Consider the following 72,089-nt stretch of genomic DNA (forward strand, 5'->3'; position numbering starts at 1 on the left):
TTGTTGAAAAGTTCATGGTCGTTTCATCTTTTTCCATAATAAGTTCCATAATTCAAGGTGAGTATTATGAGGTTCATCTAGAGTTGTAAACGAACCGAGTCGAGTTCGGGTATTGTTGAATTCAACTCGACTCGAAAACTTTAAAATGAAGTTTGGCTCGATTCAAAAGCTTACGAGCCTAAAATTTTCAAACTTGACTCGAACTCGAAACCATGAATTGAAGCTCGAAGAAACTTGAAATAAAAAAATCTTAAACTTAACAAGATTGAAGCTCAAAACCTGAACTCGAACATGAATCATAAGTACATGAAGCCTTATACTATATTTAAAAAAAATCAATACATAAATATTAATGTTACAAATAATTTTTTTTTTAATAAAATTTTAATATATTATTTTCTCTGAGTTGCTTGTGAGCTTTTCGAATCGAGTATTAAGTAGCTCGTTTTGGCTTGTTAAAAACTCGAGTCAAGTTGGAACTTGAGTCGAGTTCATTTAAATCAAGTATTTATTAAGCCTTGATCGGTCGAGCTCGAGTAGCTCACGATCTGTCTCATTTCATTTACTGTCGTAGGTTTATCCATGTTTTTCAGAGGCCCTAATCTGTCTCAAATCCTTTTTAGAAACATCTTTGTATTAAGGATTCTCCGCATTTCTTGTTTGACTAGGAAAAGTAGATATATAACATTATAGTGTAAGAAGAGAAGAAGCAAGTGTAGTTGAGTAAATGAGCTCCATTTTTGGATTCTAGCATCAATACTTTGTGTTTTTAATCCTTCTTGATGTTATGATTTCTTAAAATGTGACGCTTTATTGTTGATTTGAACATTTAAGTATGTTGGGTGTTTTTTTTCATGATTTATGACTTAAATGATATTTTGATTATCAAACATGTGTTTTCATGGTGCCAGGCAATCTTAAATATCGCTATTAGGATTTAAAAATTAATTTTGGGTTAAGTTAGAGTGTTTAGAGTGAGTTTTGAGGTGTTTCCCGTATGAAATAGTGCATTTATGTGTTATGGTATCGGTACTAGATTAATAAAGGCAAATATTGACATTTTGCAAGGATACTCTATAGGGTAGTGTTGGAAAGATCCTTAAGCTCGGATTGAATCTCGACTTAAGTGAAAGACTTATATTTTTTAGAGTCACAATTGACCTTTTGAGTTAGGTAGGGTTGGATACCTAAAATCAAATTCAAATATATTTTGGAAAACTTTTTAAAAGAAAAAAAAATAATCTATATCTTATCAGAGATTCACTTGGAAGAATTCATGAGTCAATTATGCATGTGAAAGGATGAACACCCTCATAAAGCCCATAATCAGTACCATACCGATTTTAGATTATCTTAATAGTGAAATTTATATGTTTGAGCCAAAATTTAAAATATGATCCATTTACTTACCTTTGAAGGTTTTATACTGCAAAAAAAAAAAGTTTGGTATTTTAGTAATAAAAATATAACTAGAGTTAAGATTAATATGCAAAATAAGTAAAAATATCATGAATACCAAATTAATAAAAATAATAGATAACATGAAAAAAAGATTAAATAAAAATTAATATCGAAATTTAAAGGCATAATGGAAATAAACAAATAATTTAAAGCATAAATTTAAATTGTGAATTTCAAAAATATAAAAATTTAAAACAAAATAGAAAATAAATAGTAAATATATAAAATAGAAAAATAATAAATATATATACATATATATATACATAATATGATAAATATTATTATTCAAAAAATATGTATTTCTATATTAATAATGATAGAAAAATATAAATAGAAGTATATAAATATATATGATAAATTTTTGTTAATTATTTGACTACGCGTAAGTTCTAAATTTAGTCTCTGAATTTTAGTTTGACAAAGTTAACGATATAATTTTTGAATTTTAAAATTTCAATGAGACTTATACGGTGAATGGATAACATAACTAAATTGCATAGACTTAAAATAATCAAATTAAAAAATAACAATAAAATTTGCAACTTACTGATCAAAAAATAAAACTTGACTTATTGCATAGATTCATGTACCGTTTAAGTTATGACTTATTGCATAGATTCATGTACCGTTTAAGTATATGAACTAAAATTGACTAAATTAAAGTATATAGACAAAATGCAAAAAACATAAGAACTCATGACTTAGTTTTAAAAAAAAAAAGTTTAGAGACAAAGAGTTATTGGCCAAACACACCTTTTCGTCTGTATAAAAAATGTCATGACATAATTAATGTGAAAATGATGCTACATGTATTATTAATTTTTCGGAGAATAATATATCGAAAAAAGCAACTAAAGTTATTGAATTGGACCCACTTTTTTCCTTTAAAAATTAATATCTTTCAACTTTTAATCAGATGAGATTTTCTTGTAGTCCGTAAACGACAAAGTATTTTCCTAAAGTTTCCAACTTTAATTTTTTAATGATATAAAAGAAAAAGGTAAAAGTAAAAGTTTTGATGCGGAAGACCAAGACTTTCTGCTTGGGAGATATATTATTGGAGGCAACATTAAAGTAAATTATTGTAGGAGAAGTATCACTTTCCCACTTCATTGCTCTCTGTTTGCAATCTCACTTCGTTTTGTTTCTCAAAAATTGAACTCAAGGAGGAGGTACGCTTTCAACTCACTGCTGATTCCCTATAGTTTTTTTTTCATCTTTGATTATGATTATGCTATGTGTTTCCTTATTTAATATGTTGTTATCTTTTGGAGCCAGTGTTCTTATCCCGAGGGTTTCCTTCCCAGTTGTTCTATAGTTTGTTCTGCTTCGTATAGACTTTTCAAGCGAAAACATGGACTTTCTTGTTTCCATTGTTGGATCTCTTGTTTCCAAAGCTGCTGAGTACACCGTCGATCCCACTGCACGACAACTTAGTTACTTATTCAAGCATAAGACCAAGTTTCTGAACCTCCGGAGTAAAGTTCAAGACCTGAAGGATGCAAGAGAAAGGGTGCAACAATCTGTTGATTCGGCTACCAGGAAGGGGGAGAAGATTTTTGATGATGTTCGAAGGTGGTTGACAGAGGCCGATGAGAAGATCTACGAGCAGGCCGCAAAGCAGTTGGAGGAGGATGAAGAGAAAGCAACCAAGAGGTGTTTCGCCGGCTTTTGCCCCGATTTCAAGTCCCGTTATCAGCTTAGCAGGAAAGCGGAAAAGGAGGCCAATGCCATAGCTCAACTCCTGACTGAAAAGGATGCATTTAAGGATGTTTCCTACCATCCTGCAGTTGAAGTGACAGACGTTATCAGATCTGTCAAAGAATACGAGGCCTTCGGATCAAGAAGCGTTGCTTTTGATGAGGTCATGGCAGCATTGGAAGATGAGACTGTCAGTAAAATTGGAGTGTACGGGATGGGGGGTGTGGGGAAAACCACACTTGTCAAAGAGGTCGCCAGACAAGACAAGGTGAAACTGTCGTTTGATGAGGTGGTCTTCGTACCTGTAACACAAACTCCAAAGGCAGTAAATCTTCAAAATGAGATTGCCAGTCAGTTAGGAATGAAACTAGACAACGACTCAAGCGCTGATGTGCGAGCAGCCCGGCTACGCGATCGACTGAAGAAAGCTAAGAAGGTTCTTGTCATCTTGGATGATATCTGGGTGGAACAGGAAGTGGACACACTTGGAATTCCTTCAGCAGACCAACACAGGGGATGCAAGATATTGATGACATCTAGGAAGATTGATGTGTTAAAAAGGATGGATTCTCAACCAAACATTTCAATTGAAACACTGAAAGAAGATGAAGCTTGGAACCTGTTCAAGAAAATGGCTGGTCATATTGTTGAAAGCTCTGAAATACGGTCTATAGCAGTTGAGGTTGCCAAAAGATGTGCAGGACTGCCAATCGCTATTGCTACAATTGCAAAGGCTTTAAAGCCTAAAGATAAGTTGTTTGAATGGAGGGATGCTTTGCGACAACTAAGTAAGCCCTCTAAAACAAATTTCGAAGGCATACCAGCATACGCATATAAAGCAATAGAGTTGAGCTATAAGTTTCTAGAAGGTGAGGAACTTGGGCCAATCTTTTTACTATGTAGCATAATGGGTCATAATGCTACCGTGGAGAAATTGTTGAGATATGCCATTGGTTTGGGTTTTATCCATGATGTTAACACCATGGAAGACAGTCGAGATAGAGTATTGACATTGGTAAACAGTCTCACGGCCTCTTCTTTGTTACTAGAAGGTTCTCACCCAAACCGTTTTGACATGCACGACGTTGTACGTGATGTCGCCCAATCCATAGCCTCAAGAGATCGACATTGGCTAGCTTTATTCGAAGAGTTGCCAAACGAGGAGAAAATGAAAGAAAGCCAGCTGATAAGTTTACAGAATGCGGAGCTCAATGAGCTTCTTTATCACGAGTTAGAATGTCCAACCCTTGATTATTTCTCAATTGGCATGGATCATTTTTCGCCTCTGAAAATTTCAAATGACCTTTTTAAGGGGATGCAAAGACTCAAAGTCTTGGAATTTGGGAAAACAAAATTTACAACCTTGCCTTCCTCTCTTGGTTTCTTGAAAACTCTCTGTACATTGCGTTTGATAGACTGTGCTTTAGAAGATATAGCCATCTTTGGAGAGTTGGGAAATTTAGAAATCCTTGACCTCCGTGGATCTAGAATGGAAATGCTTCCAAAGGAGATAGGACAGTTGACCAGGCTAAAATTACTAGACTTGACTGAATGTGGCCGTCTTAAAGTAATATCACCGAATGTGTTGTCAAGTTTATCTAGATTGGAAGAACTATACCTATACTATAGCTTTGATGGATGGGAGGTTGAGGGAATTGAGACTCCAAGAGGGAATGCCAGTCTTGTTGAGTTGCAGCATTTGTCTCGTCTAATCACTTTGGAAATACATATTCCTGATGTGGAAGCCATACCAAAGGATAACTTGTTTCTCGGAAAGATGAAAAGGTTCAAGATTTCAATTGGAAATGAGACGTGGAAAGGGTCTGATCTGGAGAGGGTGGAAACATCAAGAATGTTGAAGCTCCAGACGAATAAAATTATTCATTTGGTCAATGGGATTAAATTGCTGTTGGGAAAAACTCAAAATCTATATCTCTTTCGATTGGAAGATGTTGAGGAAATGCTCTATTACCCAAGTGTCGAATCTTTTGGGCAATTAAGATCCCTGAGAGTCGAGTTGTGCGATAGGTTAAAGAATTTGTTCTCATTTTCCATAGCCAGAACACATCACCTGCTTGAAGTACTTGAGGTATCAGATTGCAAGAACCTCACAGAGTTAATTGTAGAAAAGGAAGAGATTAGCGAGAATGACACTTTGGAATTTAGTAAACTTCGCATCTTAACGCTAGATAGACTGGATAAATTTAATGGCTCGTGGCATTCGGAAAATACATTTCAATCCGTCGCATGGCTTTTTGATAAAAAGGTAATTATATTTATTTTATTTTCATCTATTAATTATGGTGTACATCAAATTTTTTATATTTTGATGTCTTTTCATGCGTTTTCCTTTAAATTGGATAAAAGAGTATATATTTATGCACTATTATATGATGCTGCGAGTTAAGTGACATTTATTCAATTGAAAAAAAATTAAGAAATTAAATTTTAAAACAATTATAGAATATTATTATAAGAATTATTTTTCATGTCATTTATTATCTTTATATAATATTTAAAAAGAACTTGTTACTTTCTAAAATAAACTATATGTTCTGCATGATAATTCAGAAAGAATTGCTATTAATGATGGGATATGAAACATGAGTTTTATATATTTGCAGGTTTCGTGTCCAGCCTTGGAGGAGTTGGACTTGAAGTCAGTGGGTGGCATTGAGAAAATATGGCATATTGATGATCAACTTTCTGGAATGTCTTTTGGGGTTCAAAGTTTAAGTTTTTTGAGAGTGTTGTATTGCCGTAAGTTGAAGTACGTATTTACTTCATCTATGGTTAAAAGCTTTGTGCATCTGAAAGAACTTGTGGTTTGTGGATGTGATGAAATGGAAGAGATAATAGAAGGAACATTAGCGGCAACAGAAGAAGAAAGGATTAGAGGCAGCATATGTGTGTTCCCTAAACTTGACTTTATGTATCTCCTTGGGCTTCCAAAATCGAAAAGATTTTGCAGTGGAAATTATCCAATTGAATTTCCCTCGCTAAGGGTGTTAATGCTACAAAGATGTCCTGAATTGAATACGTTCCTTTGTGATAGTGGAAAGAGCGGAGAAGCGCCGCCAAATTATCTCTTCAATGAAAAGGTATGCTTTAATTCTTCATGAATACATAGATATTTCCTATATGAAAAAAAGCAAATATTTTAATATAGAAAATTGTTTCACTTCAGTTATTGGTTTTAGTGGTAATACATACAGGAATAAAAAAGTTACTATTTTAATTTAATAAAAAAAATTATTAATTGTAAAAAAATATAAAAACAATATTTTTTTAGAGGAAAAAGAAAACAAAAAACCAATCATATGAAGCCTATTTGCAGTTCTAGAGTTGGCGAATTTCACAAAAAAATCACCCTAACGGTTTTTATTTCCTGTCAGACACACATGGAGGTTTATCTCTTGATCTAACACCTTTTGCAGAAAGGATCGACCCATGCACCACGTCTTACGCTGATGTGGCGTCACGTGTTGAAAGGCGCGGCCATGCACCGCGCCTTAAGCCATGTGTAAAAACCGGGTGCTAGTTTCGTAAATATTTTTAAAATGATGACTAATATGTAATTAATTTCTGTTAGGGTGATTTTTGTGTAAAAACGTCTTATTTATTTATTTTTTATGTGAAAAAAATGTTCTGCATTAAAATCTTTAAATATTCTTTTGCAAATTATTTTATAACTTGACAAATTTTGATTTTTGTATGAAATTACATAATACGTATAATCTAGTATAGGAAAACTTTGAGGGTACGCAATTTAAAATATGAATAATTTTATAAAAGTTTTATAACTAGTATTTATTTTACAAAATATGAAATATTTTCCTTTCTTTTGTGTTACTCTCTAAACTTGTAACAAAATTTAATAAAAAAATAATGTAAAGCTAAAAAATATCACCTATATATTTAAAATATTCTTTCTAAGCATTCCAATCCGTTGCATAGCTTTTTCATAAAAAAGATAATTATATTTATCTTATTTTGGTTTATTAATTATGGTGTACATCAAAATTTTTATATTTTGATGTTTTTTTTACTATTTTTCCTTTAATTTAGATAAAAAAAAGTATATATTTATTCACTATTATATGATGTTGCGAGTTACGTGGCATCGATTCAATTGAAAAAAATAAAAAATTAAATTTTAAAACAATTATAGAATTTTATTATAAGATCATGTCTTTTATTATCTTTATATAATATTTAAAAAGAACTTGTTACTTTCTAAAATAAACTATATGTTCTGCATGATAATTGAGAAAGAATTGCTATTAATGATGGGATATGCAACATGAGTTTTATATATTTGCAGGTTTCGTGTCCAGCCTTGGAGAGGTTGCACTTGGCGTCAGTGGGTGGCATTGAGAAAATATGGCATATTGATGATCAGCTTTCTGGAATTTCTTTTGGGGTTCAAAGTTTAAGAGATTTGAATGTTTGCGGTTGCAATAAGTTGAAGTACGTATTTACTTCATCTATGGTTAAAAGCTTTGTGCATCTGAAAACACTTTTTGTTGATGACTGTGATGAAATGGAAGAGATAATAGAAGGAACATTAGCGGCAACAGAAGAAGAAATGATTAGAGGCAGCATATGTGTGTTCCCTAAACTCGACTCTATGCGTCTCGATGGGCTTCCAAAATCGAAAAGATTTTGCAGTGGAAATTATCCAATTGAATTTCCCTCGCTAAGGGAGTTAAGGCTACGAAGATGTCCTGAATTGAATACGTTCCTTTGTGATAGTGGAAAGAGCGGAGAAGCGCCGCCAAATTATCTCTTCAATGAAAAGGTATGCTTTAATTCTTCATGAATACATAGATATTTCCTATCTGGAAAATAAAGCATATATTTTAATATATAAGAATTGTTTCACTTCTAGTTATTGGTTTTAGTGGTTATACATACAGGAATAAAAAAAAGTTACAATTTTAATTTAATAAAAAATCATTAATTCTATAAAAATATAAAAACAATATTTTTAGAGGAAAAAGAAAACAAAAAATCAATCATGTACAGCCTATTTGCAGTTCTAGAGTTTGGTTCTTGTACAATTAGCTTCTTACACCACAAATATTGTAAGACAATCCAGCATTTTAGAGTCAAAAAGTTTAAAATTATTTTTAATGTTGGATGGATGATGATGGGATTTATGAGAAAATTGAAAAAAAGAAAATGAAGTAAAACATGATGTGTATGGTAGTAGCAATAAACTATTTCCTTAACTTGAATTCTTTTGCTGTTATGTTTTCTATGATATATACTTGCTGACACATTCAAATCAATTACGTATGTAGGTTATACTTCCTGTGCTAGAGATATTGGGAATTTATGAAATGGACAACTTGGAGACGCTATGGTGTGACCAACTTGCTCAACATTCCTTTTCTACACTAACTTCCATAAATTGGCCCTCATTGAAGAAGCTGTATGTGAGTGGATGTCACAAAGTGGGGATATTGTTTGCTTCTCGAGAAGTAAGTGGAAGTCATCAGCCCCTCTTTTGGGTGAATGAGGTATCATCCTAATTCCCAAACTCTTTATTTATTTGATTTGATTCTTGTTTAGTGTTAGAGTCTTTCAATTTTCAACAATGCATCCTATGTTTGTGTCGTTAACAAACAAAGGGTAATTGGTGCAGTCTACGTTTCCAAATCTACGTAAACTCACTTTGGGATGGAATGCTGGAATCAAAGATATCATATGGCATTGTGAAACCCAACAAAAACAGCAACTTTTGTCTCACTGCTTGCCCAACCTGAAAGTCGTTAAACTTGAGGGGTATCCGGAGCAATTAACCCTATTACCATCATACTTGTTCCATTTATTAGCCATACCCTATCTTCAAACACTTGAAATAAGAGAATCGTATTTTAAAGAAATGATATTTCAAAGTGAAGAAGGTGGTGAGGAAAAGCCTTCATGGCTGCTACTCTCTCAGATAACTGAATTAAAGTTGTATTCTCTTCTTGAATTGGTGCATCTATGGAAGGAAAAGGAAGGATTCCCAAATCTAAGGATTTTGGATGTTCACCGGTGTCATGAATTAAAAGGTAATCTAGCTCCATCCTCGGCATCTTTCCGAAATCTGGTGACTTTGAAAGTATGCGACTGTGACGGAATCATAAAATTAATCACACATCCCACAGCCAAAAGTCTAGTGCATCTCAAAGAAATGATTATAACCAGTTGTAGAAATATAGAGGAGATAATACAACGTGGGGATGATCACGATGAGCTCAGTTTCCCCCTACTCAACAGTTTGGTACTTGAATCTCTACCAAAACTAGAAAGCTTCTGCTCATCAGGGAATTATACCTTTTCATTCCCATCCTTGGAAGATCTAGTTGTACAGGATTGCCCCAAGATGAAGATGTTCTCTCAAGGACACTCAAACACTCCAATGTTGCACAAAGTACGATTACACTGGCGGGAAGTAAAAGAGCGTTGGGAAGGCAGCCTTAACAACACCATACAGCACCTATTCAGAGAAAAGGTATGTTTCCACAAATTTCCTTTTTATATACTATTTTACAAATTTGCTGTAATTGCCTTTACATTATATACTCACTACAAACAATATATACACATTCATTCATACAGGTTAGTATAAATCTTATACAAATATAATGACAAATTGAAAATCCATTAATATAGGTTCATATTATACTAACAGAGGTCCAAATTACGTCAGAGATACGAATTAAAAAATGTACGATCTATACACGTTTTGTATTGTAACTCAGATAATTTACAAATCTATGAGTGTACATTGTAACGTATAAAATTATATACTTATGAATCTTCATTCCCTTAGTTAATATAATATTTTTTAAATTATTTTTACCAACAAATTGAAAATCTATTAATACAGGTTCATATTATACTAACAGAGGATCAAATTTTGTTAGATATACGAATTAAAAAATGCACGATTTATATAAGTTGTGATTGTAACTCACAGATTGTGTATGAATTTGTACATGGTCATTGCATCTAATACAAATCTATGAGTGTACATGGTAACATAAAAATATATATATTTCATTATGTTATTCACGCGGTAATCATAACAGCATGCGATGAACGAGGAAGGTGAGAATTCTAAAGAAGATCAAAGTAAATCTTTTCCACTTCTAACGCCCAGGTAAGTCTAAATACATTTTAATTTATTCTTTTTTTTTCTTTATCATAAATGATATTAATCTCTCTTGAGGATTATTAAATGTAGAATCTCAGAGGAAGTGGAAAATTCCACAAAAGATAAAGGCAGTTCTTCAACTTCTAACTTCGAATGACCTGAATCAAGTAAGCATATATAATGTGGATAGTTATTGTTAGCTTCAACAAGATAGCTTCTTAGGTAATGATTTCTTCATCTTAGGTTCAAAAGTGCAAGAGTACTTATAATTCTTATTCCCTTAGTGTGTCACTTGATTTGAGTTTATATATTAATCACTTGATTTTTCCTCTTGTGGCCTCATATTGAAACGTCTGTTATCATCAATGTAACAGTGTATGGTAGCAGAAAACTAATCGATTCGAATGTTGCCCCTCCTATTTTGCTCTGCCTTGATTGAAGTTTGATGGCTTGCGAAGAATGAATCGAAGGTTTAAAACATGGATTCGATAGAATTTGTAATTAACAAATTTTCCATCTTTAGAATATCGTTTGATTTGTTCTAATATTTGTGACGAATAGTACAGATTGTGTATGTCGAAGTATGCAATTTATGTTATGAAGATTTGTGATCTAGTCTAAATCAACCATGTTTGTATTTGTAAATATATATATTTGTAGTGAAAGTATCTTTGGCAATGATGTATACTCATTCGTTTATTTATATTCTCTGGTTTTGCAAAACCAAGTTCCTTGGTTTATCCTTAGCCTCACATCTTCCCTTTCAGCTCGGGAGCTTGACCCTCCTTTGTCTTCGTAAGTCACTTGCCGTCGGTAGGCAACGTCTCCTCTACCTTTGCTTTGTCTGTGTGCTTTTCCACATTTTTGTCGGAGTCGAGTTTCCGTGGTTATCCTCTAACTAGGTCATCTCCTATTGCCTTTTAGTATCTTCACCTCTTTAGCCTCAGCGGTCAAGCGTCGTTGTTGCTTCAATGTGATTTTTGTGGTGTGCAGTGTAGACCACAGTTTTCCTCTAGCGGAAGTGCTGGGCAGTATTTTTCCGTCTTCCTTCTATGGAGGTTTTCAATGGAGGAAGAGAAGAAAAAGTCGTAACACCATACATGTTATGTGGCATGCTACAGCATTACAAGCTGATCATTAACTTGTCATCAAATTTTACGTATTAAGAGCACTCGGAGATGACATTGTTAGAAGAATGGAAGTGAAGGTCGCAAACTTCGAACATGATAAACCGAACATCAAGGAAAAATGAGGAGCAAATGAAGCACAAATCAAGCAATCAAATCAATTGAAAAAGAAAAGCAAAAACATGTTACAACTGGTGATTAGGCAAACCCAAAAACACTGCCTTAACAATGCCATTAACCAACCAAATTAGTAGAAACCCAAAGGGTCAAACCCCAATTTTTCATATTCTTCTCCCTCATCACCAAACACACCATACAATTAAACCCCTTGTTTTTTATCTCATTTATAAAGACTCTCTCAGTTAGATAAATATTTTTTTAACTTCTACATTTCATCATCTGGTCCTCCCAGCATCACCTGCATAATCACAACATATTCTATCACATTTCAGTTAAGTTCTGCAGCAAAAATGATGTATCAAGATAAATGTAAGTAACTTGGATTTCTGAGATTCTTCGAAAAGATTGTTAGGAGCGTACGTTACAATCGAGAGCGTGCTTTCATGCAACCATGATAGTTGCATTTGTTTCCTTATCTGATTCAAATATTAATACAGAGGAGAGCTCTTTCTTCGGTTGCCAAAACAATGACTTGGCCGGAGCATTTGCCTGGCCTCTAGCTCCACATAGCTTCATTAGAAAAAGCCAAAAGAATGTTAGAACGGTAAAAAAAATTTAAAGAATAATAAAAAACTTGTAAGAGGAGTAAAATAATCACCAGCATTGATGTGGAATAGTTTTCTCTGCACTTTGTGATCCATCCTCTACAGAGCTTGATCCTCATCTTTCCAATATTGAATGTGTAAGTCGAGCGTGATGAATGATCTTGTCCATTGATCTGGGAAATGACTACCTAGAAAAGACATTGAATGAATAAACTTCGATTAGAATTGAATGAGACGAATATTCCTACCATGTCAACTGGCTCTAGAATAAAATTTATGATGAACCAAACTACTCAATGAGACATTCTGGAAAAATGACATTCAATGGATAGCTGTTTTCTTCACTTTCCTTGTGTTATATCAATAGATTCATACACTATCAAAGCATCACACACATACAATTGATGATCATGATATCACCAAAGACAAATCGAAAGGAATCAAACGCACATTAAATTCACTGCTATATTTCTGCAAAAGTGTCTCATGTATCCTAAATTCCAGTATCTATATCAAAATTCAAAGTATCCCTACATAACTTATCTCTGCAACATAAACCCCAAAAGTTACAAATATCATAAAAGGATTACATGATCTCAAAAAAAAATTATCTCCTTAATTCTAAAGGCTAAGATATACTCTCTATTTATAGAGTCAAATACATGGTCACAAAGAAGCCTTATACCACAAGGATTCTTATCACAAATAAATTTAATCCTCAAATAATATTCAACTACTAGAATTACAATGAGATTCAATTTAATTATAAATTGTAATTTGGATCAAAATATAACAATGCATAAACTTTGATAAAATATCTAATATGGTATAAATATTTTTAAAATTTTCAATTTAGTATTTATACTGTCAATATGTCTAATATTGCATCTAAAATATCATTATGTGTATTATTATAGTACTAAATTAATATTGTTAGTAAATTTCAAATCAATCAATGAAAATTCATAGGTACTATAATGATATGTAAAATTATAGTTGAAGTTCCATATTAGAAATTTCAAAAGTACATATATCACATTAGGAATTTTGTCGAAGTATAAGTAGCACATTAGGAATTTTGTCAAAGTATAGGTACACATTAGGCATTTTGTCAAAGTATAAGTACAACATTAGACTTTTTTGATCAACGCTTAAGTACAATATTATACATTTGTTTAAGCTATATAGCTAGTGCCATAGGAGTTCCTTTAACTATGGATTCAATCACTGCCTCAAAATCTAGACTCGAATTTGCTAAAATCTGTGTTGAGGTAGGAGCGAATGAAGAAATTCCTAAAACTGTCGAAGTGGTTCTTGCAAATGGTCAAACGACCACGATTTTTGTTGAAGTTCCCTGGTTTCCTAATTGTTGTAGAAAATGTAATACGCTTGGTCATAGTGAGAAAGGTTGTTTGGCTAACTTGTCTACAGCCCCTGCTTCTTCACAAGTTTGGAGAAAAAAGGGTGAATTAACTCCTGTAGCACAGAATAATCTCTCTGGAGGTACTGAAACCTCTCAGGACCCGTTGTCAGTTGGTTCTCCTTCAAAGGATGAGACTACCTTAAAAGATAATGATTCCAGTAAAGAACCAGCTTGTTCTTCCCTTGACCGCAAAGACCCTCCTACCAAGGGTGAACCTTCTCTACCCAACTCTAATACTTCAAAAGATGAATGCAATGTCTCTAATATTCCCCCATCTCACTGTGATCCCCCTGTAGAAGGAGAGCTTGCTTCCCCTGTTCATTCTGATTCTCTTGAAAAAGGAATTAAAGCTCCTTCTGTTCCTAAAAGAGGTAGAGGTAGACCTGTAAAGGTTAAAACCAAAGTTGCTCTAAAAGGTTCTTCTAACAAATTTGAAGTTCTTAATATAGTAGATGAAAATTCTCCTTCCTTAGAGGATCAAAGTAAAAAACCTTGCTCTGCTGCCTCGGGTGTGGCAATACTGATCAAAGATCTTAAATCAAAAAAGGAGAAATTAGACAAGGCTAAAAGTAACTCTGACAGGGTTAACAGAGGTGTTTTAGATTCTTCATCCCAATGATAATCTTCTTCTGGAATGTCAGAGGATTAAATAATCCTCAAAAACAAAATAAAGTTCTGCATAAGGCTAATCTTTACAAGGTTGATGTTCTTTGTTTGATGGAGACTAGGGTTAAAGCTGAGAAATCTGAGGAATTATTAAATAATAAGTTCCGGAACTGGAATGTTATTTCAAACTATGATTTTGCTTCCAAGGGAAGGATTTGGTTTCTATGGAAAAAAGGTTTGGATTTCTCATTTTGTCATGCTACTGCCCAATGTATCTCTGTTAAAGGCCTTAACAATGGTGTTCCTATTATTATTTCTGCAATCTATGGTAGCAATGATGGTACTCAAAGAAGACAACTTTGGCAGCAATTACATGATCTTGATTCCAACTTTGGCTCTTTCCCTTGGATTCTTGGAGGGGACTTCAACATTATTCTTCACTCAAACGAAAGTTCTGACCATGATCTCTTGGGTCCACTTTCAAGACACTCTCCATGACCTTCTACTCCAAGATCATCCATTCTTTAGTCCTACTTTCACATGGAGCAACAAACAAAAAGACTCCTACCTTTCTAGGAAACTCGACAGAGTGCTTATTAACTCCTTTTGGGTCAACTCTTTCCAGAACTCGTTTGTGGAATTTCTTGCTCCAGGGTCTTCGGACCACTGCATGGCCCTTGTTTGGCTTAACAGAGAGTCCCAAGAAAACCGTCCCAAGCCATTCAAAATTTTTAACTTCTGGACTAAACACCCTAATTTCCTTCTTGAAGTTCAGCAATCTTGGCAGCAACCTATTCAAGGTAATCCTATGAAGACTCTTTTCCTCGAGTTAAAGCTCCTTAAGACTTGCCTGAAGAACATTATTAAGGATTGCTATAGTAATATTTCTGTAAGGGTGCATCAAAAGAAAGATGAGCTTGAACAAATTCAACATTCAACCCTTAAAAGGAATTAGCTCCATTGACAATGAGTTAAAAATTCAAAATGAGCTTTTATCCCTTGAAGCAGCAGAGAACATGTTTCTAAAACAGAAAGCTAAAGTCCAGTGGCTCAAGAAGGGTGATAAATGTTCTAAATATTTCCACTATTTCATTGCTGCTAAAAACAAAAGGGATACAATTAGAGTTCTTGTCAATGATCAAGGAAGCAGACTTGAGACTTTCGATGATATGGCATCTGAAGTCATTGAGTTCTTCAAAAAAAAAGTTGGGTACTGAAGATTTCAATGTTAAAGTTAGTGATCCCAATATCCTGAAAAAATCTACTTCAACTTAACTTGCCTAGTGAAGCTACAGTAGATTTAGCAAAAGAAATCACTGTTGAGGATATTAAGGAAGCTATCTTCAATCAAGGTAATGATAAGGCTCCTGGCCCTGATGGTTTTACTCCCCTCTATTTTAAAAAAACTTGGCCAGTGGTTGGCGAGGATGTGTTTAATGCGGTTACATTATTCTTCCAAAAGTCATCCATTCTGCCTGCTTTCAATTCCACTATCATAGCCTGGTTCCAAAAATCACTAATCCTAGCAAGGTAAAAGATTACAGACCTATTTCCTGTTGCTCAGTAATTTATAAGTCTATTACCAAGATTCTTGTCAAAAGGCTGACTAATCTACTACCAGAAATTATAACTCTCAACCAATCAGCCTTTGTTAAAGGTAGAACCATTATTGATAATACTCTCCTTGCTCGAGAACTAGTGAAAGGTTATGGAAGGAAGTCTATTTCCCCAAGGTGTGCTCTTAAAATTGACCTTCAAAAAGCTTTTGATTCCCTTCACTGGGGATTCATTTATTCTATTCTTAAGGCCATTGAACTGCCAACTAAGTTCATTGCTTGGATTGAAGCTTGTTATACAGAAGCTAGATATTCTATTTCTTTTAATGGATCCTTGATTGGTTATTTCAAAGGAGAAAGAGGCATAAGGCAAGGTGATCCTTTATCACCCATCTTATTTGTTCTTGCTATGCACATCCTTTCAAGACTTCTTAATATTGTTGCTGCCAGAGGTATTTTCGGGTACCACCCAAAATGTAAAAAGATTGGTCTCACTCACCTTTCTTTTATGGATGATCTTCTTATTTTCTGTAAAGGAAATTTAGAATTGGTTACTGGTGTTATTACTGTCCTTAACAAATTCTATGACATGTCTGGGCTTAAGTTAAATGCTGCCAAAAGTGAACTGTTTGCTGTTGGAATTTCTCTTAGAAATCTTGAGAACATTAAACTTTCAACTGGTTTTAATTATGACTACTTACCAGTGAGGTATCTTGGGGTTCCTTTAGTCACTCGAAAACTCAATGAAAATGATTGTTCGACCCTTATTGACAAGATCAGATTAAGACTTCGTCATTGGTCTGGGAAACACTTAAGCTATGTTGGAAGGCTTGAACTTGTTAAAACTGTCCTATTAAGTATAGCTAACTTCTGGTGTAGGCAGTTTCTTCTTCCTCAGGCTGTTATAAACAGGACAAACCAGTTGTGCTCTCGGTTCTTATGGAAAGGCTCCGACACTGCAGCTACTAGTGCAAGAGTCAGTTGTGATAATATTTTTTGTCCTAAATCCGAAGGAGGGCTCGGATTAAAGAATTTAAAATCATGGAACAAGGCTTGTATGATGCAGCTCATTCGAAACCTTTTTTCTGGTGAAGGCTCCTTATGGATTGCTTGGATTTATAGCTATGTGATAAAGACTAAAGACTTTAGAGAAATGACTGAAGGTGCTTCTTTTAGTTGGTGCTTCAAAAGACTTTTAAAATTAAAAACAGAGGCCCTCCCTATTTTAAATGCAGGAGCAACGAATACTAAAGTTATTTGGGAAGAGATTCGGGTCAAACGTGACAAGGTTCCATGGCATAAACTAATTTGGTTCCCCCTCTACATCCCTAAATTCAGCATTATTTATTGGATGGCTATCTTGGATAGACTCCCAACTAGGGAAAGGCTTACTTGTATGGGAATTGCCACTGTTGGTTCACGCGTTTTATGCAACGAGGCCCTCGAATCGAGAAACCATTTGTTTGCTGACTGTGCAACGGTAATTTCCCTATGGAAAGCAATATTAAGCCTCACTCACTTGATCAAGCCTCCTATGTCATGGGATAATATGCTTGCTTGGGCTTGTGCATCTTGGAAAGGTAAATCCCTCCTTACTACCATCATGAAGATTGCTTGGTGTGCTTTCATTTACATTGTTTGGGAGGAAAGAAATAGAAGACTATTCCAAAAAAGGGCTCGAACGATTGAAGAGATGTTAAGCTCCATAAAGGAGATTGTTGGCATTCAACTCGGAAGTAGAAATTTTAATAGACTTGATAATGTTAATATTTTTCTTTGTAACAATTGGGGTATAGGCTAACCATTTTTTGTTGTAAGTAGTTTGTCTTTGTTCCTTGATTGAGATGTTTTTGTACTGAACTCTTCTTTTGGATAATAAAATTTTACTTATCCAAAAAAAATTATACATTTTAAAAGTACATGCAACACGTTAAATATTTTGTCAAATATAAATATCAAATGTGACATTATTCCAATAAAAAATATGTTTAATTATGTCCCACACCAACAACCAGTTGATTTACTAGGATGAAACACTAGATTCTTTAAGCAAGGTCAGGAGTTCGAATCTGGGCATTTACGAATGAAGCAAAATGGGTTGGGAGGGTCGCCTTCACCTCTACAGTACCTGGTATGGATTAGTTGGTTAATAAATAGAATACCAATTGTTAATTCAAAAAATTATGATAAAATATAGCTTGAAAAGGGTGAAAGTATCCTCTAGGCCCCTCTATTATAGGAAACTGGACCAATTTAGTTCATCTATTGTAAAGTAGACTTGGTACTATTAAATGGATCAATTTAGTCCATGTATTAGTAAAAAGAATCAAATAATTTTTTTGCTTAATCACATGTCTCTGACTTATCGGTCGACTAATTCTGATCAAATATTACAGAGCTCCATTACAAAATGACCCTCCCAATCCAATTTTATCCATTTAAAATGCCAATATTTATAATATTTTGATTGTTTACGTTATCGATTTATACTATTTCGGTCACTAAGACATTAAACATCGTTAGTTTGTTGACATGATACGTTAGTAAAGAGGTTAATTTTTAATTTGACACCTAAAATTTAGATAGAATATCAATTTAACTCTTGAAATCGACCAAAGTCTTCGGTCATTGGTTGTCTCTCACCACCATCGATCAATTTTGGTCGTCGTAGGCTACCGTCACTTTCGTCCTATCATTTTCACCACCAACAATTCTCATCTTGAAACTGCAGTTAATTGAATTCTTAAGAGTGTGACTTATAATAACTAGTAATGGTAGAAATACTTTTCTATATTCTATAAGGTCATACATCTAAAACTTAATTCACTCAAAAATGAGATTCTATCTATTTAAAAGATAGGAAAATTTCCATCATTAGTTATCAATCTATTACCATTTTCCTATTTTGATCATCAATTTTTTTTATAAGAACATCACCAACGTTATTTCTAGTTTCTTATTTTGATCATCAATCGTTAAATATTAAACGATGATGTTGATATAGATTTTTAATCATTTTTTATTTTCCACGTTAGTTTTTGTTTCCTAATCAAAAGTTGCAATGGATACAAAGGTCGAGCTTGGGATTATCTTTCAATGGATAGGAAAGTAAAGCCAAGTATGAGAAGCTTGGGGAAACATGCTAAATAAAATATCAATCTGTTGTAGTCTAACTGACGAGTAAAAATTTTAAATCTACATCCGTCCGTGTGAATACATTCTCAAATCCATCTCTACACCCACTATCCAATTAGATACTCACCACACATCCCATACCTATATGTACATGTTCATACCCAATTGGTAGCAACCTTAGAGATTACATAATTAACAAAACATAAAACAAACACATCCATTAAGAGGCATAATAAAATCCTATACTAATACAGAGTTGGAACACTTTTGCTATCAGATGCCGCCATCCCCGGCCACACTCTTATATTCATGACAACTCCCAAAACGAAGAGGACAAGCTATTACAAACCCTATACCACTACCCTCAAGATCAACAATGTCAGAATACACTCAACCTCCCTCCCTCCATTGCTTTCGTTAACTACAACCTCCCACAGCCTCGCCAACTAACCACAATTTAAAATCCTTAACTAAGCATGTTTCCATCTAAGTTTACTCTTTAACTTTTAAGTTCTCTTAAAGCACCATGCTCGACACTTGTGTATGATGCATATCCAAACACACAAATATGGAGATATGACTCTCCAATGACCCTCCAAATACATCAACAAGAATCAAAACAGAAGACAGAGATATTCACCCGCATGATACTTATCAGTCCATATCTTATTCAATCTATATACATCAAAAAGAATCGAAACAACAGACATAGATATTCACCCGCATGATACTAATCAGTCCAGATCTTATTCAATCTATATATATCAACAAGAATCGAAACAGCAGACACAGATATTCACCCGCATGATACTAATCAGTCCAGATCTTATTCAATCTATATACATCAACAAGAATCGAAACAGAAGATACATATATTCACCCGCATGATACTAATCAGTCCATATCTAATTCAATCTATATACATCAGCAAGAAGGTAGTTGAAAACACAAACACACATATGTTTCGAAGTCTCTGTTTATTATCTATTCAACCTGTAAGAAAATCGAAACGATCTAAAATAAGATTAACATGGTAGACCAAAAAATTTCTTCCTATAACAAGCTTAACTAATGCAACCCCAACCATTAAATTACCTTTGACAGACAAGAGTTCCATTGCAGACACTTTTGCCTCACAAGAAACACCCTATTTTCCTTATTTCTCAGTGATATAATTTGAATATTGTAAGAACAAAGAAATTAAGAACTTCCTGCTGGGCCAATTTATGATGATGGTTTAAAAAGTAACGAAACATGTGATCCCTGAAATGACCCAAAAACAATATCTGGAATTGTTCATCCCCCTGAAATCTAAGCTAATTACCTCTATATCGTTTCAGAAACCCAGAAATACCCAGATCCTATTTGCTCTAAAATAACATTAAAAAACAGATCAAACCAACAAGCAATCAATAGAGATGGAACCTTTTTTATATTGAAAAAGCTGTCAGAGAAAGGAAAAAGACCTGGAAAATGGGGAATGTGTACCTCGAGTAGTCGAGTTGCTCAGACAAAGGAAGGAAGTGGAATTGTGTAGGGAAATGGGGAAAGTTCACTTGCTTTACTTATAGCGGTGAGTTGGGGTATTGATTGTATCAACCGCCAAGGATCCAACTATCCAAGGTAGTTGACACGTAATGCACACCGAGACTTAGGGTGCGTTTGGTTCACGGAATGTAAGATTACCAGTGGGAATGTAAGATTACCAAGAAATAGGATTATAGGGATATTATATTTTGTGTTTGGTTGGCTTAGCAGGAATGTAAGATTACCGTATTTGGTTAAAGGAATAAAAGATTATTGAAATTTATATTTGACCAAATTGTCCTTATTATATATTTGTATAATATTACAAGTTGAAAAATATTTATATATTTTTTTAAAAATTTTAAATTCATAATATTTATATATATTTTTTTACAAAATTAAAAATATAAAAAGATTTAATGAAAGGGTAAAATTGTATTTTAACCCCTGAACTTCATATAAAATTTTAATTATATATATTTTTTTGTAAATCTATAATAATTTAAGGATAAATTTGTAATTTAACCTTCGTAGAATTTTTATTATTCAATGACAGAAGAATGATGTTTTTGAAAAAAAAATAAAAATTTAAGGACATTTTAGTCCAAAACACCGGTAATCCAATAATACCTAAGGAAAGGGAGGTAATGACATTCCCGGTAATATACCCAAAAAAATCCACTATTGGTAATCTTACATTACCGGGAATAGGATTCCCGGGCTAACCAAACGTGGGAATGTGGATTTCATTCCCATGGAAATCCAACATTCCCCCATCCAAACACCCCCTTTAAGTCTTAATTTTTATTTGGAGGAGAAAGACAAAAGGACATCAGTTTAATTTAAGATTAAGTAGTGACATTTTGCGTAATTGAAAAATTATAATATAACTTTTTTTTAGTGTAACATAAAATGTTATTATTTTAATATTTTTGATTGAAATGAAAATGTTAATTTTTTATAATATTTTTAGTTCAACCTAAAGTGTTAAGAAGATTTAATATTTTAAATTGCTCTCAACTGAATTTATTATATTTTTTATAACATTTTTATGCATTCATTTTATGTCATTTCTTAACCTTAAATTAGACTGCAACACAATATAATTACACTGCTTAGGAAAGATATCACCTCGGTAAATGTTATATGAAAAATAATAAGGGTGAACTATTAAAATAATCATTTTTGTTTTTATTTTATTCATTTTGATAACTGATTTTAGAAGAAAAAAAATTATATTTCAATTACTTACGTTATGAATTTGTTAAATTTTTAATCGCATGTTTTACTGATTGTTACATTTGATCACTAAACAATTAACTTTTGTTAGTTTAATGACATGACATGTTATTAAATAGGTTAATTTTTAATTTGATCCCTAAACTCTAGATAAAATATCAGTTTGATCTTTAAATTCGATCAAAATCTCTTATCGTCAATCTTCACTCATTGTCGATCATCGTCGTTGATGACCTTTGGACTCCAAAATAATTAGTTCACTCTTTTTTTGGCTTCCTAAACGTGAAATCGAAGTTTATTTCACCATAAAAAAATCTGAAACTCAACAAATTTAACCTAAAATACTTCCATTTCCTTTAAAATTAAACTATAATAATAATTTTATCATTAATATTCTTATAAAAATAAGGACACCAAGAAAATCCAAATCAATATTATAATCGAATCCATATTTTTTTTGTTTATAATATTGTTATGTTATATACTTTAGTTTTGTTTATAATATTAATTATAAATTTGTAAAACTGCAACAAAAGCGATAGAACTTTAATTCAATTCTAATATAAATTAAATTAATCTTTAATCATAAAATAATGTACTTGATAGTTGTATCGATAAACCAATGAGATTGATTTTTGTCACTGTTAGGCTCGAATCCTGGGAATTGAAATTTTTAATTTTATTTTTTATCAAAACATTGAGCATTTGTCATCGACAATATTTAATAAAATATATAACATAAATATATAAATCTGCATGGTATTATTAGTTTAGAAAATAAAAATTTATAAAATATTAAAATTTTATAATGAATATTTTAAATATAACAAAAAATAAAAAGTATTATTTTATATAAATTTTTAATATTTATAAATTTTAAAGATTTGATAAATTTTAATATTATATATATATGTATTATATAATTGTGTAATATTTATATTTTAGTATGTATATAAAGAAATATTGATTAATTAAAATAGCATAAAACAAATATGATTCTACAAATTTTGTTAAATTACTATTTATAATTTGTTAAATTTATTTTTTATAATATTTATAATACTAAAATAAAAAATCAAAACTAGTTTTTGGAAATAGCAATGGAACTTCAATCAAATTCTAACATAATGTAAATTAATTCTCGATCATAAATTGTGTAACGGCCCAAATTTTTGAGTCAAATCAGGAGAACTGACCCGAGAGGCATATGGATCGAGTGGTGTTGGCGATTGCAATTGTTGGGCTGAATGTAGGCCTAACTGAATACAATTTGTGTTACTTAGGGGATAAAATAAGAAGGATAAAAAGTGTAATTATATCATTATTAAGTATTAAACTATTTTTGGAGATTTAGTTGGGGTTTTAAGCGGGGGTTTTGTTGAACATTTCATCTTTTTCCATAATAAGTTCCATAATTCACGGTGATTATTATGAGGTTCATCTAGAGCTATAAACGAGTTAAGTCGAGTTCGAGTATTGTTGAGTTCAATTCGACTCGAAACTTTAAAATGAAGCTTGGTTTGATTCAAAAGCTTGCGAACCTAAAATTTTCAAGATTGACTCGAACTTGAAACCATGAATTGAAGCTCGAAGAAGCTTGAAATTAAAAAAAAAAACCTTAAACTTAACACGGTTGAAGCTCAAAACCTGAACTCGAACATGAACCATAAGTACATGAAGCCTTATACTATATTTAAAAAAAATCAATACATAAATGTTAATGTTATTAATAATTTATTTTTTTGTAAAAATAAAATTTTAATATATTATTTTCTCTGAGTTGCTCGTGAGCTTTTCGAATCGAGTAATAAGTAGCTCGTTTTGACTTGTTAAGAAATCGAGTCAAGTTCGAGCTCGAGTCAAGTCCATTTAAATCAAGTATTTATCAAACTTTGATCGGTCGAGCTCGAGTAGCTCACGATCTGTCTCATTTTATTTACAACCGTACGTTTATCCATGTTTTTCATAGGCCCTAATCTGTCTCAAATCCTTCTTAGAACCATCTTTGTAATAAGGATTCTCCGCATTTCTTGTTTGACTAGGAAAAGTAGATATATAGCATATAGTGTAAGAAGAGAAGAAGCAAGTGTAGTTGAGTAAATGAGGATTCTAGCATTAATACAGTGTGTTTATAACCCTTATTGATGTTATGATTCCTTAAAATGTGACGCTTTATTGTTGATTTGAACATTTAAGTATGTTGGGTGTTTTTTTTCTCATGATTTATGACTTAAATGATATTTTGATTATCAAACGTGTTTTCATGGTTCTAGACAATCTTAAATATCACTCTTAGGATTTAGAAATTAATTTGGGGTTAAATTAAAGTGTTTAGAGTGAGTTTGGGGGTGTTTATCGTATGAAATGGTACATTTCATAAAATGTATTTATAACCCTTATTGATGTTATGATTCTAGCATTTTAGGATTCTAGCATCAATACTATGTGTTTATAACCCTTATTGATGTTATGATTCCTTAAAATGTGACGCTTTATTGTTGATTTGAACATTTAAGTATGTTGGGTGTTTTTTTTCTCATGATTTATGACTTAAATGATATTTTGATTATCAAACATGTGTTTTCATGGTTCTAGACAATCTTAAATATCGCTCTTAGGATTTAGAAATTAATTTGGGGTTAAATTAGAGTGTTTAGAGTGAGTTTGGGGGTGTTTATCGTATGAAATAGTGCATTTTTGTGTTATGGTATCGATACTAAATTAATAAAGGCATATATGAACATTTTGCAAGGATACTCTGTAGGGTAGTGTTGGAAAGATCCTTAAGCTCGGATTGAATCTCGACTTAAGTGAAAGACTTCTATTTTTTAGGGTCACAATTGATCTTTTGGGTTAGGTAAGGTTGGATACCTAAAATCGAATCCAGATATATTTTGGAAAACTTTTTAAAAGAAAAAAAATAATATATGTCTTATCAGAGATTCATTTGGAAGAATTCATGAGTCAATTATGCATGTGAAAGGATGAGTATCCTCACAATGCTCAAATTTATATGTTTGAGCCGAAATTTAAAATTGGATCTATTTACTTACCTTTGAAGGTTTTATACTGAAAAAAAAAGTTTGATATTTTAGTAATAAAATATAACTAGAGTTAAGATTAATATGCAAAATAAGTAAAAATATCATGAATACCAAATTAATAAAAATAATAGATAACATGAATAAAAGATTAAATAAAAATTAATATCGGAATTTAAAGGCATAATGGAAATAAACAAATAATTTAAAGCATAAATTTAAATTGTGAATTTAAAAAATATAAAAATTTAATAAAAAATAGAAAAATAAATAATAAATATATAAAATAGAAAAATAATATATATATATATACATAATATGATAAATATTATTATTCAAAAAATATGTATTTATATATTAATAATGATAGAAAAATATAAATAGAACTATATAAAAATTAGATGAAAAATATAAATATATATATACATAATATGATAAATTTTTGTTAATTATTTGACTACGCGTAAGTTATAAATTTAGTCTATGAATTTTAGTTTGACAAATTTAACGATATAATTTTTGAATTTTAAAATTTCAATGGGACTTATACGATGAATGGATAACATAACTAAATTGCATAGACTTAAAATAATCAATTTAAAGAAATAACAATAAAATTTACAACTTACTGATCAAAAAATAAAACTTGACTTAATAGATTCATCAATTATTGTTTAGGACATGCCCAAAATTTAGAACTAAAATTGACTAAATTAAAGTATACAGACAAAACGCAAAAAACATAACTCATGACTTAGTTTAAATAAGTTTAGAGACAAAGGGTTATTGGCCAAACACACCTTTGCCCAATTATGTCTTTGTATAAATAATGTCATGAACATAATAAATGTGAAAATGATGCTACATGTATTATTAATTTTTTATCGAAAACAGCAACTAAAGTTATTGAATTGGACCCACTTTTTTCCTTTAAAAATTAATATCCTTCAACTTTATCATATATGTAATCAGATAAGATTTTCTTGTAGTCTAAAAACGACAAAGTATTTCCTAAAGTTTCCAACTGTATTTTTTTAATCATATAAAAGAAAAAGGTAAAAGTAAAAGTTTTGATGCGGAAGACCAAAGACTTTGTGTTTGGGAATATATTATTGGAGGTGATATTATTGTAGGAGAAGTATCACTTTCCCACTTCATTGCTCTCTGTTTGCAATCTCACTTTGTTTTCTTTCTCAAACATTGAACAAAGGAGGAGGTGCGCTTTCTTCAACTCACCGCTGATTCCCTATAGTTTTTTTTTTCATCTTTGATTATGATTATGCTATGTGTTTCCTTAATTAATATGTTGTTATCTTTTGGAGCCAGTGTTCTTATCCCCAGGGTTTCCTTCCCAGTTGTTCTATAGTTTGTTCTGCTTCGTATAGACTTTTCAAGCGAAAACATGGACGTTCTTGTTTCCATTGTTGGATCTCTTGTTTCCAAAGCTGCTGAGTACACAGTCGATCCCACTGCACGACAACTTAGTTACTTATTCAAGCATAAGACCAAGTTTCTGAACCTCCGGACTAAAGTTCAAGACCTGAAGGATGCAAGAGAAAGGGTGCAACAATCTGTTGAAGCGGCTACCAGGAAGGGGGAGGTGATTTTTGATGATGTTCAAAGGTGGTTGACAGTGGCCGATGAGAAGATCTCCGAGCAGGCCGCAAAGCAGTTGGAGGAGGATGAAGAGAAAGCAACCAAGAGGTGTTTCGCCGGCTTTTACCCCGATTTCAAGTCCCGTTATCAGCTTAGCAGGAAAGCGGAAAAGGAGGCCAATGCCATAGCTCAACTCCTGACAGCCAATGCCATAGCTCAACTCCTGACAGAAAAGTCTGTTTCCTACCCTCCTCCAGTTGAAGTGACAGACATTATCAGACATGACGAAAAGTACGAGGCCTTCGGATCAAGAAGCGTCGCTTTTGATGGGGTCATGGCAGCATTGGAAGATGACACTGTCAGTAAAATTGGAGTGTACGGGATGGGAGGTGTGGGTAAAACCACACTTGTCAAAGAGGTCGCCAGACGAGCCAAGGTGAAACCGTCTTTTGATGAGGTGGTCTTCGTACCTGTAACACAAACTCCAAAGGCAGTAAATCTTCAAAATGAGATTGCCAGTCAGTTAGGAATGAAACTAGACAACGACTCAAGCGCTGATGTGCGAGCAGCCCGGCTACGCAATCGACTGAAGGAAGCCAAGAAGGTTCTCGTCATATTGGATGATATCTGGGAGGAACAGGAAGTGGACACACTTGGAATTCCTTCAGCAGACCAACACAGGGGATGCAAAATATTGATGACATCTAGGAGGCTTGATGTGTTAAAAAGGATGGATTCTCATCCAAACATTCCAATTGAAACATTGAATGAAGATGAAGCTTGGAACCTGTTCATGAAAATGGCTGGTCATGTTGTTGAAAACTCTGACATACGATCTATAGCAGTAGATGTTGCTAAAAAATGTGCAGGACTGCCGATCGCTATCGCAACAATCGCAAAGGCTTTAAAGCCCAAGGAGAATTTGTTTGAATGGAGGGATGCTTTGCGACAACTAAGTAAGCCCTCTGAAAGAAACTTCAAAGGCATACCAGCAGCTGCATATTCAGCTATAGAGTTGAGCTATAAGTTTATAGAAGATGAAGACCTTGGGCCAATCTTTTTACTTTGTAGCATAATGGGTCATAATGCTGCCGTGGAGGAATTGTTGAGATATGCTATTGGTTTGGGTTTTATTCACGATGTTAACACCATGGAAGAGAGTCGAGATAGAGTATTGACATTGGTAAACAATCTCACGGCCTCTTCTTTGTTACTCGAAGGTTCTACTCCATACCGTTTTGACATGCACGACGTTGTACGTGATGTCGCCCAATCCATAGCCTCAAGAGATCGACATTGGCTAGCTTTATTCAAAGAGTTGCCAAATGAGGAGAAAATGAAAGAAAGCCAGCTGATAAGCTTACAGAATGCGGAGCTCAATGAGCTTCTTTATCATGAGTTAGAATGTCCAACCCTTAATTATTTCTCAATTGGCATGGGTAATTTTTCGCCTCTGAAAATCTCAAATGACCTTTTTAAGGGGATGCAAAGACTCAAAGTCTTGGAATTTGGGAAAACAAAATTTACAACCTTGCCTTCCTCTCTTGGTTTCTTGAAAACTCTCTGTACATTGCGTTTGATAGACTGTGATTTAGAAGATATAGCCATCTTTGGAGAGTTGGGAAATTTAGAAATCCTTGACCTCCGTGGATCTAGAATGGAAATGCTTCCAAAGGAGATAGGACAGTTGACCAGGCTAAAATTACTAGATTTGACTGAATGTGACCGTCTTAAAGTAATATCACCGAATGTGTTGTCAAGTTTATCTAGATTGGAAGAACTATACCTATACTATAGCTTTGATGGATGGGAGGTTGAGGGAATTGAGAGTCCAAGAGGGAATGCCAGTCTTGTTGAGTTGCAGCATTTGTCTCGTCTAACCACTTTGGAAATACATATTCCTGATGTGGAAGCCATACCAAAGGATAACTTGTTTCTCGGAAAGATGAAAAGGTTCAAGATTTCAATTGGAAATGAGACGTGGAAATGGTATGATCCGAAGAGGGTGGAAAGACCAAGAATGTTGATGCTCCAGACGAATAAAATTATTCATTTGGTCAATGGGATTAAATTGCTGTTGGGAAAAATTCAAAATCTATATCTTCAGAGATCGGAAGATGTTGAGGAAATGCTCTATTACCCAAGTGTTGAATCTTTTGGGCAATTAAGATCCCTGAAAGTCGAGTTGTGCGATAGGTTAAAGAATTTGTTCTCATTTTCCATAGCCAGAACACATCACCTGCTTGAAGAACTTGAGGTATCAGATTGCAAGAACCTCACAGAGTTAATTGTAGAAAAGGAAGAGATTAGCGAGAATGACATTTTGGAATTTAGTAAACTACGCTTCTTAACGCTAGAAAGACTGGATAAATTTAATGGCTCGTGGCATTCGGAAAATACAATTCAATCCGTCGCATGGCTTTTTGATAAAAAGGTAATTATATTTATCTTATTTTCATTTATTAATTATGGTGTACATCAAAAATTTTATATTTTGATGTCTTTTCATGTTTTTTTCTTTAAATTAGATAAAAGAGTATATATTTATGCACTATTATATGATGGTGCGAGTTAAGTGACATCGATTCAATTGAAAAAAATTAAATTTTAAAACAATTATAGAATATTATTATAAGAATTCTTTTTCATGTATTTTATTATCTTTATATAATATTTAAAAAGAACTTGTTACTTTCTAAAATAAACTATATGTTCTGCATGATAATTGAGAAAGAATTGCTATTAATGATGGGATATGAAACATGAGTTTTATATATTTGCAGGTTTCGTGTCCTGCCTTGGAGAAGTTGGAGTTGGAGTCAGTGGGTGGCATTGACAAAATATGGCATATTGATGATCAGCTTTCTGGAATGTCTTTTGGGGTTCAAAGTTTAAGAGATTTGAGAGTGTTCAGATGCCGTAAGTTGAAGTACGTATTTACTTCATCTATGGTTAAAAGCTTTGTGCATCTGAAAAAACTTTTTGTTGGTGAATGTGATGAAATGGAAGAGATAATAGAAGGAACATTAGCGGCAACAGAAGAAGAAAGGATTAGAGGCAGCATAAGTGTGTTTTCTAAACTTCATTTTATGTGACTCATTGGGCTTCCAAAATCAAAAAGATTTTGCAGTGGAAATTATCCAATTGAATTTCCCTCGCTAAGGGATTTAAAGCTACGAAGATGTCCTGAATTGAATACGTTCCTTTGTGACAGTGGAAAGAGCGGAGAAGCGCCGCCAAATTATCTCTTCAATGAAAAGGTATGCTTTAATTCTTCATTAATACATAGATATTTCCTATATGAAAAAAAGCAAATATTTTAATATAGAAAATTGTTTCACTTCAGTTATTGGTTTTATTGGTTTTAGAGTTGGTGAATTTCCCAAAAATAAAATCACCCTAACGGTTTTTATTTCGGTTTATTTTTTGATCTAACACCTTTTTCAAAAAGGCACGGTCCATACACCGCGCCGTAAGCCATGTGTAAAAATCGGGTGTTAGTTTCGTAAATATTTTTAAAATGATATCTAATATGTAATTAATTTCTGTTATGGTGATTTTTGTGTGAAAAAATCTTTTTACATTAAAATCTTTAAATATTCTTTTGCAAATTATTTTATAACTCGATAAATTTTGAGTTTTGTATGAAATTACACAATACGTATAATCTAATATATGAAAACTTTGAGGGTACATAATTTAAAATATGAATAATTTTATAAAAGTTTTATAACTAGTATTTCTTTTACAAAATGATGATGATGATAAGAAATATTTTATAATTTAAAAAAATTATAAATTTCATATATTTTTGAAAAATTTATTGATTTTCAAAATTAATTATTTAAAAATATAAAAAATATTAAAATAAACTTTTAACTATAATTGAGAGATCAAATTAATTATTATTTTTATATTTTGATGTACAACAATTTTAAAACAATTTTTTTATATTTTGATGTCTTTTCATGTTTTTTCCTTTAAATTAGATAAAATAATATATATTTTTTCCATGTAAAGCTAAAAAATATCACCTATATTTTTTAAATATTCTTTCTAAACATTCCAATCCGTCGCATAGCTTTTTCATAAAAAAGATAATTATATTTATCTTATTTTGGTTTATTAATTATGGTGTACATCAAAATTTTTATATTTTGATTTTTTTTTACTATTTTTCCTTTAATTTAGATAAAAGAGTATATATTTATTCACTATTATATGATGTTGTGAGTTAAGTGTCATCAATTCAATTGAAAAAAAATTAAGAAATTAAATTTTAAAACAATTATAGAATATTATATTATAAGATCATGTCTTTTATTATCTTTATATAAATTTAAAAAGAACTTGTTACTTTCTAAAATAAACTATATGTTCTGAATGATAATTAAGAAAGAATTACTATTAATGATGGGATATGAAACATGAGTTTTATATATTTGCAGGTTTCGTGTCCTGCCTTGGAGGAGTTGGACTTCTACTTAGAGGGTGGCATTGACAAAATATGGCATATTGATGATCAGCTTTCTGGAATGACTTTTGGGGTTCAAAGTTTAACAAGTTTGGAAGTGTTCAGATGCCGTAAGTTGAAGTACGTATTTACTTCATCTATGGTTAAAAGCTTAGTGCATCTGAAAACACTTTTTGTTGGTGAATGTGATGAAATGGAAGAGATAATAGAAGGAACATTAGCGGCAACAGAAGAAGAAAGGATTAGAGGCTGCATAAGTGTGTTCCCTAAACTCGACTCTATGCGTCTCGATGGGCTTCCAAAATCGAAAAGATTTTGCAGTGGAAATTATCCAATTGAATTTCCCTCGCTAAGGAATTTAAAGCTACAAAGATGTCCTGAATTGAATACGTTCCTTTGTGATAGTGGAAAGAGCGGAGAAGCGCCGCCAAATTATCTCTTCAATGAAAAGGTATGCTTTAATTCTTCATGAATACATAGATATTTCCTATATGAAAAAAAGCAAATATTTTAATATAGAAAATTGTTTCACTTCAGTTATTGGTTTTAGTGGTAATACATACAGGAATAAAAAAGTTACTATTTTAATTTAATAAAAAAATCATTAATTGTAAAAAAATATAAAAACAATATTTTTTTAGAGGAAAAAGAAAACAAAAAACAAATCATATGAAGCCTATTTGCAGTTCTAGAGTTGGCGAATTTCACAAAAAAATCACCCTAACGGTTTTTATTTCCCTGTCAGACACACATGGAGGTTTATCTCTCGATCTAACACATTTTGCAGAAAGGCGCGACCCATGCACCGCGCCTTACGTTGATGTGGCGTCACGTGTTGAAAGGCGCGGCCATGCACCGCGCCTTAAGCCATGTGTAAAAACCAGGTGCTAGTTTCGTAAATATTTTTAAATTGATGACTAATATGTAATTAATTTATGTTAGGGTGATTTTTGTGAAAAACGTCTTATTTATTTATTTTTTATGTGAAAAAAATTTCTGCGTTAAAATATTTAAATATTCTTTTGCAAATTATTTTATAACTTGACAAATTTTAATTTTTGTATGAAATTACATAATACGTATAATCTAGTATAAGAAAACTTTGAGGGTACGTAATTTAAAATATGAATAATTTTATAAAAGTTTTATAACTAGTATTTATTTTACAAAATATGAAATATTTTCCTTTCTTTTGTGTTACTCTCTAAACTTGTAACAAAATTTAATAAAAAAATAATGTAAAGCTAAAAAATATCACCTATATATTTAAAATATTCTTTCTAAACATTCCAATCCGTCGCATAGCTTTTTCATAAAAAAGATAATTATATTTATCTTATTTTGGTTTATTAATTATGGTGTACATCAAAATTTTTATATTTTGATGTTTTTTTTACTATTTTTCCTTTAATTTAGATAAAAGAGTATATATTTATTCACTATTATATGATGTTGCGAGTTACGTGGCATCGATTCAATTGAAAAAAATAAAAAATTAAATTTTAAAACAATTATAGAATATTATTATAAGATCATGTCTTTTATTATCTTTATATAATATTTAAAAAGAACTTGTTACTTTCTAAAATAATATGTTCTGCATGATAATTGAGAAAGAATTGCTATTAATGATGGGATATGAAACATGAGTTTTATATATTTGCAGGTTTCGTGTCCTGCCTTGGAGAAGTTGGAGTTGGAGTCAGTGGGTGGCATTGACAAAATATGGCATATTGATGATCAGCTTTCTGGAATGTCTTTTGGGGTTCAAAGTTTAAGAGATTTGAGAGTGTCAAGATGCCGTAAGTTGAAGTACGTATTTACTTCATCTATGGTTAAAAGCTTTGTGCATCTGAAAACACTTTTTGTTGGTGAATGTGATGAAATGGAAGAGATAATAGAAGGAACATTAGCGGCAACAGAAGAAGAAAGGATTAGAGGCAGCATAAGTGTGTTTCCTAAACTTCATTTTATGTGGCTCATTGGGCTTCCAAAATCAAAAAGATTTTGCAGTGGAAATTATCCAATTGAATTTCCCTCGCTAAGGGAGTTACGGCTAAACAAATGTCCTAAATTGAATATGTTCCTTTGTGATAGTGGAAAGAGCGGAGAAGCGTCGTCAAATTATCTCTTCAATGAAAAGGTATGCTTTAATTCTTCATGAATACATAGATATTTCCTATATGAAAAAAAGCAAATATTTTAATATAGAAAATTGTTTCACTTCAGTTATTGGTTTTAGTAGTAATACATACAGGAATTAAAAAAAAACAGTTACTATTTTAATTTAATAAAAAATCATTAATTGTAAAAAATATAAAAACAATATTTTTTAGATGAAAAAGAAAACAAAAAAAATCAATCATGTGCAGCCTATTTGCAGTTCTAGTGTTTGGTTCTTGTACAATTAGCTTCTTACACCACAAATATTGCAAGACAATCCAGCATTTTAGAGTCAAAAAGTTTAAAATTATTTTTAATGTTGGATGGATGATGATGGGATTTATGAGAAAATTGAAAAAAGAAAATGAAGTAAAACATGATGTGTATGGTAGTAGCAATAAACTATTTCCTTAACTTGAATTCTTTTGCTGTTATGTTTTCTATGATATATACTTGCTGACACATTCAAATCAATTACGTATGTAGGTTATACTTCCTGTGCTAGAGATATTGGGAATTTATGAAATGGACAACTTGGAGACGCTATGGTGTGACCAACTTGCTCAACATTCCTTTTCTACACTAACTTCCATAAATTGGCCCTCATTGAAGAAGCTGTATGTGAGTGGATGTCACAAAGTGGGGATATTGTTTGCTTCTCGAGAAGTAAGTGGAAGTCATCAGCCCCTGTTTTGGGTGAATGAGGTATCATCCTAATTCCCAAACTATTTATTTATTTGATTTGATTCTTGTTTAGTGTTAGAGTCTTTCAATTTTCAACAATGCATCCTATGTTTGTGTCGTTAACAAACAAAGGGTAATTGGTGCAGTCTACGTTTCCAAATCTACATGAACTCACTTTGGGATGGAATGCTGGAATCAAAGATATCATATGGCATTGTGAAACCCAACAAAAACAGCAACTTTTGTCTCACTGCTTGCCCAACCTGAAAGTCGTTAAACTTGAGGGGTATCCGGACCAATTAACCCTATTACCATCATACTTGTTCCATTTATTAGCCTTACCCTATCTTCAAACACTTGAAATATGCTGGTCTGATTTTAAAGAGATGGTATTCGAAAGTGAAGAAGGTGGTGAGGAAAAGCCTGCATCGCTGCTACTTTCTCAGATAACTGAATTAAAGTTGAATTCTCTTCTTGAATTGGTGCATCTATGGAAGGAAAAGGAAGGATTCCCAAATCTAAGGATTTTGGATGTTGACCGGTGTCATGAATTAAAAGGTAATCTAGCTCCATCCTCGGCATCTTTCCGAAATCTGGTGACTTTGAAAGTATGCAACTGTGATGGAATCATAAAATTAATCACACATCCCACAGCCAATAGTCTAGTGCATCTCAAAGAAATGAGTATAACCAGATGTAGAAATATAGAGGAGATAATACAAGGTGGGGATGATCACGATGAACTCAGTTTCCCCCTACTCAACAGTTTGGAACTTGAAGATCTACCAAAGCTAGAAAGCTTCTGCTCATCAGGGAATTATACCTTTTCATTCCCATCCTTGGAAGATCTAGTTGTACAGGATTGCCCCAAGATGAAGATGTTCTCTCAAGGACACTCAAACACTCCAATGATACAACACCTATTCAGAGAAAAGGTATGTTTCCTCAAATTTCCTTTTTATATACTATTTTACAAATTTGCTGTAATTGCCTTTACATTATATACTCACTACAAACAATATAAACACATTCATTCATACAGGTTAGTATAAATCTTATACAAATATAATGACAAATTGAAAATCCATTAATATAGGTTCATATTATACTAACAGAGGTCCAAATTACGTCGGATATACGAATTAAAAAAATGTACGATCTATACACGTTTTGTATTGTAACTCAGATAATTTACAAATCTATGAGTTTACATTGTAACGTATAAAATTATATACTTATGAATCTTCATTCCCTTAGTTAATATAATATTTTTTAAATTATTTTTACCAACAAATTGAAAATCTATTAATACAGGTTCATATTATACTAACAGAGGATCAAATTTTGTTAGATATACGAATTAAAAAATGCACGATTTATATAAGTTGTGATTGTAACTCACAGATTGTGTATGAACTTGTACATGGTCATTGCATCTAATACAAATCTATGAGTGTACATGGTAACATAAAAATATATATATATTTCATCATGTTATTCACCCGGTAATCATAACAGCATGCGATGAACGAGGAAGGTGAGAATTCTAAAGAAGATCAAAGTAAATCTTTTCCACTTCTAATGCCCAGGTAAGTCTAAATACATTTTAATTTATTCTTTTGCTTTTCTCTATCATAAATGATATTAATCTCTCTGAGGATTATTAAATGTAGAATCTCAGAGGAAGTGGAAAATTCCACAAAAGATAAAGGCAGTTCTTCAACTTCTAACTTCGAATGACCATCAAGTAAGCATATATAATGTGGATAGTTGTTGTTAGCTTCAACAAGATAGCTTCTTTGGTAATGATTTCTTCATCTTTGGTTCAAAAGTGCAAGAGTACTTATATATATTTGTAACAGTGTATGGTAGCAGAAAACTAATCGATTCGAATGTCGCCCCTCCTATTTTGCTCTGCCTTGAATGAAGTTTGATGGCTTGCGAAGAAATGAATCGAAGGTTTAAAATATGGATTCGATAGAATTTGTAATTAACAAATTTTCCATCTTTAGAATATCGTTTGATTGGTTCTAATATTTGTGACGAATAGTACAGATTGTGTATGTCGAAGTATGCAATTTATGTTATGAAGATTTGTGATCTAGTCTAAATAAACCATGTTTGTATTTGTAAATATATATATTTGTAGTGAAAGTATCTTTGGCAATGATGTATACTCATTCCTTTATTTATATTCTCTGGGTTTGCAAAACCAAGTTCCTTGGTTTATCCTTGGCCTCACATCTTCCCTTTCAGCTCGGAAGCTTGACCCTCCTTTGTCTTCGTAGATCACTTGCCGTCGGAAGAGAAGAAAAGTCGAACACCATACTTGTTATGTGGCATGCTACAACATTACAAGCTGATCATTAACTTGTCATCAAATTTTACGTATTAAGAGCACTCGGAGATGACATTGTTAGAAGAATGGAAGTGAAAGTCGCAAACTTCGAACATGATAAACCGAACATTAAGGAAAAATGAGGAGCAAAAGAAGCACAAATCATGCAATCAAATCAATTGAAAAAGAAAAGCAAAAACATGTTTCAACTGGTGATAAGGCAAACCAAAAAACAATGCCATTAACTAACCAAATTAGTAAAAACCCAAAGGGTCAAACCCCAATTTTACATATTCTTCTCCCTCATTACCAAACACACCATACAATTAAACCCCTTGCCTTTTATCTCATTTATAAAGACTCTCTTTCAGTTAGATAAATATTTTTTTAGCTTCTACATTTCATCATCTGGTCCTCCCAGCATCACCTGCATAATCACAACATATTCTTTCACATTTAAGTTCTGCAGCAAAAATGATTCAAATATTAATACATAGGAGAGCCCTTTCTTCGGTTGCCAAAACAATGACTTGGCCGGAGCATTTGCCTGGCCTCTTGCTCCACATAGCTTCATTAGAAAAAGCCAAAAGAATGTTAGAACGGTAAAAACATGTTTAAAGAATAATAAAAAACTTGTAAGAGAAGAGTAAAATAATCACAAGCATTGATGTGGGATAGTTTTCTCTGCACTTTGTGATCCATCCACTACAGAGCTTGATCCTCATCTTTCCAATATTGAATGTGTGAGTCGAGCATGATGAATGATCTTGTCCATTGATCTGGGAAATGACTACCTAGAAAAGACATTGAATGAAGAAACTTCGATTAGAATTGAATGAGACAAATATTCCTACCATGTCAACTGGCTCTAGAATAAAATTTATGATGAACCAAACTACTCAATGAGACATTCTGGAAAAATGACATTCAATGGATAGCTGTTTTCTTCACTTTCCTTGTGTTATATCAATACATTCATACACTATCAAAGCATCACACACATACAATTGATGATCATGATATCACCAAGGACAAATCGAAAGGAATCAAATGCACATTAAATTCACTGCTAGATTTCTGCAAAAGTGTCTCATGTATCCTAAAATCCAGTATCTATATCAAAACTCAGAGTATCTCTACATAACTTATATCTGTAACATAAACTTCAAAAGTTACAAAGATCAAACAAGGATTACATAGATCAAAAAAAAAATTATCTCCTTAATTCTAAAGGCTAAGACATACTCTCTATTTATAGAGTCAAATACATGGTCACAAAGAAGCCTTATACCATAAGGATTCTTATCACAAATAAATTTAATCCTCAAATAATATTCAACTACTAGAATTACAATGAGAATCAATTTAATTATAAATTGTAATTTGGATCAAAATATAACAATGCATAAACTTTGATAAAATATCTAATATGGTATAAACATTTTTAAAATTTTAAATTTAGTATTTATACTTTGTCAATATGTCTTATATTGCATCTAAACTATCATTATGTGTATTATTATAGTACTAAATTAATATTGTTAGTAAATTTCAAATCAATCAATGAAAATTCATAGGTACTATAATGATATGTATAATTATAGTTGAAGTTCCATTTAGAAATTTCAAAAGTACATATATCACATTAGGAATTTTGTCGAAGTATAAGTAGCACATTAGGAATTATGTCAAAGTATAGGTACACATTAGGCATTTTGTCAAAGTATAAGTACAACATTAGACTTTTTTGATCAACGCATAAGTACAATATTAGATATTTTAAAAGTACATGCAACACGTTAAATATTTTGTCAAATATAAATATCAAATGTGACATTATTCCAATAAAAAATATATTTAATTATGTCCCATACCAACAATTAGTTGGTTTAGTAGCATGATGCACTAGATTCTTTAAGTAATGTGAGAAGTTCGAATCTGGACGTTTATGAATTGAGCAAAATATGTTGGGAGGGTCGCCATCACCTTTGCAGTACCCGATCTAGATTAATTGGTTAATAGATCGGATACAAGTTGTTAATTCAAAAAACAATATGATAAAATATAGCTTGAAAAGGGTGAAAGTATCCTCTAGGGCCTCTATTATAGGAAACTAGACCAATTTAGTTCATCTATTGTAAAGTAGCCTTGGTACTATTAAATGGATCAATTTAGTCCACGTATTAGTAAAAATAATCAAATATTTTTTTTGTTTAATCACTGGTATCTGACTTATTGGTTGACTAATTCTGATAAAATATTATAGAGCTCCATTACGAGATGACCCTCCCCAACTCAATGTTCTCCATTTATAATGCCAATATTTATAATATTTTTGATTGTTTATGTTATCGATTTATACTATTTCGATCACTACGACATTTGCAGAACTATGTTTCGATATAACAAATTTAAGGCAAAATGTTTTTGGACTTGAATTGAATTTATTCAAAGTTTTTCAAAAGGTTTCAAAAATAATTCAAAGTCCATTAAATTCGGATTTAAGCAAAAATATTAAGAGGTACTGATACCCCTATCAATGGGCATCAATACCCCTATGAATGGGTACCGATACCCCTATGAATGGGTATCATGAAGGCTCAAATTACAGAATGCAAAATGGGTACCGATACCCCTTTATAGGTACCGATACCCCAAGGCTCCAACGGCTAGTAAACGACTAGTTGATTTGAATTTAATGAATGTAGTATCGGTACCCCTTAGAAGGGTACCAATACCTCCTATTATGGACAACCTTGTTTTACAGAAAAATAATCCCTAAACGGCTCCAAAACATCCTCAACGACTATATACGACTTTAAACTCATTTCAAGCTATAAATACAAGCTAAGGACACTTGAAGAAGCAAGAAAACAACTATCCAAGCAAGAAAACAACTATACAAGCAAACAAACACAAGAGAAGAGTTTTTCATTCTTATTTCATCTTTCTCTTGTAAATATTTCTGTTTTTGTGAGCTTAATTCTTGTAAGCATTACCTTAGAGAGGTTTTCTTGTTTACATTTACTTTCATTGTAAAGGGGTTTTGGTTCTAGCTAAGCCTGCTAAAAGCTAGGGAAATGTTATAGTTTAACCCGTGAAAAACTAGGAAGTTTGTAAATGTCATCTCTTTGTCCTTAAAAAAGAAAGAACAAATTAGTGAATTTGTTGGAAAATCCTTGGTGAGGAGCTAAGGTAGTGGATGTAGACTTGGTTGAGAAGTCGAACCACTATAAATCGTTGTGCAATTCTTTATCTTTTAATCTCCTTACTCCCTAAACACAAAAACTGTTTCAGTTGTCGATTCAAGCTTTCGTAAATCCCAACAATTGGTATCATAGCTTGACTCGTTAGAAGGCTTAACATCCTTGAGACGATCCTCGAAGAAGCTCTATCGATTCCCGACTCAACCGACAAAGAAATGACTTCAACCTCCGGTGCCTATTACATTGAAGATTTACCTATTATGGATTCAATATCGGTCAACAAGCCACCCTTCTTCAATGAATAAAATTATGCACATTGGAAGAATCAGATGATGTTCTTTATTCGAGCCTAAGATCTAGGAGCTTGGAACTCTATCATGAGGGGTTACTCCACTCCACCCGATGAATACGACGATTGGAGAAATGAAGAGAAGAAAAAGTTTCAGCTTAATTCTAAGGCAATACATATTCTATTTTGTGCTTTAGGCCCAAATGAATATGAAAGAATCTCATGTTGTTCCAGTGCCAAAGATATTTGGGATAAGCTCCAAGTCACTCATGAAGGAACCGACGAAGTGAGGGAAACAAAGAAAAATCTTCTCAATCATAGCTACGAGAACTTCAAGATGAAACCCGATGAAGACATCAAAGCTATGACGGATAGATTTTCTATGATTGTCAACGGTCTCAAGGGATTTGGAGAAGTAATCCCTAATGAGAAGCTTGTGATGAAGATAATCTACTCTCTTCCAAAGTCGTGACAATCGAAGAAGACGACCATTATCGAAGCTAGAGACCTAAAGTCTCTCACTCTCGACGAGCTAATTGGTTCCCTTCTCACTTATGAGATGATGTTGAAGGAAGAATGAATTGATTATTATTATAAAAATAAATTTGATTAATTTCAAGTTCACATATCGTTCGAATATTGTCTTGAATCACACTACTTTAAAGTTTGTGCTTTTCACGCCCATTCTATGACGGGTGTCTTTTGAAAGTATTCGAATTAGCTACTAAAATATTTAATCAAACATGAGAGATCTAGCATTCATTTAATGTTCGTTTAACATTTGTTTATCGTTCGTCTATAAGTTCAATTTTTAGTTTTACCATTTCATTTGCAAACCTAAGTTATTTCTCTTGTGTTTGCAGGCCTTTAACATGGGTTTTTACATGTTAAAAAATAAAACTTGACTTAATAGATTCATCAATTATTGTTTAGGACATGCCCAAAATTTAGTCGTATCATTCATCTACCGTTTAAGTTATGATTGAAATTTTAAAATTGAAAAAGTATAGGAACTAAAATTGACTAAATTAAAGTAAACAGACAAAATGCAAAAAACATAAGGACTCATGACTTAGTTTAGAAAAAAAAATAAGAAGTTTATAGACAAAGGGTTATTGGCCAAACACACCTTTGCCCAATTATGTCTTTGTATAAATAATGTCATGAACATAATTAATGTGAAAATGACGCTCCATGTATTATTAATTTTTCGGAGGATAATATATCGAAAAAAGCAACTAAAGTTATTGAATTGGACCCATTTTTTTCCTTTAAAATTCAATATCCTTCAACTTTATCATATAAAATATGTAATCAGATAAGATTTTATAGTCTGAAAACGACAAAGTATTTCCTAAAGTTTCCAACTTTAATTTTTTTAATCATATAAAATATGTAATCAGAAAAGATTTTTTATAGTCTGAAAACGACAAAGTATTTCCTAAAGTTTTCAATTTTAATTTTTTTAATCATATAAAAGAAAAAAAGTAAAAGTTTTGATGCGGAAGACCAAGACTTTCTGTTTGGGAATATATTATTGGAGGCAACATTAAAGTAAATTATTGTAGGAGAAGTATCACTTTCCCACTTCATTGCTCTCTGTTTGCAATCTCACTTTGTTTTCTTTCTCAAACATTGAACAAAGGAGGAGGTGTGCTTTCTTCAACTCAACGTTGATTTTGGTTAGATAGATCGAATACTTAAAAAAGTCTTTTAAAATAATTTTAAAAAAATTATTTTTAAAACAAAAATTAGTCTGTGTTTACTAAAAACTTGACTTAACGGATCCGAGAATCGATTACGTTTGGGGAAAGATAAACACACCTACAATGCCTATAATTAATACTTAACCGCTTATATATTATCGTAAATGGTAGAAATTATAAATTCGAATATAAAAATTAAATTACAATCCATTTATTGAATATTGATGAATTTGTTTCGAAACAATTACTAGAGAAAATTCTTTATTTTTTGATAAGAAATATCGGGATTCGTACATCCTCCGATAGGAAAGCTATCCCATCTATTTTCTCATCTTATAAAAGAATATTCCCTCATTGTTATCAAAGATCGCAAATCGAACGAAAGTTATTGGGAATTTCATAAACAACATGACATACCATTTTAAGAAACATAAATTGCCATTAAATTAAAATAAAAGAATGAATTGATTATTATTATAAAAAAATTGATTAATTTCAAGTTCACATATCGTTCGAATGTTGTCTTGAATCACACTACTTCTTTAAAGTTTGTGCTTTTCACCCCATTCTATGACGGGTATCTTTTGAAATTACTCAAATTAGCTACTAAAATATTTAATCAAACATGAGAGATCTACAGCATGTCGATACAAGACTAATTCATGTGTATATAATATATATACGGATAATCCATACGTAAACATACAAGGATTACGGAATATTAAGCAAATCTATTTACACATATAACAAAATACTAAAACATTTAATAACATATCTAAAAAATAAATAAACAACATGTATTAACTAAATGGTTTAAATCAGAATAATAAAAACTAAAATGAAACTAAATTACAAAAAGGGTTAAATAATGAAAGGACTGAATGCTAGAGCATAAACAGGTAACAAATCCATGGAATTTCACTTGGAACCAAAACAATGACCAAAATGACCTCAAGTTAAAATCCAAGATCCATAGTACAAACTAAGTATTTATCTTCCAAAATAATATTTAAAGCACTAAGACAAAAGTCAAACAAAGTTAGGAACCAGATCCTAAATATTAATTTTTATTAATATACATACATGGATCTAAATGAAATAAATCATGAATCAATAACCTAAAACAGACATTAAACGAAATATATTAAGAAAACAGACCAGGACTGAAATGCATTAAACTAGGAACTAGCAATCGCAATAAGTGTTTATCCAAAAAGAAATGACAAACGCATGGTGACCAAAACATAAGCATAACAAAGTTCAGACCCGAAATAGAACATGCAAGAGTTTTTCATTTAATGACCAAAATGGAAAGATACAAAGTATGAAGGTCCAGAATCGGGTTTAACCGAACACCAAAATGCACTTCTACCTTCTACCAAAAACTACGTCGATTCACGTATGGTATATATGGAGAAAAACCAAGCCCAAACCGTCCATTCCACTCATTTGCTTCATTCTGATGTTTTGGGGAAAGAGAGAGAGAACAAAATGCTCTCCACTCTCTACTCCCTCCCTCATTTCCACGCCGTGGGAAAAAACAAAATATGGCCGCTGTAAATCGACGACGACAAATGAGGAAAGCCGAAATAAAAAAACCCTTCGCTCTTTCTCCCTAAAAACTCGACACTCGACCCTCTTCTTTAACCCTAAAAACAAACTTTACCTTCTATAATGAAGGGCTCCCTTGGCTCCGGTGAAGCAACGACGGTGGTTGCATCAAAGGTGAGGATTTTATTTTATCTCTTTTTCTTCTCTCTCGGTTTTGTTTCCCGAAAATCCCTTCTCTCTCTTTTTCGGTTCTTGATCTTTTCCGAATCTCTCTCCCTTCGAACCGGTTGGTCTTTTCTAGTTGCATGTTTGATTTAAGGTGATTTTCGGATGAATATCATAAGGTCTTGCAATAGGGGAATGATTTCCCTAGTGAATATCCCATATTTGGTAGGATTTAGGTCTTTATTTTAAATGGGTTTTAGATTTGGTAAAAAATTGATTGATTTGGTGATTTTTACACTGTGTGGTTGGATTTGATGACGAAGGCGGATATGGAGCTCATTGGTGGCGGCTCACGTGGCAGGGGAGTTGAAGAGTCGGTGCATCTCACGCGCCAATCGGATGGTCCAGATCCACTGGTGGCGGCGGCTGACTGTTGATCCTTTAGGGTAAAACCCTAAATTTGATATTTGTGATCCGTTAGATCTCAATCAGATCCAACGGTTGAGGATGGGCGGCACATGAAAATAAGAGTGAAAAACCCTAGCCATGTTTGGGTCCTCGTGGGCTTGCTGACTTAGTGGGCCACGTGTGCGAGCCTAAGCTTGAACCGGGTGGGCTGATTGTAATAATTTGGGCTCTATTTGATCTATAAAAGTAATAATAAAATGATTATATGTGAGCATATTTTATTTATACAAAATCCACGAAATTATACTATTATGCTTTTCCTAACCTTTATACACACTTAAGCAAAGTAGCCATCTCTCTTAACAAGATAAAAAAACAAGAAATAAAGTAAAATTTCTGTTGACGGGACTTGAACCCGGATCACTCAGGTAAGAGCCGAGTATCCTAACTAACTAAAGTACAAGGGATTGCTGCTTCTTGATCCATTCAGAGCTTTAAATTATATAAAGATGTTAGACAAATTGTATTCAAGCCAAGCAAACAACAGTTCGTGAAAGTAGAGAGAGAACGAAGGGGTAATAATTTTCATCCGATATTTTTTTCCTTGTTCAAATTTTGATGTTTAGGTAGCGTCTGGAGTATGAAGTTGTATCAATTAAAACCGTAAACAAGACGAAACAAATCATGAGTTGTTTGAGATCGATTCGATTAAAGTTCCGTTAATTCTTGAATTGAATGGACTTAAGCTCGAATTTTTAACGAGCCGGAACGAGCTACTTAATACTTGACTCGAAAAACTCGTAAGCAATTCAAAAAAAATAATATATTAAAGTTCTAAACTTTTAAAATTAAATTATTAATAATATTCACATTAATATGTTGTTTTTTTAATATATATATATATATATATATATATATATATATAAAACTTTCATGTACTTAAAGTTTAAGTTTGAACTTTAATTTGAGCATCAATTGAACTAAGTCTGAGAATATCTTGAGCTCGAATCGAGCTTTAATTTTGATTCCGAATCCAGTTAAAAAAAATTAGTTCACGAGCTTTCAAGTCAAGTTGAGCTTGACAATTTTAAACTGGTGAGTTTTCAAGTTGAGTCAAACTCAGTTTTATACTTTTTGACTCGAGTCGAGCTCCACAATATTCAAACTAGACTCAATTCATTTACAGTCGTAGTATCAACCATAACAAAAAACCTTAAAGAAGTTAGAAGAAGATTTGAAATACCTCGGAGTATCAGTGCATAAGGAGAGGAGAGGAGAGAGGCTGTGGCCATAATAAGATAGAAGTTTTCGTTCAATTCGAGCTCGTTTTTTCGCCATGGACTTAGCCTTTGGATTCGAAATAACTTTTTGAAATTCACCCATTATTAAAAAGTTAAGTGTGTTATTTTGATGTTTAGACCATAGTTTCACCTGGTTTAAAAGGGAAACAAACATCAAATATGTGGAGTATATGAATATTTTATGGAACTGACATTAAATTCTCGTTTAAGAGATCTAAAAATGAATGAACAAAAAAAATTGACTTCTAACGGTCATCAACAACGACGGCCAATGACGACTGACAATGACTGACGACGATAATGAGAAGCAGCCAACGACAAAAAAATTTGGTCGGATTCAAGGGTTAAAATGTTATTTTATTTAAAATTCAATGGTCAAATTGATATTTTATATAAAATTTAGGAATTTAATTGACATTTTATCTAAATTTACGAATCAGGTTAAAAATTAACTGTTTTTACTAACATGTAATGTCACCAAACTAACGACTTTTGACATCTCAATGATCAAAATATTATAAATTGATAACGTAAGTGATCAAAATATTCTTTTTTAAAAATCAGTAATTGAAACTAAATAAAAATAAACCAATTTAATAGTTTGCCCTAAAAATAACATTAAAATTACTCTCTCTTTTTTCATTCCCACTGCATCTCTAAACAAAAGATTTCATTTACAAGACCATAAAAACTACAAAAATGTTAAACTTTTTAAACAATAATTGACGTTTATGGAACCAATAAATGTTAATTTTATTAAAAAAAAAGTGGAGTAATTTTAATCTTTTTTATTAATATAATAACTAAATCGATTCATTTAATAGTATAAGGGTTAATTTGAACCAATCTTTATAACAGAGGATTAGCCTGAACAACTCTCTATATAATAAATAAATAAATAGATCAAGGACTGATTTGACAAATCTCTATAATAGAGGAATAATTCGAATCACTCTTTTCAAATAAATTGTCTAGCAGTATCGTTCTTCCCCCACCTGGCGCCGCAACCAGGTCTTAATTATGCTAATTATTATTATTAGGGTAAACTACACCAAATGGTCATCAAACTTTTAGTGTTCTTGCATTTTTGTCATCCAACTTTTAAAACTTACAATACAGTCACTGAACTTTTAATTCATTTTCAGTAAAGTCTCTGACATTACCTCCTGTTAGTTTTATCTAACTTGGCATATTACTGATATTTTTTAGCTTAATAAAAATTTTAAAAAAAAAATTCCCAAATGATGCCGTATAAAATTTAGAAAATGTTAAAAGGGATTGAAACTCTTTCATCGATCAAATGACTTAGATAAATTAGTTATAATTTGAGTTTTTTGGTTTATGCTTTTTTTTTTCTAGATTATCGACTGCTGGTGGATGAAAATGAGGGAGAAATGGACTCGATCGAAGGTTTGTTCAAGTGTGACGAATGATAAGTTGTTATTTATGATGTATTTGGAAAAGTTGTTTATGATTTTATTCATATGTTACCTAATTGTCTGAAGTTTGTTTAAATCTTTTGGAATATGAAATTGAGGGAATTTTCATATTCTGGATTACTATTTGTCATATTGAATGTGATTTTAGTCCCAATAAGGTTCGAAACAAAAAAAAAGATTGATTTGTAATTGATTTTGGATTTTAGTCCCAATTTGATTTTTAGGGTTTTAAGTTAATTTTGGGTGAGGAATTTTTTTTATTAAGCTGAAATGGGTTAAAATGATTATTTTATTAAGTTGAAAAATAAGTAACGTGCCATGTCAGATAAAACTAAGGGGAAGTAATATCAGAGACCTTACTGAAAACGAACTAAAAGTTCAACGATTGTCTTGCAAGTTTTAAAAGTTGGGTGACCAAAATGCAAGTGCTCTAACATTTGGTGACCATTTGTGTAGTTTACCCTTATTATTATTAATACTAAATCAATCACATTTTAAATTTAATATAAAATTTTTTAGCTTTCTCGTGAAGTTTCGTCGAGTATTGTTTCACCTTTTCCAACCTTTCAACGGTAAACATTTTGAACTTCCGAATTGTTTTTATCTATTTAATTATTCGTGTAGCTTCTTTTGTTTGTTTGCCTGTGCTGTTTATTTCGTTTCGATCTAAGGATTTTTTTCTTTATTCTTTGAATTAGGGTAGCTGCATTGCATTTTGTAAATTTGATTTGGATTGTGATTAACGAATAAAAGGAAACTATAATGTTTGGAGGATTCTAATTTTCTTTCCTTTTTTCTGTTTGGATGCTGTGAAAATGGGAGAAATTAAGTTAATGATACATTTTCAATGCTGAAATTTTTTTCTCAGCAAAAATTTATTAATTATCATATAAGCCTAAACCCGAGTTGAATGTCTCATTAAAAACCTTCCTAAGCCTAGTGTACACCCATAAAAGTCAAAATTACTTGAGAATCCAACGCAATACAAGCATAATACAACTTACTTTATATCGACCTCTTGCCCACTACCCTCAGAGTAACAAAGATTTAAGCAGCCCAAAAGAATGCAAAAACTAAACACTTACCAATACCACCTCGCCTTGAATAATTCATGTCTGCTTAACCCGCTTTTGCAAGGTGATCTGCCATAGCGTTCGTCATCCTTGGGGCATAAACAAACTGAGCTCTTACAATCTTAATTATCAATCGATCAATTCCTCACAGCAAGAATCAAGCACTTGATCCAATAATGTGAGCTTTAGCCAAGGCACCATCGCCCATTTCGTGATCACTTGTAAACGAACTTGTGTTAAGTTGGTAACATCGAAGTCTTGGGTTGCAGGGAATGCAATGGGACAATGACTAGGCTGCTGCACCTAGTGGCTCGAATTAATTAGCCTAAGCTATTTCTTTTAAAAGCCTAAGCTCGAATTAATCACCCACGTTTGGAGAACAGTGGGCTATTTCTTTTTTCTTGTAAGACAATGGTTGATAGAAAATAATTTGGATTGTATCAATTTAGAATAATATTAAAGCTAATTAATTAGTTGAAAACTAGATCAAAAGAACTTATAGCTTAGGCTTTTAAAAGAATGTACTCTGCATTTCTTTTAAGGAAAAAAAAACCTAAGCATGAACTTGTTGTGTTATATAATTTTAAAATTTGGTGCGAATAGGAAATTGCTTTTAGTTGAGCATGAACTTATGACTTGGTATAATGCAGGATTCATGCGAGTTACCTCGAGGTGTAAACCAACGTAGAGATATCAAAACAGGAGGAGCTCCGCTGAATTCTGGAGAAGTGTGCCTTCAAGAGTTCTTTGTAAAGGTGCTGTAGACTTAATGATGTAATATTGTCCTTTGTAAGTTAAGCACAAGTATATTTGATTTGTAATTGCAGTTGCAACTTTCTGTTTTCGTGTTTCATCTCTTAATATCCATTGTCTAGGGGGACTTAAATTTCTTTGTAATGGCAAAAGTGGTGGCTTGAATCACTGGCACCATACTATGTTTTGTCTTTTCCAGGTTCAAGAGATAGATAAAGAATATGAGAAGCTGGATAAGCTACTCAAAAAGCTTTAGGTATCTTATATCTTTATTGATTCCTTGTATTATATCAAAGTTTTGATGAATTTTAGAAAATATTCCATGTGAAACTTCAAGGATCCCTCTGTTTTTTTATCCTCTTTATGGAAGCACTATATTTTTATGGAAGAGCTGAACTTTTTTGTTTGGATCTTTCTTGAGCTTTGATATTAGTTTATCTCTGTCCTGATTTTAAAGTTTGTTCAGCTTTGTGAAAGCACTATCATCCTACTCTCCCTAGCCATAAAACCTATTGTGAAGAAATCTATTTAGGTTGTCAAATTCCACTGTAGTTTTTCTAAGTTTGTCCTCGTATTGTTTCCTGAATCCATGCCAAAGAAAATTGTACATAGATTGATACTTATCGGTTGAAACTTGCCTAACATGATTGCTGGATGTTTTGTTAGTGATGAATCTTGTAAGCTACAGTATTGACTATTGATTATGACGTTTGGATGCCATTTTCTTTCAAATATTTTATGCAGGAAGCACATGAGGAATCAAGGGAAATAACAAAGGGTTCTGCCATGAAAGGTTAGCAGTATTCTTGCATGTCTCTCATACCGTCATAGTTTCAGTAAAAGCTGCTGAGAAAACAAATGATGAGGTCTGTGCTTATATATTTTTGTTTATCACTTTGCTATTGAGAATATATAAAATAAAAGCCGATTCTTTAATAACCAAATCTTGGTTATACGGTCTTGAACTTAGATCTCATGATGGATGCTATTATCATCTGTAGCCATCAAAGAGCGAATGGAGAGAAACGTTGCTGAAGTTGGAAGAATTGCTCATTTTGTAGAGGGGAAAATTGATGAACGGGACAGAGATGTAGGCTAATTACTGCTTTTATTTTGTTTATTTGCTGTTCATAGATCCTCATTTCATTTCTTGAAGTTGGACAGAATTTAGCCAATAGGCAGAAGCCTAGATGTGGAAAAGGAACAAGTGTCGATCGGTCAAGAACAGCAACAACTGTGTATTATACCATCCCTTTTTATTGTTTTGTAGTCCCTTTTAATAAATGATCGAACATTTTTGAGTATTTGTAAATGAATCTAAAATATGGTTAGCAGAAGTTAATTTATTTTACTTTTGCTGCCGTGATTAGTTTGATGAAATTTGACACGGTTTTAAGGATCCATGGCTACTTTCTTTCTCGGTGATTCTTCAAAAGAAATAATTGCTTCTACTTTTTCTCTTGCAATGTGAATGATTTTAAAATTCTATGGCCACTTTTGTTTCCACCTCCATTGGAATCCTTTTTCAAGCTTTTGGACTTGCTGGAATTTATCATATCTTGTAACCATTCCATATAACAGCCATATTTTTGCTGCAGTGCCTTGAAAAAGAAGTTGAAAGGCAAACTAGCTGAGTTTCAGGTTGGTCTGATATAGATATTTTAAGATGTTATTTGCTCAGTCGGTACTCTCATTCTCTTAATCTTACTTGGGTCTATGTACCTGCCATTGCAGATTCTTAATTAGGGAGAGAATCCAGCCAGAGTATCAGGAGGTTGTTGAGCGACGTGTTTTCACAAGTTAAGATGCTCATATTATGATTCCCGGTAAGGTCCCAATGACTGGAGCTAATATTAATCTGCACCGGTTATTATGATTCCCAGTGACTGGCACAAGACCAGATGAAGAGGTATGACACTCTTCCCTTGCTGTATTATCAGTAACTCACTGACCTATTTAGCCAATGTCTGATTGTTGAACATTGTACAGACAATTGGAAGATTGATTGCAACCTGAGATAGCAAACAAATATTCCAGAAAGCAATTCAGGAGCAGAGACGGGGCAAAGTTTGTCTTAATTTTCCTTATTTGTTCCTTTATACTAATAGAATAATAGTAGCTTCTTACTTCAGCAATTTCTCAAAGCTAATACTTGTCGTTCATCCCTACACCCTTCCTTTTGTTTTATTTGACTGCATGGATTTTCAGTAATCTCTTCTAATACTGATCAGAAGAAATTGGTTATGGCTACATTAACTTTTGGTGCGTTTACAGATAATAAACACCGTGTTTGAAATTCAAGAGCGCCACGATGAAGTGTGAGATTTGGAGAAGATGCTTCTTGATTTACAGCAGGTACTTAATCAGCGTGTTGCCTTGTGGTGCTGCTTCGATTTGATCGAAATAATCAAAATATCAAATTCAAACTTGTACTTGCGAAACAAGAAATCTTAGTAGTCTTGTTCATAAGCGTTTTGGCATTTAATGTCATGGTGAAAAGCATATATGCTACCTATATGGACTTGACTCGGTACTCTTTGTTTAGTATCCGTGTCCTGTGTGTGTGTGTGGCTTTATTTTGGTGTGATTTCCCTTGGGAAATGTTTTAAATATGTGCAGTTGTTCAATATGAGCAGATGCATGAAAATACAGATCACCATAGGAATGAAGTTGCATCGAAGATCAGATTTGGGAGAGGACGTATTTACAGAATACATTATCAGTAATTTTCCTCGTGCAGGTACTTGTGGATATGGAGGTTTTGGTCGACGCACAAGAAGACATGCTAGACAACATAGAAACTCAGGTAATTGAACTCTTTATAGAATCTTCGATCAACTCTATAATGTAGAAGCGATATAGTTAGTCCAGATCTTGAATGCGGTAGATCACGTGCTGTCAGGGCATGCCGAGTTGGTAAACGCGAGGAAGAATCAGAAGAACACCAGGAAGTGGACGTGCTATGTTATTATACTCTACTCGTGATTATTGTAACTGTTGTCCTTGCTGTGTTCGGCCCTGGGAAATACACAGTGAAGAAAGTTTAGCCATTTGTTGTGTGCCATTAATTTGTTTATATACATGCGTATACATAACATATATGTATTTATGGATGTATGTATGTGTGTGATATTATGATTGATATTATAATCGTGAAATCGGGGTCATAACGATCTTGCTGTTCGGCCTCATAATTATCGTCTTCAGCCGATTCAATGTCATCATTTCTAACCCCGGCCGACTGCATCCATTTGGGGCATTCATGTTCATCTCCATATAAAACCCTGACATCTTTGCCTTTTATTTGTTTCACAGTTTCAAGAGAAGAAATTCCACAAGAGTACTCGGAAGCGGATGCGATGGGAAAGCGTTCGGCTTTGATATATGCGCCTCTCAGGGGGTGGACGAAGGGGTCGGGACTGTGGACCAGCTCTATTCCTCTCTTCTTCAAGTTCAGCCTCGCTTTTACGACGAGGTACTTTAAATGTATTTGGAGAAAGAGGTGTTTCAAGGCCAACCAAGTCCGACAACTCCGTCTCGCTGCACAAAGAAGTTCGGTCTACTACGTTTCCGAACATAGCACGTTGAGGGATCAGAAGACGTTGGCCACCAAAGGTTTGAGAACCTTTAGTTTTTCACTAATGATCCCTTGCCTGATCATATGTGCTCTTTGGTATTGTATAAGCTCTGTATGAACATCCTACAACAAGCACCAAATTACAAGGTGAAACAAACATTGACATGATATGCCGAAGTGTCCCTCTATGTTCGACTGATACAGATACGAGGACGGGTACAAGAACGAGAAACGATAATTTTTAGAATTATAGAATACGACTACAATAAGGGTACGGTTAAAAATAAAATAAGTTTTAAATTTTGAAAGACATAAAAAGTCAAAAATATTCATTAAAGTTTATATTCCTCTTAAGTGAGTGGCGGAAGTAATAGGTACTTCAATTTCTTTCACAACAAGAAGATAAAATAGGCTGTCTAGACACATCAAAAACTAAATGTTAGAGCAATAGAGTTTTGACACCGAAATTAATCCACTAGCTTTTCGGATCCGAAGAATATCTCTTTGTAATAGAAATGAAATCTTATTTCATACCATAATTTTAAAATGAGCCACCATTGATCCCCATAATAGTTAAAACAAATAATGCAATCCCTTTGAACAGCATCTTAGCTCATAAAAAGAAAGTTACTGGTTGGATGTTGAATTTAACACCCAATTCTCCATGTCAACATTCAAACGGAAATGACATCAAAACAAATCAAACTAAAATATAATATAATAATTCTTTTTACCTGGAATGTAGTATAAGCACCCACCGAAGATTCAGACCACTTATTCAAGGTTGCTGCACACCGCACACTTGCATCACTATCTTTCCTTTTTTTTTATTAACATGAAATTATTATAAAGAAATATATGTTCGTAATATTCTCATTTGACAATTAACGTTCAAACACTCCTTGTAGATATCGCACTCAAACCCAAGATAACAATCATTCTTTTAACTATTGAGATCGTTTAATGCATATACTAAGCATATATTAATTGCTCTTTATTGATGTAAGAAGAGAGGGTTTAAGAGAAAAACAAAAAGAGGTTGCAGTGCATGATATTGATGGATATGAGGTAATGGATGATGAGCTATTTTAATGTGTAGGTGCAAAATATGAGTCAAGTGAAGCAATTGGTTTTTGGAGCTTACCTTTTGTGTTCATCTTATATTCTTGAACGTTATCTCCAACCCCTCCACGTGGCAAGCCTTGAGGCTCTCTTCCCAATTATTTATCTTAATTTGACTTGGTTTAAAGGGTGAGATCAAGACAAGGACTAGACAACAACCCCACTTGCCCCAAGTTAGGTTGTCTGACGAAAATTATTCTTTTGTTGGTCATTAGTCTTGTCCTTAAAAAAGGTAGAATTTGTCTTGTAATGAACATCAAGAATTCCACTAAAAAAATATACATTAAATGTGGTTTGTTCTCTCTTAAGTTTTTTTGAGTTCGAGCAATTGTAATTATAAAATAATTACATGTTTAGTACTTTAATTGCGGGGAAACTACATAAACTTGAAATTTTGGTTTGGTTGATTTATTCAAATAAACTTTATGTTTAATTTAAGGGTAAACTACATGTTTAGTATTTTAATATTAAGAATTTGTTTAAGTTCAAGCAATTGCAGACTAAATGTTTAATATTTCAATTATCACTTTTAGAGGAAATTACATAAACTTGATGTTTAATTTAAGGGTAAGCTATGCATTTAGTATTTCAACAATAACTTTTATTTCGTTTTAGTCACCAAACTACTTTTTATTTTAAAATCATAACTAATATTACATTTTGGTTTCATTTTGATTAAACATTGTTGAAAAATTAATAGTAATATTAACTTGTCACCATAAGATAATGTAATGTCATCATTAAATTTATTTAGTAAATGTCCCATCAACAGTTATGTTTAATTTTTAATTGCAGGTGATCAAAATAAAACTAAAATGTAACATTAAATATAATCTTGAAAAAATAATAGTTAGATGATCAAAACGGAACGAAAATGATACTTGGGGTACTAAACCTATAGTTTACCCTTAATTTAATTGGTTAAAGTAATTATTATTTTCAAAATATATAAATTAACTTACAAAATTTGGTTGAACAAATCACGGGTAAGATTTTTTTGCGAACCCTGACAAGTTCGTCCAATTTCTTATTAGTTTAATATTGCTTTTTTATATATAAAAAAATACAAGTTGGGGAAGGGGCAGATAACACATTGCAGTGAAAATCAAAAGCAAGCACAAGGACTCGAAATTTAGAGTGTTTAAATCCGGATACCCGAAACACAGAATCTTGAGATTATTAGCTAAATTTCTGATACACATAAATCCCCTTTGTCCATTGATGCTCAACCAAGTTGATGCATACACCTTCTTCACCATTCATATCTTCTCTTTGTGTCTGTTGGCAATGGAGATCCAGTTCCAGCAACAAAAGCATCAGAAATCAAGTATCCCTGTTAGCAAAGGGAGCAAATTCAAGGGAAGAAACAAAAAGCAACCTTAAGGTTAACAAGTTTGTTGGTGTAAGACAAAGGCCTTCTGGTAAATGGGTGGCTGAGATCAAAGACACGACAAAGAAGATCAGGATGTGGCTTGGCACCTTTGACACTGCTGAAGAAGCTGCTAGAGCTTACGATGAAGCCGCTTGCCTTCTCCGCGGTTCCGATACTCGTACCAACTTCGTCACTCACGTGTCCTTCGATTCTCCTCTTGCGTCCCGGATTCGGAATCTACTTAACAGAAAGAAGGGAGGAGAGGAACAGCAAAGTGTTCTAGTCTCACCTCCCACAGCAACAAGTTTTAGCCCCAGCCCCAGCCCCAGCATTAGTAGTTCCAATAGTGGAGGAGGCTTAAGTAATGACAATTCTTCTCCTATCGAAATCGTTCAAGATATGCAGCTTTTCGACAACGCATACAAACCTGACATGAGCAACTGCACAAGGGAATTTGAGTCCGGAGCTTCTGAATCGGATTTTTCTTCTACTTGTGAAACAGTGTTCGATAGGTTTCTTTACACGCAAGAAATCATGAATTTGCCAAAGAATGTTGTTTTTCCCGAGGAACTGGCTCCGAGTTGACGGAGTTCGAGAGGATGAAGTCGAAAGACAAATCTCGGCTTCACTTTATGCTATGAACGGACTGCAAGAGTGTATCGAAACCATCCATGATTCCACCGAAGCATTGTGGGATCTGCCACCGTTATCCTCTTTGTTTTCCTGAGTTCTAAAACATGATCTTCATTTGGTATTTGCTTCCTTTTCTCCTTGTAAAATCAAGAGAGTAGATGACTTAGGGTCAATTGCATGTTATAACAGGCAGTGATTAGAAGTGATCTCCATTTTGTAAAATGTCAACTGTTCTTTTGGAAGGTCTCATTCATCTCTGAATACAAAATGTCTAAGAAATCATGCTGATTTAATTATAATGAATCTCGGTCCTTGTAGAAATTTAAGATCTTGAGTTTGAGTCACGTGGAATAGGAGGAATATTGAAACAGTGATTGATTGACAGTTTTCTCTATTTTTATGTAGATGTAGATGTAGATTTAGATGTAGATGTCGATGTAGATGATATATCATACAGTCATTCTATGCTCCTCTTAATGTGGTTTGGGTACTTTGAAGCAGTTTCAAATCATTGCACAATGATTATCTAAATCAATCAATTAGCATTCAATTGGTAATAGTTTTTAGTCCATTAATCCATCCAATAGCATTCAACTTAGGATAGTGTGATGATCGGTTTGTACAAGGTCCGGGAATGATTTTACCGTCTTACGGCCGAAAGGCTGAATTACTAACAATTCTAGCTTATTGGAGGCAAGTGACAGCCTGCTATCCGAAATGATGAATGGGTTTTGGAGTTAGCTCACACCTGATGGGGTTACGACCCTGAGAATCTAGAATTTGCTGATAGTTGGGTGACTAATGGTAACCTGTTTTTATGTTTGCTAAACTGCTGCAACTTGAATTATCTAATTGTTGTCATGACCTACAAAATGAACCTTTTTAGATGATAAGGACATACCAGAGAGACCAAGAGTAGCAAGGTATGGTCACCAACTATTAAGATAGAAGAGGATAAGGCTCTAGTTATAGTGTTATCTGTTCTCTTTACAGACACTTCAAGTTTTTAATGAAAATCAATTGATTTCGTTGTTACTCGAGTCTGGGGCGAGCATTATGTCTGCATATGTGCTGGAAACAAGTGATTTAAGAAAAACGGAACGGTATCGGAGACTGATTCAATCGAACACAGTCATGTCACAATGTAGAAGCTTTATTAAACGTTGAGAGGTAACATTTCAAGGTAAAGAGCCATTCAAATGAAGTACAGGGACTAGTTTACAACAATAGAAAATATAGCTGATGGAGTAAAATGAGATTGAAGTACATGGTACACCAGGGATGTTTGATTTGATGAAATATGGATCTAGTAATCTTTTGGTTCTTCTTCATCTTCACCGCCCCGACTTCCTCGTAGTCTTTCTCGAGAGCGGCGAGATCTTCACGGGCTTCGGAGAATTCACCTTCCTCCATTCCTTCACCTACATACCAATGAACAAATGTTCTCTTGACATACATGAGATCAAATTTGTGGTCCATTCGGGAGAAAACCTCGGCCATGGCTGATCATACACACTCCACGTTGTAATCGAGAAAGATCACCTCCCGGTACCACTTCGGGTGGCTGATAGTTGATACCTCACTTGAAATCAGGACACCTGAAAAAGAGAAGCACCAGAATCATTTAGAAGGTGAAATTCATGTTTTCGAGTTCGAACTAAAACGAAACAGATGTATACAAACTGAACTGTCTGCGTAGTTTGATGGTAGTGATAGCTGCTTATCGACATTCTTGGGTACATCAAACAACATGCCATTTTCTTTCTCTGATAGCAGGTCAGTTTACGGCATTAAAATTTAAATAGTTCTAAGCCCAAACAACGGCCTATTAGCTAAGTTTGTTAGAGCGTAATAACGCAAAGGTCGCAGGTTTTGAAACCTGCATGGCCCAAGTTATTTATATTTTCTTGAACGGTGCCGTTTTCTTTCTCTGTCTTTCAACCAATTTTTCCAAACGGCGTCGCTTCCTTTTTAAGGCCTGCACGCAATTGAACTCCCATTTTCGTATGTTATATTAGAATAAATATATTAATGTTTTTATAAAGAGAAAATAACCTCAGTGACCAAAAATGCCTTATAATATACGATTTTAACCAACTTTTTTTGGATTTGCAAAAATGACCAACAAAATCGCAATGCGAAATAAAAATCGCAACGCGATCTTTAGAATCGCAAATCAGTTCCCAGAATCGCAATGCGATAGTACAAATTCGCATTGCGATTTTCCAGAATCGCAACGCGAATATGAAAATCGCAACGCGTATCCGTAAATCGCAACGAGAATACGTAAATCGCAACGCGGAAATCGCAACGAGAATACGTAAATAGTAATGCGTATCCGTAAATCGCAATGCGAATACGTAAATCGCAATGCGAATACGTAAATCGCAATGCGAATCTGTAAATCGCAACGAGATTCTGACTATCGCAATACTGAATTTCAAATTCGCAACTCGATTTCTGAATTCGCAACAGGTTTTAATTTCGCAACACAAATGTTTTGGGTATATAACTACGCAGCAGCAGCACTCATAACCTAAATCCCTAAATCGCAACTCATTCCATCTCCATCTATCACTCTCCGGCGACATCTGTTCCTATATCCAACGACATCCTTCCCCATCCGGCAACAGGTTTTAGTTTCACAGCTCGTTTGTTTAGTAAATTAATTTACAATAATGAAATCATCTAATGTTGATCATGTTTGGATAGATTTGTGTTTTGGAGGGTCATGAGAGAATGTTCATGGTGTTTTACAATATATGCCTTTACCCATGAATCTTCAACTAAAACTGTCATTAAAAAAGTTAACTTATGAAACTCTAATGTTACGTGTTGCAAATAAACTGAATTTAGAGCCCCTAAGTGGATTTAGGCTATCTTATCAGAGAAATGGTAAAGTTTATTTGTTAACCGACAATGAAGATGTTGAATGATTCATTGCTTACATTAGTGTTTCAAGTGATGATGTTACATTGTATGTTGTTGAACCTAGAAGTAGTGAAGTTGGGTCAGTAGCGGGTAGTAATCAACTAAGTTTTTCAACCCCAGTTTATGGTGCTCAAAATTTAATGGTTCCACCACAATTTCATCACCAAGCAAATATTGTTTCACCACATTTCCAATACCAAACACAATCTCAAAACCCACAACCTTTCCCTAATCCAAATCCCAATCAACTTTCAGCACCAAATTCCGGTTTTTCGTATTGACCAGTTAGACGATGATGAGCCAACAGAAAAAATTGTGAGTACTAGTCAGTATTCGAAATTTGATCTTGGTCAATACCCAGACTTTGATCTTGGTCAATACTCGGATTTTGATGATTTTTCAGAAGAAGAAACAGACCCTGCGTGTAATGATTTTGATATTGGTCAATACCCGAATTTTGATGATGAAACAGCCGTTGCCGAGGAAGATATTGTTGATGATAATGAGGAGGAGTTACGACTGTAATGAACATGTTGAACATCCATTCTGTAATTCATATAACACTGAAGAAGAAAAAGAAAGAAGAAATCCCCAAAGAAAAGTCCCCGAAGAAAATGCCACGGGAGTATAACTGGAATATGCCAGAATTACTTCAGATACCGGAAGAAGAGTTGGTAAAGATAGCAGTTGATTGTTACACAAAAATTATTCGTATCAAGAAAGATGATTGTTTTGATACAAAGGAAGACTTGAAGATAGCTTTGTATACGAAATGTGTGGAAGATGGCTATCAACTAAAAGTTAACAAATCAAGCAAATATCGTTTCGAAACAAGGTATGATTGACAAAATTGTATGTGGCGTATGATTGCAAAGAGGATAAAATATTGCGAATGTTTCAAGTTAGGAATTTTATTGATAAACATACATGTTCAAGAACCTAAGTTTTTCCTCACCATAGACAGACAAACAAAAAGGTGTTGGGTGGTTTTCTGGCTGAGTTAATGTTTTTGAATGGTAGGGTATATCGGGGACATGAAATTATGACTGACATGAATGCTCGGTTCAAGATTAGTATCTCATATTCTCAAGCTTGGAGAGCCAATGTTATGCCTTGGAATTGTTGAGGGGGTCGCCAGAAGCATCGTTTGCCCAACTGCCGGCTTATTGTCACAATTTAAAGCTGAAAATCTTGGGTCGGTAACTCATATCAAAACAGATAGAGATGGATGCTTTGAGTTGCTGTTTATCGCCATTGGTGCTGCGGTTAGTAATCAATATAATTTTGTTGACTCATTTTTGTTAGTTACATGCTTTCATATTTAAATGATTATATTTCTTGTGTATATGATTTGTAGATTCGTTCGTTATTAATTGCATGCGTCCAGTTATTATAGTTGACGGAGCACATTTAAAGGTCGATACCTTGGAGTAACTTATTAGCAGTAGCCATGGATGCTAACAATGGGATACTGCCAATAGCTTACGTGGTTGGCAAATCTAAACCTCTGATTCATGGACATGGTTTATGGGGCATCTTAGGGATTGCATAGGTCCTATTAGCAATCTGACAATCATCCGATAGGCAAACTCAATTGACAACGCTGTTAGAATGTGTTTCCCAGATGCTTTTCATGGACTTTGTGGTGTTCATTTGTATAGAAATCTAAAATCAAGGTCTGCTGGTATAAAAAATCTCAAATGGACATAGTGGAAGGCTGTAAAAGCTTATCGGGAAGTGGATTTTAATAAGCATATAAACTGTTTAAGACGTGTTTTGCCTCAGTGTGCTCAAACACTAGAAGATGTCGGATTTGAAAGATGGTCAAGAGTACATCAACTTGGAGCAAGATATGGTTTCATGACGTCTAATAGTGCAGAATCATCAACGCTCTAAGTCGTCATTCCTGGAAATTACCCATTACTATGTTAATGGAGTTTTTTCGAGCCTCTATTCAACAGTGGTACTACAAGAAAAGAAACCATGCATGTATTATTTCTTTAAATTCATAACTTATCATATATTTTACTAAGTATTATTTATTTAAATTTACAGGAACATTGGAACATCGTGTTACACCATGGACAGAAAAAAAGATAACGAAACGTGTGAAGTCAACGTCATGGAGAGTTGAACCATGTTCAACACTTTGTTTGAAGTACTGGATAATAACTTAAATGGGCTTGTCGATCTAAATGCAAAGACGTGTAGTTGTATGAAATGGAAAACATCTGGTTATCCGTGTGGCCATGTTATAAAAGTTTCTCTTCATCTAAACCAAGATGATTCAAGCGCATACGCTATGGATTGCTACACACGAAGTATACGACAGACTTATGGCGAGATTGTCTACCTTATTCCACATCCTTCTGAGTGGGACATACCAGATGACTTACAAACAGTTTTGCCACTAGCCATGGACAGAAGGCTACCTGGCCGACCAAAGAGTCACGATCGTATACCATCTAAGGGTGAAGAGAAGAAGAGATCGGCATGTAGTCGGTGCAAGGAAAGTGGTCATACAAGGTTGACATGTGGATCACCAGTGCCATCACAATCATCTTTTCCTCTACCAAAATATGGATCCTCATCAAATCCAAAGCTCATATGGTGTCAAGCAAAAGGCAATCAAAATCGCAATCATCTTAAAATCCCAATCACAACCGGCTTCACCTTTTGGGACTGTTAACTTAGGTGATTTTTAAATGCAAACGTTGTATTATATGGATTTTATGTGTGAACTTTTAACATTTTCAGTTAGGCATGTATTAGTAACTTGATTTTGAAAATTGCTATAATATGTTCAGTTGTTATCACTTATTAGGCATTCATTTGACTATCGCAACACGGAAATGACGTTCGCATCATCTTAATGTCTATCGCAACGCAAAATTACTATCGCAACGAGAGAATCGCAATGCGAAATGAAAATCGCAATGTGAAAATCGCAACGAGAGAATCGCAATGCAAAATGAAATCGCAACGAAGGAATCAATGCGAAATGAAAATCGCAACGCGAATTTAGTTTCGTGTTGCGATTTTAGTTTCGCGTTGCGATTTTAATTTCGCATTGCGATTCTCTCGTTGCGATTTTCATTTCGCATTGCGATAGTCATTTTTTCCTTCAACATAATGCAGATTGAAATCAACAAAATCAACCATTACATTTCAATCAATTAAACAAGAACAAATAAAATTATGTTCACATCAATTAAACAAATCACTTTTACAAATCATCTTTTACAAATCAATTAAACAATAAAAAAAAGCAATAATTCTTATTTCCTCATCTACTATTAAATCAACTTTTGCAGCCATACATCATTTTCACGCAGCTCACTTCTGAGATTAACCTGCAGAAACCAAACATTTGCTCAAACAACTTTCTACACATCTAAAACCTACAAACAACAAATTATTGAATTCTAGGTACTTAACCAAACATTTTCAAACCAAAAGCCTATAAACTTACCAATTGTTTATGGACACTTTCATAACGCGGATGCAGGTAGGCAGCGTCTCGCATATATCGCTCTAGCCATAAAATGCCGAAACCACAAGCCTACTGCACCTCTATCTCTATCGATGGGAGGTATAAAATGTGTACTTTCTGTCGTCAAACGCTCCAAGCACATCCATACGAGAGGACCACAATCCCCTCTGGCTTCCTTCGTTTGTTTGTAGTGCAGTTTCGTCTCTGCTAACTATAATATTGAGCTTCTTTGGCTTCTTGTTTCCAGAACGAGTCCAATAATTTATCGCATCCAAGAATTTAGCCAAATGAGAGCTCCATCCCTTAATAATATCTCTTAAATCAGCCAATGATATGTAATTTATCATGCTGTCATATACTATTGCCTTAAGGGAGGAGTTGAAGCTCGACGAGAAGCGAATGTTTTACTTTCCAAAACAGATAAACACCTGCAATCATAAGTAATAATTCATTCATTTGCGCACTTATTTATGAATACCTTTAAACTCAATCTAAAATAAATACTAACCTTATCGACCTCCCACTATGCAGGATAAATTTTAGCTTGTCCATTGCCCAACGCAAATGATTCATCTCGTTGATTCTTCAAGTGAACGGCGTTAAAAGACGTCAGCATAATTGTATATCGTGTATTTCTTTTATTTTTCTTAAGTTTCCTATTATTAGAAGACATGACACCCACACATCGATATGCTGTTTTACAAAAAAAGACATATATTAGTGACTTACATAAATTTAAAAAAATAATCAAATTGAAATATAAGAAAAATATAAGACTTACCCCTCCATCGAATAGCCATTGTCTTCGACCCCTAATAATACGCCCCACCAAGACCGATCAAGCAACAAATATATCATCGTTGAGCTTGCATATGTCAGTGAAACACCCCTGGCTCCGCTCATGTAGATAAAAATCAACTGCGGTCTTAGCCCAAAGGTGTTATCCAGAATTGTGTCCGGTAGTTGTCTCCTCTCCACTTCAGATACGGAATGGTACTGGCCGGTAACTCATACGAGAGCCAACTCTTATCCATCATGTTCGGCATGTCAGAGGGTTTCTCAAGAATCTTACATATGACGCCATATGAATCAGGCTCTTGAATGGTGGGAGGGACCTCTTCAACGATGACAGTGGCCTCTTGAACGGTGGGAGGGGACTCTCGGGAATGATAGGGGCCTCTTCAACGATAGGAGTGGACTCTTGAGGGATGACAGGCGAGTCGGGCTTCTTCTTGCGGTGTCTTCGCACTATTGGGGTGTACGGAGATTTAATAGCCGTGCACGCCGTCTGATGCGTGAACTCCGTCGTGCAAGAAAACCCGACGTAAAGCATCACCTTATCGGACCGCTAAATAATTAAATACAAAAATCAGTAAATAAACGACATGATATTTAAACAGTGAAAACAAAGACAAATACTAACTTCACAGTGTTAAAGAATAAACAATTTAGCAGTATTGGCAGCAACCAATAAATTTACTAAGCAATCTAAGTGAAATGGTTAATCTAAGTGAAATTACGAGTAAATTTATCATCAAGTTAAATATGGAAAATCTTAAACTTACCTCGTTGCGTAGAGTATGAACCTCATTCTGTAACGACTACCTCTCACGTAGAGCGGCAACCTCACCACGTAAAGTAGACACCTCTACATGCCATGCACTATCGTTATCGCGTAGAGTACCTGTAACATCCGCAATACGGGTTAGTGACCAAATTGTAAAGTTTCAGAATTTGGTGACTAAAGTAGAAGAATGAAAGAATTCAATGATTATTTGAATATATATTGAAGGTTATTTGGTAATTATTAAAGGAAATTAAGGGTATTATGGTCATTTGACCAGAAAGATTTTTTATAATTTTTTAAGGGTAATAAGCACGTATGAAGAAGAGTCCAGAGCATTCTTCAGTCTTCTTCTTCCTCCTCTCCACCGTGAAGCTTGGTATAAGGTAAGTGAGTCTTTAGTTGGTTAATTCTTTCGTTTTAAAGCTTGTTTTGATTCTTGGGATATTAAGAAAGATTAAGGAAAGCTTTAGGGGCTTAAACCTCAAAGATTAACAAGTTATGAGAAATTAAGAAAAATGAGTTTTTAAGTGAATTTTGATATGGAAGGAGTTAATAGATTGTGAAGTGAATTTGACTTGTCAAGGATTAAATTAAGAGGTAGGAAGTGTTAGAATTGGAATTAGAACACATTGGAATTTGGTATGATTTTTGAATCTTATATGGAAGATAGAATTTTGAGGTTAAGATGAAATAAATGAATATAGATTGGTTTAAGTATGTGTACTAGAGTTAAGGATGAAAAGGGGATGATATGAAGTATTTGAGAGGAAATGAAGTAATTTTCGGGTTGAAAATATGATTTCTGGGCAAGGGAATCGGTACCCATTCAAGGGAACCGATACCCCTTCAAACGAACAAGAATTTCCAGTATGTCATGGGGGAACCGATACCCCCATAGGGGGAGCCGATTCCCCCTAAAGGAAATTGGGGATATGGATTTAATAAGTTCGTTTAAATTGATAGTATCCAATTACAAGGTGGTAGCTAATGATGGTCTCGAAATGTACATTTATGTAGATTCTACGCATAAGCAATTCCGGAACGTTTAGCAAGTAATCGATCAAGGGAAAGATAAGAGATTGGATTTGGCTAGTGAGGCCAGGTGAGTGCATATTAGTTAGTTTATGGTGCTAAATGGAAACAAGACTTGCGACAAGTCTATTTCCTATGTTAGAATGCATGAATATATGATTATACGTATATGAATGACATGAATTGTGTGTATGCATGAATATATGTTTGACATGCTTTTGAATGTAATGTTATGAGAGTAGTGCTATATAATGTATATATATATCATATGTGAAACTGAACTATGTGACTGCATGAGAAAGATGAGCCATATGACATGATATAGTGAACATGAGAAAGCAAAGTATGAGATATAAACTATGTGATCATAGTAAAATATAATTATATTATTATATGATAGTGAAATAAGCTGGATAATATGATCTATAGGATGAAGTGAAAATAGTACACCAACTAGGGGATTTGACATAAATGATAAGATGAACGTATAAGATAAGCTAGATGGGAAAGATTCATAGTTTAAATAAAAACTATAACACATGGGTTGAATGATAGAAATTTGTGAAGTTATATGAGAAGATTATAAGAGCTATAAGAAATTGAATTAAGTAACAGATTAGATTATATATAGAAATAATAGAAGTGAGATGTTTTATAAGTCTGCCCTAGATGAATACGAAATATAAGAGTGCTATATGATTTATATTAGGATAATCTTGAGGATATATATATATATATAGATATGAAATGAATGAAATGAGTTATAATACCCAATTATGTGATGAAATGGTGAATTACCTGAACATGTGAATATATATTTTAAGAGAAGGCATACGATTAAGATATAAGAAATGTGACTATAAGTATATGTGCTTTAAGTGATATGACTTATAAGTATTTCTATTATAATGTTACATGATATGTTATGTATGTAAAGGAATTATGTGTGGTATAAGAATTGATAGGAAATTATATGTGAAACAAGTATATGATACGAGACAAAACTTATGACTATAAGCTACGTGAAAGTGTTCTAGGTGTTTCGATATATTATATGAAGTATATGATCTTATGTGAACAAGATATAAAGTATGTTTATATAATAAAGGTGATTGAGTGAGAATGATAGAAATTATATGAAACATGACATATGTGACATGTGAATTATATGGAAATGATCTACGTGCAAGTGAACTACGGGACTATGTGATCATATGAAAAGAAGCTATGTGATACGTGATATGTGAAAGAATTACAAGTTTATGTGAATATTTGAAATGAAATAAATGATAACGCCCATGTTATGTGTCATGAGAGCTAGGGGTATAGTTGGCATGCCAAGAGTCGAGGGTTTATTCGGTTCTTTAGGACATATGTATATCCTTTGGAACCTGTGTGAAGTCTGAAAGACACATACTTGATCCATAGTATATGTATATGATTCTTAAGGAATTCTACTGGTCCTTATGGACATCATTCTACGGGCACTACGGTGCAATTCTACGGGCACTTCGGTGCAATTCTACGGGGCACTTCGGTGCATTTATACGAGCTGTGGTGACAGCATAGTGCACAACCTCTATAGACTCACATATCGATAGTTCTCACATATATACATGGGCTAATCCGAGATATGAACAAATATAAGTTAGTGATATGATAAATGCTATAGAAATTATATGATGTTGTGTGTATAGTGTTTGATTGAAAAAGTATGTGATTATATGATAACATGTGAATGATGAATTATGTGTATGTATGAATTTACTGCGATTAATCTGATATGATTCTATACGATATGAAAAATGCCTGGAATTGCTATAACATGATAGAACAGACATGCATGTATCAATATATGTTTTAAAGTGCATTATAAGTGGTTATGCCTCACTAAGTCTTCGACTTAGCGTGTGATTGTTTCACACGTAGGTTTCGAGAAGAGTAAGGAGTGATGCGGAGCAAGACAGGTCAGTTTTCCTTACCAAAAGATCAGAAATATTTGATAAAGTATGTTTTTGGTTATGTATAAAGTGTTGGCATGTAATAAGTCATTAAGTACGCACTCTGATAAAGTCTGTATTTTGTTTTAAATAAAGTTTTAAATTTCCCGGGATTTTTCTTAGAGTCAAGGTTTGAAAAGTCAATGTGACACTTCGGACTCGTATCCGGGTCGGATACGGGTTGGGGGTGTTACATTTAATGGTATCAGAGCTATGGTTTAGCCGATTCTCGGCATAAACCGAGTCCAAAGGTCATAAAGGTGTACATGCCAACATAGATTGAAAATTTCTGATCTGATAGTGTAAGGAATACGTTTGTCTTGCTAATAAAATAAGAATAGTTTAACACAGTAGAAATCCGATCGTGATAATTTCGAAGTAAGTGAAGGTGATATTCCTGATGGTGATAGCTATTCACTTGCCCTGGCCAGGCAGGATGAAGAGCGGACACCTCAGGAAATGCCTAGTAAGATCAAAGTTGATTTCCGAAAGCTGAAATCATATCTGAATAATGATAGAAAATTTTCATCGTTTGGAATCGGAAAAACGATGTAGAGTAGTTTTGCTATTATGTGAATAAGATAGAATATGGTGAACGGGTGTCACCATAAGAATGTTAAAAAGATCTAATGACGTGATGATTACGTATAGAAGAACTCAAGGAAGTGCATCAGTGACAAGCGTATAAGATGTATATGTCAGAGCTTATGAGTTTGGAACGAAGTGATAATATTGCGCATAAACAAGAGTATGTTTATGATAAGGGTTTGCAGTTAAGATGAAAGAGTTAGCATTGGCTACCTAGAGTATGTGATAAAAATGTACTGGAATTATAGATTATAGATATTTTCAGGATATAATAACCAGATCTGCAATGGATCTGGATACAGTTGCATATTTGGATCATAGTAATGTGGTATAGTAAAGGAAAAGGAAGTAAGAATTGGTATATTTAAATAAAGCTGAGGATTGATAAGAAGAGTTTGAGAATGTGTATATCGATGATCAGATTATAAGACACAGGAAGTCAGAATGTTGAGTTTGAGCAAAAGAATTTCAGGATGTATGAGAAAGAGGTGAAATTGATAAGTTAAGTGAATTTTTAAGATAATTTCGATTTGACAGGATGTATGTGTTGGTTGATTAGGGTTTGTACCCTAGATTGAATATATTATTGACTAGCTGTCAGAGTAAAAGGGATAGAATAATAAGATTGAAGGAAAGATAAGTTGAGTTAATTGATTACGATGTGAATTTGAATATGGTGTATACTCTGAGCAGATAGCTATGATGTAGAAACTGAGATAAGTATTTGCATGGAACCTTCAGGAAGAAAATACAAGTATAAGAATGATAAAGAATGAAGTTATGTATAAGAAATGGTTATTAAAGTAAGGGGATGCAATGAAGATTGGTACATAAAGATGATATAAGTAATAAGACAAGAGTATGTGAACATGAAAGGAAATATATGATTTATGTATAAGGAATAAGGAATAAAGAAATGAAAGGGATTGATTTAAAGGATCAGATACGATGACTATGGAAGTACCGAGGACAATTTTGATATAGAAATAAGACAAGTGTACAAAGTGATGTGAAAATATTGTTTGACTCCTTAAAGTATAGATTTAATCACATTGAAGAAGATTTAAAGTTGTGTTTTGGTCAAATGATGAGAAATACAAGTTTGGTATGGTTTAAGGTCAATTAAAGATTGATAAGAATTTGATTGATTAAGGATTTTGAGTGATAAGAACTGATGCTATTGGATATATGATAAGTAACAGGATAAGGATGTATAAAGGAAAAAGGTAGTTGAAGAACTAAGAGAAAGAAGGATTAAGTAAAAGAAGTAACATAAGAACATTAGAAGATATGTTCTTACTAAGTTGTTTAGTGAAAATTCGAGGACGAATTTTTTTTAAAAGGAGGGGATTTGTAACATCCGCAATACCGGGTTAGTGACCAAATTGTAAAGTTTCAGAATTTGGTGACTAAAGTAGAAGAATGAAAGAATTCAATGATTATTTGAATATATATTGAAGGTTATTTGGTAATTATTAAAGGAAATTAAGGGTATTATGGTCATTTGACCAGAAAGATTTTTTATATTTTTTTAAGGTAATAAGCACGTATGAAGAAGAGTCCAGAGCATTCTTCAGTCTTCTTCTTCCTCCTCTCCACCGTGAGCTTGGTATAAGGTAAGTGAGTCTTTAGTTGGTTAATTCTTTCGTTTTAAAGCTTGTTTTGATTCTTGGGATATTAAGAAGATTAAGGAAAGCTTTAGGGGGCTTAAACCTCAAAGATTAACAAGTTATGAGAAATTAAGAAAATGAGTTTTTAAGTGAATTTTTGATATGGAAGAGTTAATAGATTGTGAAGTTGAATTTGACTTGTCAAGGATTAAATTAAGAGGTAGGAAGTGTTAGAATTGGAATTAGACACATTGGAAATTGGTATGATTTTTGAATCTTATATGGAAGATAGAATTTTGAGGTTTAAGATGAAATAAATGAATATAGATTGGTTTAAGTATGTGTACTAGAGTTAAGGATGAAAAGGGGATATATGAAGTATTTGAGAGGAAATGAAGTAATTTTCGGGTTGAAAATATGATTTCTGGGCAAGGGGAATCGGTACCCATTCAAGGGGAACCGATACCCCTTCAAACGAACAAGAATTTCCAGTATGTCATGGGGGAACCGATACCCCCATAGGGGAACCGATTCCCCCTAAGGAAAATTGGGGATATGGATTTAATAAGTTCGTTTAAATTGATAGTATCCAATTACAAGGTGTAGGTATCTAATGATGGTCTCGAAATGTACATTTATGTAGATTCTACGCATAAAGCAATTCCGGAACGTTTAGCAAGTAATCGATCAAGGGAAAGATAAGAGATTGGATTTGGCTAGTGAGGCCAGGTGAGTGCATATTAGTTAGTTTATGGTGCTAAATGGAAACAAGACTTGCGACAAGTCTATTCCTATGTTAGAATGCTGAATATATGATTATACGTATATGAATGACATGAATTGTATGTATGCATGAATATATGTGTTGACATGCTTTTGAATGTAATGTTATGAGAAGTATGTGCTATATAAGTATATATATATACATGTGAAACTGAACTATGTGACTGCATGAGAAGATATGAGCCATATGACATGATATAGGTAAACATGAGAAAGCAAAGTATGAGATATAAACTATTTGATCATAGTAAAATATAATATATTATTATATGATAAGTGAAATAAGCTGGATAATATTGATCTATAGGATGAATGAAAATAGTACACCAACTAGGGGATTTGACATAATGATAAGATGAACGTATAAGATAAGCTAGATGGGAAAGATTCATAGTTTAAATAAAACTAAACACATGGGTTGAATGATAGAAATTTGTGAAGTTATATGAGAAGATTATAAGAGCTATAAGAAATTGAATTAAGTAACAGATTAGATTATATATAGAAATATAGAAGTGAGATATGTTATAAGTCTGCCCTAGATGAATACGAAATATAAGAGTGCTATATGATTTATATTAGGATAATCTTGAGGATATATATATATATAGATAGATATGAAATGAAATAAAGAGTTATATGAATACCCAATTATGTGATGAAATGGTGAATTACCTGAACATGTGAATAATATGTTTAAGAGAAGGCATACGATTAAGATATAAGAAATGTGACTATAGTATATGTGCTTTAAATGATATGACTTATAAGTATTTCTATTATAATGTTACATGATATGTTGTATGTTAAAGGAATTATGTGATGTATAAGAATTGATAGGAAATATATGTGAAACAAGTATATGATACGAGACAAAACTTATGACTATAAGCTACGTGAAAGTGTTCTAGGTGTTTCGATATATTATGAAGTATATGATCTTATGTGAACAAGATATGATAAGTATGTTTTATATGAATAAGGTGATTGGGTGAGAAATGATAGAAATTATATGAAAACATGACATATGTGACATGTGAATTATATGGAAAGATCTACGTGCAAGTGAACTACGGGACTATGTGATCATATGAAAAGAAGCTATGTGATACGTGATATGTGAAAGTGAATTACAAGTTTATGTGAATATTTGAAATGAAATAAATGATAACGCCCATGTTATGTGTCATGAGAGCTAGGGGTATATTGGCATGCCAAGTCGAGGGGTTTATTCGGTTCTTTAGGACATATGTATATCCTTTGGAACCTGTGTGAAGTCTGAAAGACACATACTTGATCCATAGTATATGTATATGATTCTTAAGGAATTCTACGTGGTCCTTATGGACCATCTACGGGCACTACGGTGCAATTCTACGGGCACTTCGGTGCAATTCTACGGCACTTCGGTGCATTTATACGAGCTGTGGTGACATCATATGCACAACCTCTATAGACTCACATATCGATAGTTCTCACATATATACATGGGCTAATCCAAGATATGAACAATATAAGTTAGTGATATGATAAATGCTAGAAATTATATGATGTTGTGTGTATAGTGTTTGATTGAAAAAGTATGTGATTATATGATAACATGTGAATGATGAATTATGTGTATGAATTTACTGCGATTAATCTGATATTCTATACGATATGAAAATGCCTGGAATTGCTATACAGATAGAACAGAACATGCATGTATCAATATATGTTTTAAAGTGCATTATAAGTGGTTAGCCTCACTAAGTCTTCGACTTAGCGTGTGAATTGTTCACACGTAGGTTTCGGAAGAGTAAGGAGTGATGCGGAGCAAGACAGGTCAGTTTTCCTTACCAAAAGATCAGATCAGAAATATTGATAAAGTATGTTTTTTGGTTATGTATAAAGTGTTGGCATGTAATAGTCATTAAGTACGAGCACTCTGATAAAGTCTGTATTTTGTTTTAAATAAAGTTTTAAATTTCCCGGGATTTTTCTTAAGAGTCAAGGTTTGAAAAGTCAATGTGACACTTTGGACTCGTATCCGGGTCGGATACGGTTGGGGGTGTTACAGTACCGATCTCCTCACGCAAGGCATTGACCTCATCACGTAACTCCCTTGACTCATCCCGTGGGGTGGAGATCAGGGAGATAGAAGTCGTGGCATCTTTGTCTTCATGTGGAGACGATTCTGAGAGCTTTTCTTTAGGAACTTTTCCTCCAATGCTTTCCACATCTTACTTGTAGAAGTCTTGTTCTTGTAGCCACACTTCTGCTCCCTGGAAAGACAAGATCGAATCGTGCTGCACGTCAACGATTGATTATTCCCCATTCTTTCTCCTCTATATATTCGGGTTTTTCTTCCTCAATGGCGATGTCTAGACCTTGTTGGAATAAAGCGTCTAACACATCGCCTTGCCACATGCCAAAATGACCGGATTCATCGAACAACTCCACCGAGAAATTTGCATTTGACATCACCCCCTCACTGGTCCAGATGAAGAGCTTGATGTCTCAACTCCGTATTTTGGCATTTTAATTCTGACGAACATATTCAATATCACGAACTGTATCTTTTCAGCAACGGAACCACCAAGATACCTCAACCGAAGCTCTGATGCCAATTGTTAGGGAAACATGGTTATTTCCCACACGAACGTAGTTTCAAAATTAACCTAAAATGTCAAGATCAAAACCACCAAGGTTGCACAGCGGATAAACCTGTCAAACTATTGAATATTTAAACACAATGGAAAAATTGAATAAAAAATAATAAAGGAGAACACACCAAATTTACGAGGTTCGACGAGAATGTCGTCTACTCCTCGGGCACTACACCGGATGAACTTCACTTCACTACACAAATATTACAACAATGAAATTCTATAGAATTCCCAAAGTGAGAGAATGAAGAAAACAAGAGAAGAGAGAACTTGTTTTTGGGATGATTTCTAATGAAATACTTAGCCCTATTTATAGTTGAGTTTTAAGGACTAACTTATGAATAACCTAATATTTTAGGGATTAAACATGAAAAATAAGTTGGTCACCTACCAAAGAATTTTCCAATAAGTTGGCCACCAACCAAGATGAATTTTCCAATAAGTTGGCCACCAACCAAGATGAAATTTCCAACTTGCCAATTTAATTTCAAGCCAAATCTAACGGACCATTTCCCAGTTTTGTCTGTTGCCAGTGCAGTACTGAAAAGTCCAACCTTACCTAACGAAGTTAGATTCTTCTTAGTTCTTAAAAATATTTGTATCTCATCCGAAAAATAGTTATAAAATTAATATTCGGTCTTAAAAATAATTTTAATTACTTGTTTAAAACGATTGGTTTTACTCCTCCGATTCTCGTATTTCTTATCAGATCATTTGAACTCTCTAAATACATGAAAATCTTTAAAGTCAATCGAATATTCATTGTTGGACACATCCAATGTCCGACCTCACAGTCTAATGTCAAGCAAACTTTCAACCAAATTAATGCATCAAAACAAAGCAGCAATGTAATTCTTTAACTTGTACGTGTCTCCTTTTGACTTCTTAAAGCCATT

General features: G+C 33.3%; 1 protein-coding gene, 3 long non-coding RNA genes and 1 pseudogene across 6 annotated transcripts; 4 read left to right on the forward strand and 1 right to left on the reverse strand.

Moving 5' to 3' along the window:
• The first annotated feature begins 2,550 nt into the window (after positions 1–2,550).
• LOC120125872 (disease resistance protein At4g27190-like) lies at positions 2,551–35,670 on the forward strand. Of its 3 annotated transcripts, XM_039144201.1 has the most exons (11): positions 2,551–2,633; positions 2,740–5,428; positions 5,787–6,263; positions 7,487–7,963; positions 8,469–8,687; positions 33,411–33,629; positions 33,755–33,823; positions 33,854–34,543; positions 35,127–35,197; positions 35,282–35,355; positions 35,471–35,670. In XM_039144201.1, the coding sequence occupies exons 2-10, from the start codon at positions 2,816–2,818 to the stop codon at positions 35,346–35,348; spliced, it is 4,902 nt and encodes a 1,633-aa protein (XP_039000132.1). In that variant the 5' UTR covers positions 2,551–2,633; positions 2,740–2,815; the 3' UTR covers positions 35,349–35,355; positions 35,471–35,670. The 3 variants fall into 3 exon arrangements, 2 of the variants coding, with proteins under 2 accessions (XP_039000132.1, XP_039000133.1); XM_039144202.1 differs by lacking the exons at positions 33,411–33,629; positions 33,755–33,823; positions 33,854–34,543; ... (1 more) ...; positions 35,282–35,355; positions 35,471–35,670 and adding exons at positions 8,813–9,667; positions 10,248–10,318; positions 10,403–10,479; positions 10,687–10,867; XR_005516407.1 differs by lacking the exons at positions 8,469–8,687; positions 33,411–33,629; positions 33,755–33,823; ... (2 more) ...; positions 35,282–35,355; positions 35,471–35,670 and adding exons at positions 29,071–29,547; positions 30,736–30,821.
• On the reverse strand, positions 11,580–20,510 carry LOC120125874. The gene is made up of 4 exons (XR_005516408.1): positions 20,351–20,510; positions 12,218–12,352; positions 11,980–12,129; positions 11,580–11,857 (listed from the first exon to the last, which is right to left on the reverse strand). It is a non-coding gene; the product is annotated as an uncharacterized LOC120125874 (long non-coding RNA).
• A 12,501-nt stretch (positions 35,671–48,171) lies between the features above and the next one.
• LOC120125834 lies at positions 48,172–49,481 on the forward strand. Its single transcript, XR_005516402.1, has 3 exons — positions 48,172–48,927; positions 49,002–49,075; positions 49,436–49,481. It is a non-coding gene; the product is annotated as an uncharacterized LOC120125834 (long non-coding RNA).
• Positions 49,482–49,620: 139 nt separating this feature from the next.
• LOC120125833 lies at positions 49,621–50,606 on the forward strand. The gene is made up of 3 exons (XR_005516401.1): positions 49,621–49,904; positions 50,112–50,192; positions 50,457–50,606. It is a non-coding gene; the product is annotated as an uncharacterized LOC120125833 (long non-coding RNA).
• A 3,176-nt stretch (positions 50,607–53,782) lies between these two features.
• Positions 53,783–54,724, forward strand: LOC120125831 (annotated as a pseudogene).
• The last annotated feature ends 17,365 nt before the right edge of the window (positions 54,725–72,089 follow it).

The sequence above is a fragment of the Hibiscus syriacus genome, unplaced genomic scaffold, assembly GCF_006381635.1.
Source record: "Hibiscus syriacus cultivar Baekdansim isolate YM2019G1 unplaced genomic scaffold, ASM638163v2 tig00110445_pilon, whole genome shotgun sequence".
NCBI lineage: Eukaryota > Viridiplantae > Streptophyta > Magnoliopsida > Malvales > Malvaceae > Hibiscus > Hibiscus syriacus.

What these genes read in the sequence shown, in the direction of transcription:
- LOC120125872 (XM_039144201.1), top strand. Translation starts at nt 2,816, where the DNA reads ATGGACTTTCTTGTTTCCATTGTTGGATCTCTTGTTTCCAAAGCTGCT. An exon ending in ATTATCTCTTCAATGAAAAG is followed by an intron (nt 6,264 to 7,486) that starts GTATGCTTTAAT and finishes ATATATTTGCAG; the next exon opens with GTTTCGTGTCCAGCCTTGGA. An exon ending in CCCTCTTTTGGGTGAATGAG is followed by an intron (nt 8,688 to 33,410) that starts GTATCATCCTAA and finishes TTACGTATGTAG; the next exon opens with GTTATACTTCCTGTGCTAGA.